This window comes from Salarias fasciatus, chromosome 7 (assembly GCF_902148845.1).
Source record: "Salarias fasciatus chromosome 7, fSalaFa1.1, whole genome shotgun sequence".
Lineage (NCBI taxonomy): Eukaryota > Metazoa > Chordata > Actinopteri > Blenniiformes > Blenniidae > Salarias > Salarias fasciatus.
The window spans coordinates 9,889,772-9,952,200 of record NC_043751.1 but is presented as its reverse complement, the minus strand read 5'-3'; the positions used below and the strand labels follow the sequence as shown (position 1 = coordinate 9,952,200).

The window sequence follows — 62,429 nt, the reverse complement described above, 5'->3', positions numbered from 1 at the left end:
CAACGTCTCATTGAACTCGGGAGGAGAGCAAATCCAAGACAGGACATGCGTTTTACATGTTTTCATTTGCCCTCGCGTATGCCTGAATAGTGAAACAATCCCCCTTTTCATGCCCACGGTTTCATTCAGTGGGTGGCGGGAGCACCACTATGATTGGGGATGAGGGAGCTGGGTGATTTTTTCCAAGGTGAGCACCTCATGGGAGATGACTGTTCGCTGCCATTAGTTTAAGTGCGGGAGTGTCAGTTAACCCGACACTGGCACCAGGAATACTTAATACCAGATGGAGGGAGCTGTCCTTGAAGTCTTAACAAGCAGGCGCAAGAGAAACAAGCCTTTATTCAGAGCGAGAGAGCCTAGAAAAAACTGATAACTTCGCAAGGTTACCACAAAGTGTACGTTAAATCCCACATAGGAAAGGGAGGGATAAAGGAGATTGAAGGGGGTGGGTGGGAGGGGGGCAGAGGTCCAAAGTGGATAAAAACACAGTTTAGATGTTGCTGACTGTAATTTTTTTATTGCGTTCAAAATACACAGGAATATAACACAAAGCCGCGGTTGTCACGCTAAAGGGTCCAGCTGCTTAAGAGGTGTCAAATTATTGTACCTCAGCTGGATACCTCGCTGTTGTACGCCAGGGGGTGAGAAAAGAGCCAAACCCAGCAGACTTTGGCACATGTGTCTTTCACCGCTGGCACGGACGAGCCACGCTGTGAGGCTTCGGAGCATCGATAGGCCCCCGGCGTTTTACTGCCCAAAACTACGAGCCTTGCACACAAGCCGAAGCGTCGGGACCTCCTGGTTGAGCGGTAAACATGACGACAAGTGCTTTTTCCACACTGTGCCACCTCTCAGTCCACTGACCTAATAGTTCTGACGTGGAGCCAGTCGCAGAGCACTTCAGCGCTGCCTTTTCAAGATCTTGCCGATAAGAACATATCTGCTGAAGTCCCGGGTTTGTCTTGGCTGCGGTGGACGCATAGCTAAGAGCCATTACTTAAAATAACTTGACACAAGAAATCCCCCAAACAGGCCAGCAAGGAAATTACAAGTACAGCGGTGTCAGTCAGTGGAGGCACCTCACACTGGGGTCCCCAAAGAGGTCTCCTGTTGTCAGCTTTGATAAAATCCACTTACATTTCTCTTTCAGTGCCTAATTGAAAATTGAGCCTGAGTCCTGCCAACGATTGCAATAAAATGCTGAATGCACTGAGAGGCTGGCGCGTTCCCCCGATCTGCCGGTTGTGCCCAGTGAGTGTCTCTGTTGATCGTCTGCTCCTCATTCATTTAAGGTCCGCTTTAATGCTGACGCTCCCAAACGGTGACTCCTCGCCTGAGTGAGGGGCCCATGAGCTCAGAGTCCGGGCATTCGTCTGAGAGAGGAAACAGTTCAGGGGCATGGCGGTGTCACAAGCAACACATCACAGGAGTCTTTTGAGAAGTCCCTGGCTCTTCCTTTACTGGTGTGGTACCAGTGTTCAGCCATGCGGACAGAAAAACTAAGCAGAGGCAGGTCTGCTGACGACTCCGGCCAAGTTAAGCACGGAAATATTTCTTTCCTGTTAACTCAAGAGTCTGGCAGTCACCTGTGTGAGGTTGCCCTCTCTTTTTAGTCTTGAGCCACTGGCCATTTGGTCCAGCCATGTCAGACACATCAGGAAAGGCCTACCTGGCGATGAACCGCGGACAAAAGGAAATGTGTCTCTTGTGGAACCTTCTGAATGGGATCGATTGCTTTGATAATAACAGCAGAAGAAATTCCCCTTGGGTCCTGTTGGGTTGGGAAAAAAGAAATCCCCTTCAGTGTTGAGATTCAGAGATGAAAATAGTTCCTGAAGACTATTTATAGAAGGTCTCCACATGAGGACAGCAGAACCTGTTTGTCTGGAGGAGACAGGTCAGAGCTCAGTGCAGCACATCGCAGCGCTCCTTCAACTGCAAAAACAAAAGGTTCAGCCAACAGAGGGCAGCAGAAAAAACTCAGAGACACAACATTAACTGAGACGCTCATGCACAGCATTTGTTTTTCTTTTTTAACTGATCCAAGATGAACTGTAATTCACCTCAAAATGCAGACATTTAAAAAAAAATGTGCACATATATGTATAGGGTGTTGATGAAATATTTTTGTAAAGCTGAAATGCTAAATGACAAAAAATTTACAAAATATAATGACTTTTTGACCAATAATTTCTGCTTGTAGAGACACATGACCACTGTTGGTAATGCTGTTTCATGAAGTAACATGTTGGTAGCAACACTTTATCCAGGAACTAGTTAGTAATTGTTGGCAATAATAATAACATTACTTGTTACTTTTCACTTTTGTTGTGAGTTGAAATAGTTATGGAGCTCAGTAGCTTTGGCATTCTTACTTAATTATTACGCTCTTGACTCCAGGATGATCATCAGCCATCAAGGACAAGCCATCTAGCTCGACCTCTAGCTGTCCTTTCTTTCTTCCCCCCCCCCCCCCCCCCCCCCTTTGTGCAGCAGGGGCACCTGATTAATCTGGAGCTAACTCAGTCCTCCTGACAGCAGCCTGACTTTGAATAAGATTCGTCACACATTCCCACAGAACCATCACTGTACTCGCAGTCCTGAGCCTGAAAATTGAGTTAACAGAGATTACCTGACAATTAAAAGTTGGAAGAAGAGCAGCGTGTTCTCATTTCATCCACCAGCAGACCTCTTTCAGCCTTTGTGTTTTGTTTTATTTTTGTTTCTCATTTTTGGTTTATTTGGGCTTGGCTGATTTTAGGGACTTAAATTCTGACTGGGCATGTTGTTTTTCTCTTTTATCTTTTTGTGAGTTATTGTTTTGCTTAAACTCTTTTTTCAGTCTTTTATTCACACTGCAGCATCTTCAAATGTCCCAACTGTGTTACTGTGGGATGTTTTATATATATATATATATATTAATCTCAGTAGTAGTAGCAGCAGTAGTTTTCAACATGTCCACATGATACACAGATGCAGTTGAGACCTTTTTTTGTGACCAAACCATAAGTATATCAATCAGTGTGGGAGGCTGATGACATTCTCATACTGTACATTCTCACTTTATTCACACTCACAGTGCATTTTATTTTGTTTTGCCTATTTTGACATTTATTTCATGTTTTCAGAGCCTGGTGGACAGCCTCTGTATTCCACTGCCATACTTGTATGTGTGACAAATAAAAAAAAAAATCTACTCTAATCTTGCTGTGAAGCCATTACCAGGTGATGTGACTGACTTTCCTTTCAAACCACTTAATGGAATATCTAGTTCAACAGCTGCAAAAGATTCTCCATGGCCAAAGATTTTTTTTTATCAAATTGACTTCAAGTTCAACATGACAAATAAATGTTTCAGTTTTTCATCAACTAAAATTCCTGAACCACCAAGCTAACCATGGATAAATTAAAACAATTATTGTGTCACAGTAAAATAGACTTTTCTGCAGTGTGTTTAGACTCATTTCATTTGGGCAATGATAGCTTAGCCGCCTGTTTGATATATGCCTATATAGGTTGAGGTTGTGTGTGTCTGTGTCTGCGTGTGTGTGTTCAAAACGGTGCACCTTGCCATAATGGACGAGCCATTTTTCATGGAACTCAGTAATGCAATCCATTCTTCAAGTTATTATTCATACTATTGAGAAGCAAATGATTATGGCTTTAACTTTTGTTTCTTCTGGATTCTGTCACGGCTCCTTTTCAGTGCCATTCATCTGCACGGGTCATCAACTCCAGCACAAGAGGCTTTCTCAAGTGCTTCCAACAGATAAAATTTGCATTGATCATTTCACGTCGGTGGCTCACACTTCAAGGAGCTGGATGCGTGACTGTAATCTCTCCTCCAGGTCGTCCAACATGACGTCTTGCAGGTTTCTTGGCGCGGACCGAACACAAATTCTTCTTTCACGACATGGAAGTTCACACACAGTAATGTTTGTCTTAAGTTCAGTGAGGACATGAGCAAGTGTGTGTCTGCGCTCAATGGCCAAATAAAACGGGAAAAGCCCGAATCATAATAGTATTGCAAATACATGGAGGAGTGCTTATGATACAAACAGGCAGGAGGCCAAATGGGCATCGACAAGGGCCAATGAGGCCGTCTCATTTTTCCTCCTGACAGAAACGTCTACAACTAAGTGTGTGTCCTTTAAGCAGAGTTCGGATTGTCAACAGATGAAAATATACTGTGTGAGCATTACTAGATGGCTGTCGCCAGGCCAGGACACACAAATCTCAGCCCCGACGCACAGCACTGCTCCTGCTGCCCGCATCCTACCCTCCTTTTTGCACAGGAAACTGCCCAGGACTTGATCTTAATTAGTTCGGCAGTGTGCAAAAACATCCTCGGAGGATTAGAGATTGTTGTGATAGATTAGTACAGGAAAGCTGACTTTTGTGTGGCTGTGTGTGGCACTAAGAATACTCATGTAAAAAAAAAGAAGTAGTGATATGTTTTAAAACTGAAAGTTTCTTTTTATACAACACATTGAGCACACAGTTGAGTGTTATAATTATCGAGACGTAAATGTGGATCGAGCCGCAGATGAGAGGTGACAGTTTCTGTTATCAAACAGTCTGTTTAAATTGTGGAGCGCTGATTAATTTCACAGGTATGTGTTTTGTTGTGTCAGTGGAATTGGATCAGACATGCTCTGGGTGGTAATGGCTGACTTTTCCTACGGTACTCCTGTGGTTGGTCCAATAGGGATTTAGAAACACTTAAAATCCAAGATCAACTCAACTGAGGAGTCTGGGTTCCATGTTTTTTTAAAATGATCTGAAATCTTCTTTTAGAAAGTGGATTTTGGAGTGTGGGCTCAGCTGTTGTTTCCAAACACAACATATCATTAAATTTTCAATTGTCAATTCAACTTTCTTAAAGTAACGTCACCTGAGCTGTTGTTTTCTTTTGTCTCTCTGCGGTCAGCCATTTCTCTTGTTCCCCACATTTATTTAACAACCCGCCTGTCAATAAACATTGTCAAATTTATTGACTGGTTGACATCAGGCGGAGTCGTTCCATTTGAAATGAGCTGAAAATGTGAATGTTGACGATTAAAAAGCAGGCTTTGATCATTTTTCAGAGGCCATGACTGTTATGCTTAAAGAGGCACTCTCTATGATTCTTGGCCTGCGCCTTGTTTTCTGTATAAATTACATACAAAGGAAGCTTAAGAGGTGTTTCTCAAGGGCTCGACATTTTTTACGCTTACACTCCATTGGCAAATCCACTATGGAAAAGCTGAACTATACTTTAAGTGCTGTATTTTGGTGTGGTTTGGGGCTGAGGTGGGGATCAGTTGCTTGGTTTCTCTAGCAGCATCCCAGAAAGCCCCAGAGAGGCGGGTCTGAAGGACAGGTGGGGAGCCGCGCGGTGGCACCTCAGACCTCCGTCCCAGCAGCAGGGGGCCTGCCCACACAAACACTGACAGGACCTCACTGATTTATATCTTCATCATAATCTTTCATTGATTCCTTACTGGGTAAAATGTTTTAACAAATACAGCAAAAAGAAATAATAATAATAAAATTAAAACTTATAGGCACAGTGCATAACTTTTCATATTTGTTTAACAATTAAATATGTCATCAGACATTAAGTGGAACTTAAGCCAGAAAATGTACATTAGACTTTCCCAGTGTCATGTTAAATAATGAATGATGTTGCATAGGTTAGGGTTTCATGGCATTACTGGACATATATCTATATCATGTAAGATATTGGTGCCAACCAATAAAGAACATGACTGTTAATTTGATAGATACAGTCAAGGAGGACATGCAAGAAATCTGTCAGGAGGAAGGATGTAGGAAGAGGGCGATTGAAAGAAGATGATGCGATGTGATAATGCCAAAAGAAGAAGACAAGGCATTTGACACAATCACTTGCAATAAAAGAGCTTGTTTTTTTTTCATTATTAAACAAAAAAGTTTCACTTTCTTGACTAAATACAAGTGATTCAACTTCCCACACTGTGGAATCTCAAGCATGAGAGGACTGTCTTACGTGAAGAGTGGGAAAAATATGTAATAAACTAGTTTATAAGTATATAAACTAAATATGTAGATATATTTGGTGAAGTGTGGATTTACAGTTTAAACTATGTCATGTGTTCTTCAGTGTTATTTCTGTTTGCTTGCTTAACCAGGTGGGTCTAATATGTGAAAAGTGGGCTGAAACAGGTCCAGATGATTAAATCCAGGATGACCCTGCTAAGGTAAAACTTTAAAATATTTATTTTTAATCATCACAAGAAAAAAACAAATTGTTGCATTTGTTGTTTGGTATTTAGATATTTCACTATATTTTGCACTGGGGGCTATCAAAAATATCATAATGGTGATGGGGGTTTTTTTTATCTTTGCAATTTTCAACATTTCTGGTTTGTAAAAAAAAAAAATCTACTAAAAATATTTTCAGAAACCTGCAGAGATACTTATTTTCAAGACCACGCAACCTGAGACCGAGTCAAGATAAAGATCAGAGTCCCAACACAAGACCAAGTGCGAAAGAGGCCTAGATTGAATCAATCCCCAGAACAGAGCATCCCAAGACCAAAATAAGACTGAGACCTTTAGACCAGTATCTTGAAACTGTGTTTCCTCAGAGCCCAGACTGTTAATGAACACTAAATACTGCCTCAAGCAGACTGCACTTCTCAGAACTTGCCCTAAAACAATGTGGGCTAATAGAATAATGTGGTTTGTGCTGCCCTCTTCTGTTTGGGAACAAGACTCAATCTTAATCGCTTCATATACTGTATGCTGGTTGCCACATTATGAATTTTGAAAACCCTAAATCAGCATTTGCTTATTTTAAAAAAAGGAAAAAGCAGACAACGACTCACGAGGAGGTCGCGTGGTAATTAAAACAAAAAGGAGTCCAAATCACCATTTAAATTGTTCTGATATCACTTAATGCAAGTCAAACTAGTGCCTTAAACCATCGTAGGCTGGCTCATCGGTGACAATGTGGATTTTAATGTGGTTAAACGTTGTACATATCGTGGGCAGGTTTTTTCTCGGGACCGTTATCTAAAAACACAGCCTGTGGTTTCTTTGTGGCGGCGGCCTTCTGTCCGTCCAATCAGAGGTGAGCTTACTGCCGCCCCTCGTCCAATCACAGAGCTCCTTCTTCTCAGGCCCTGTTGCGACCGCGGAGAGACAGAGGCAGGAGCGCCGGCGAGAAGCTAAGCTAAAATAGTCCATTTTCAGCTGGGTTATTCCGATTTTTACACCGGTTTTCCGCACAACACACGAGTGTATCCGTTTCCGAAAAATCTGAGCTATCGGGGAATATTTTAAGCGCGCGGCTAATAAGCAGTGGTGCACGTTTATTTGGATAAACCTCTCGTGCGCTGCTAGCTTAGTCAGCAGCGGTTAGGCGCCAGTTCTGTTTGACAACAGCGCTTCTCCGTCACATCCCCGCCGGTGGTGGTGGTGTTGTTGATCTCCAAATCCAGTCAGCATGGCAGAATTTCTGGAAGACCCGTCGGTTCTCACGAAAGATAAGCTGAAGAACGAGCTCACTGCGAACAATGTGCCACTTCCCAGCGGAGAGCATAAGAAAGAAGTGTACGTGCAGCTGTATTTGAAGAACTTGACCGTACTGAACAACAAGAGTCCCCCAACAGACACCTTCTCCAGCGACGAGGAGCTGCCTGCACCTGTCGTGTCCAACAAAAGTCGCTCCGGAAGAGTAAGTTTTATTACTTACGATGTTATCATAGTATTAGTGGCTAATTGTGCGTTACAACTCATCTGTGTTGTTGTACTGAAGGATGTTTCTTGAATGTTTGCGCAGAAAGCCACCAGAAAGACAGACAAGCCTCGCACGGAGGAAGTGACAGATCTCACTGATGAAGATTTAAAACAGCAGCTGGCGAAGCATGGCGTAGACTCGGGTCCCATTGTTGGTGAGTTCAGGAACGCATCAATTACAATCTATTCCTCAGTAATAATCTAATTATACTTCAATAGTAATTTTACTTCCAAATGGAAGTTTGCCTGTAATAAATGTAACTTGCTGTTTTTACGGTATGTCGTTGCCCTCCCCTCAACAAAGTGTTGAAGTTAATCAAAGTTTCCCTTATAAACAGTTGAAATAAAGCTAATAAAGTCAGCTATTATTGTATCTGTGGTGTTGTAAATGGAGTGAAACAGCTTTATTTTTAAGCTTGACCTGGCTTTGTGGTGCCCTCAAATGACCCCACTCAGCATGCCAATGACTTCATATAGATCCACCAGAGAGAATGTTTAGTATAATTGGCTTCAACCATCATCAGCCATCATGCTGGAGTGTTTCCCTTCCCAGTCAAGAAAAATGTATGCACATTTCAATGTACTAATTTCAGCATTTTATGACCTCAAAAATCTAAACAATGACCCAAACGTCCTGTTTAAGTGAAGATGCAGCATGTCACATATTAATTTATTCCCCTCTCTCTTTGCTTTATTAGCTTCAACCCGTAAAGTGTATGAGAAGAAGCTGCAGAAGCTGTTGGACCAGCCTCCAGCAGAGTCTGAAGCTCCTGCTGAAGTCACAACTCTCCCCAAGGCAGACAGCAACCAGAACGGCAACACAAATTCTGACCAGTACAGCGACAAAGAAGATGGTGAGCCCTGAATATATGTCTCTGGTGGTTATTGTTAATCCTCAGATGACTGACCCGGAATATATTGTGTACATCATGCAGTAGAACATGAGGTTTGGTTGAAGCATTGATCAGTGTGTTGATACTGGAATGCCTGCACCACCTGTTTGTGTAGAGGAGATCGCTGCACCGGAACCAGAGCCAATCCCTGTGGTTGAGAAACCCCTTAGGAGCAGAGGAAAGTCCACTCCGGTCACAGTCAGAACCAGCAGCAGACGACAAGCCAAGGCAAGACACATTTTTCTATTTCTCATCTCAACGATTGGGCTAGAAGTATAAGTTTTTCTTTAAATGTTTTATGTAACAACGACAGGTGGTGGAGGAAATCGTCATTGAAGAGACCCCTAAAAAGACCAGCGAGAGTGTTGTGGAAGATATCCTTGCCAATGAAATAAGCACACCAACAGGCATCAGGTAACTGCTGGTCGAGACTTTTATGCTAATTACTTTTCCTTGTGTCAGCATTCTGAATGTCAGAGTCAAGTGTGTGAACACAGAAACAACATAACTCAAATTTTGCTTCCTACATGTCCATTCTGAATTGTAATTGTTGACTGAAGATTAAAGATATCATCTTATGTGTTGCTGTATCCAATATCAGGGTCCATGAAGATGACTGTTTATTTCAATGAGAATATACTGGACTGTTTTTCAGGGTTTTTTTTAATCATACTGTTGGTGTTTGGATGTAAAAACTGACAATTGATACCACATTTAGGTTTACAGTGTAGAAAAGTTCTTTGTAAATATGGCATTTAACCACATGTTTCTGTTTTGTGGAATAGTGCAACCTGCAGGCGCCCAATCAGAGGGGCGGCTGGACGGCCTGTGAAACCAAGCGATTACTGGCTGGATGAGTCACAAGTGAAGCACAGTGTCCTCACTGAGAGTCGCTCCTACTCCGAATCTTTCAGCAGACAGGGCAACACCATCTCATCCAGCAAAGCACCCGTCCGGCGAGGCTTCCTGTCCCTGTTGCTCAAGCTCCTGATCCTCGTCGTGGTGGGCGGTTCTCTCTACTACGCCTACCAGAACCTCGATTCCAGCCAGGTCGACACCCTCAAAGGGCTCCTGGACAGGGTGGTCGTCCCACTCCAAGATGCTGTGGAGCAGGCGGCCACCTACCTGGGCCTCGGCAGCAGCAGCAGCGGTGCTTCAGAGGGCACCGGCAAGTAAAGACCCTGTCCATGCCCCCACCACACCTCGCCGTACCACCTCCCTGCTGCCTGCCACAGGACACCACAACTCCAGCAGTAAACTCAGATCAACCCCCTCTTTTTTTTTTTTTTTTTTTTTTTTTTTTCCCCTTGCGTGTTTGGACAGAGACACAGATTTAAAAAAAAAAAAAAAAAAAAACTTTCTCTTTCTCCAGGCTTCCACAGCAAGAGGGGAGTCTTTTCAGTCTTTTCAACCAGTAGCCTCTGGATAACACTGTTTTGTGGCAGTCAGAAGAGACTAATCTTAATGTTGATTTCAATCTGTGAATTGTTTGTGTCTTTGTGTGTATTTACCCATAAATGTAGAAACGAATGCAGAATGGAGAGGCCAGTCTACCCATGCATGGTCGTAGTTTTCGGAGGTTATACTGTAGGTTTGATCTCGTGCTCGGTGCCAGGTGTTTTTCTGATTGTGAAGTGCCTGGACACTGTGAGCACTTAGTGCCCTCCCATTTTTTTTGATTTGATTTTTTTTTTTTTTTTTTTTTTTGCCAGCAACAAGCAGCGCTTCTACTAACACCAGAAGTTTGAAACTTGTGTTTCCGCATGGATTCCAACACTCGCTCTTTTAGCTCTAGATGTAGGGAGAGTGATTGATCATTTCAATGGTGCTCAGGAGGACTCAGTTCAAACTTTTTCATGTGGTCTATGCTGGGAGGAGAAACATGGTGTAATCAGGTCACGTCACTGCATGAAGGAAATCGGCCCACCGTCAAAAGTTTTTCTTCATGTTTTTTTTATTTTCTTCTATTGATTGATCACAGTTCTAAAGATTCTCATATGTGGAGTTATGATTGTGGGGGGGGGGGGAAATAATGTATTCTGGGCACTGTGTGGTGTAATTATGATTTTACTGTCAGTGAATGAAGCTAACATTTAACTGTACATTTGGCATTTTGTACCACAGCTTTTGTGAATTTGAGCTGAAAACTATGACTGAAAGCATTTCAGTATTTGTTGCTGTTTATAGAAATTTCTTCAAATTTAACATGCAGCATCTGATCATGATATATTTTTTTTTGGTCCCCATCCCCACCAGAATGCTCATTTGGGTTTACAAGCATTGAATTTTAGAGTTCTGTTGTGTTTGACCTTTGTTTTTATGGGATTTCTGATCCTTCAGTCCTACAGTATAAACAGGACTGGCTGTTGCAGTGCACCCACATAGCCCAACCACACTGCTCTACAAAGAAGTCACATGGAGAAAAGTTTGTTTTGGTCTAACCTTATTTTATATATCTTGCTTTTTTTTTTTTTTTATTGTCACAGAGTCAGATTTCTGCCAGGCCAAATTTCCCTCTATTGCAAAGACACTGTAGGTTAAACTGAATTGGGCTGCTCACCCAAATATTCACTGGAGGTGATGTTGGAGGTGGTAGGTTTCCTCGGGGGTTTGTTTCTATTTTGATATTTTTCTAAAGTGGCGTGTTCAACTTTTTTATACCACATTTAAAGCTGACATTTTAAAAGCAATATGTAAAACATGCAAGTAATACTGTATCTTAATCTGAAACCTTGCTAATTTAACAAGAGATCCATCATCAGGCAGCTCCCCCACAACGGACAGAAACCACAGGGGTTATGTGGGTAAGGATTTTTAATCTGTTTATTTATGATAATGTAGGCAGTGTATCATGAAATAAACGTGGTTGTCACACCATATTCTGCAGTTGTGAATCAATCTAAAGTCACAAGATCCAAAGTACCATAGGATATATCTGGAAAAACCACGGAAGAATCGATAGAGTCACTTTACAGGACTTTATTGGAAACAGATGGAAAATCAACACAGCTGAAGCTGAACCATCGGGTGCGCTGAACACTGCTGCCAGGACGGTTCCGGTGGGCGGTGCTCACAGTCTTCCCGCTCCGAAGCGTTTTAAATTCAGAGCTGAGTGAAGTGAGCGGGAAACGTGAAACTCGAAAGCGAACGTCTCCGCGCGAGCGGCCGTGTGGAGCGGCCGCGGCGCTGCTTTGGAGGAGGGAAACATGTGGTTGGTGTGTAAATGGAAGTTTCCCGCCTCTACTGTAACCTGGGCGCTTTTAAACGACCCAAAGTGGAAATTTAAGGACCAAACCAAGTCGCAGTTTCAAGGGAGGACATCCGCCCAGGCAGGCGGCTGCTGCTGCAGCTGCTGCTCGTCAAACAATACACACACACACACACACACACACACATCCTGAGTGCTTCCTGCCTGTGTCAACCCTGCTCTGCCTCACATTTTCGACAGGTTTCATCTTAATTTCTGAAGATTTTAAGATTTTTTTTAAATTAATCTGTGATTAATTAAGCAAGAATATTCACTTCTACACCACTTGAGCGAGGTAATATCTACCTTCTGAAACCCTTCATTAAAATTTATTTACCAGGTTAGCACTCTCTTGTCACTGAAAGACCTAGAAACTGAAGTATTAAACCTCCTGCCTCGGGTCAGAGGCTGATGGAGCCGATCCCAGCTAACTCTACACCCTGGAGAGGTCGTCAGTCCATCACAGCAAAAAGTCATTCATGCATTCAATCATTACCCCCTTTAGATGACTAAACTTAGATTATTTTATCTTAATCAAACACGACCACTCCAGTGCAGCTGCTGCCAAAGTACTCACTAACAGTTATACAACTATTACCCACAGTGCACTGGGTATCCATATGATATCAATCCCTACAAAGTTAAAACATAGAGTAGGAGGTGTTCTAACATCATGTTCCTGGAGTGTGTGTGCTGCTGCGTCCCCCTGCTGGCTCTCAGCTGTCTGTGCTTGATGAAGAAATGCTGCCGGTGTCCTCGGGACGCTTCACTCTGGAGGTCAGGGAAGGCCTCGGCTGAAAACCGTCTTTTTTTAACTGGTTCTAAATTCGACACGCTCACCGAGTCCACCTGTTCTGGCCTGCCCTCTGCGGCTCCCCGCTGCTTTTCATGTGAAATTCAATCTGCTCAGCTGAATACACTGCGGGGTTTCTCACTGCTGCTGAGAACTTTTTATTTGCACTTCCTTGTCTCTGTAGAAGGAGTTCAGTTTGATTCATGCGCTTGATATTCTGTACCACATAGAGTCCTATATTGACCATATTTGTCTTTTTAACTAATAAAATATGTCAGTGGAGGCCGTACCAGCTGACTGAGGCGAGCCCTGGATTGCCAAACTGAGACTCTGCAGGGGATGGAGAGGCTTAATCAATTAAATCCAGCAGGCTTGCAGGCTGACGGCACAACAGGAAGAGAAGCAGGCGCAGAGTGAAGCGCACCGAGGGGAAATCTCACTGTGGAGAAAGGACAAGGAGTCACTTCTCAGGCAGACCAACCCTCCAGACATCAGGTGAACGGGGTTAAGCAGGGTATCTGTTTGTTTTTTTGTAGCAGTGTGTGTTAATCTGTAGTTCTGGATGAAGCGGTAGTAGTTAAACATGCTCGCCTTTGGTGAGCATGGTTCTCTCGCCTCTGCTGGGCTCACTGGGGTTGTTAACTGGCTTTTTACACACAGAACTGTCAGCTTCTTTAGTTTAGCTCTTTGTTCATCATGTATACTTGAATCTGTTGCAAACAAAGCTGTGTGACTGATTGTCTCCAGATGCAAGGATACAATCACCGCCAATGCAACGAGACTTGTGTGTGTCTGTCTGTCTTCAATAGTGTAAATACAACTATGGTGCTTTTCTTTTACTGTTCAGGCCTTTTGGATGCGTTTAGTTCTTAGGTAGTGAATAATTTCATGTAAGCATGTCTGTCCCTTTAAGATGTATCCTATCCTGTAGTAATCTAAACCTATTTTAAGATATTTAACTACCATTATTTCTCCAGTTGAGCAAAGACAACTTTAACACAAATCAACATGTATTGTGTTGCAGCACAGAGGTTTTACACAGTGTTGGAATGAGAAGTCACTTTAGTTTTTTCGTTCCTTTGGTTTTCTGTACTTTTGAGTATTAATAATTGATTTTCCTAAACCTGCTGTCCCTCTGGTGACCTTGCATACTAAGTCACCTCATTAACCATCTCCCTGCTCTTACTTGTTAATCCAGTTTCACTCTGGGGTAATGAATGGATGGTTTCACTGCTTGGGCTTCAAGGAAATGGTGATTTCAGTGCTTCGCAGGTCATTATAAAGACACTTTGTGCAGATGTTCCACTGTGCAGCATCATTGTGTTTAGCTTTGTTACTGATCAAAGATATCAATGCACATTGTAATGTTTGTCTAATTATTCAGTTTCAATCTCTGAAACTGATTATTAAACTTAAACAATTCCAATCATATCTTTTCCTCATAAACTTGTGTATTATGCTGTCAGAAAAATAATGCAAGTAACAATTTGTAAAACACCCCGAGCCTTCAGAACAGAGAGTTGCTCTGCAGGACGCTCCCGTCAGATTTGTGTGTGATTAGTCTGTGGTGCAGGTGCAGCAGATGGACGCAGCGTTAAGAGATTACAGTAACCCCTTTAACCATTCGCAGTCAGACAGTCAGGTTTGGCATCCGCTTATGTTGTACGGAGAGGAGGGAGAGGAGCTCCGCTCGGCTCACAGCTCCTCCGGCCGGCCCCGAGTCACATGCGCCTGATGCTGCTGCCGCTGCAGCAGCTGACCGGATACCTGCCGCCGCCGTCTGCATCGCTCTCGCTCTGACTCCGGGAGGCGGTGCACAGCTCTGTGGGCTCACACCTCAGGGATCCACTGAGTTTGCCATGCTGATTACATGGTGGTATTTATACCTTGCAGCTCGGAGCGTCGTCAGACAAAGCAAGTATCGCTGCAGTGTGTGTGTGTGTGTGTGTGTGTGTGTTCATGTCATTTCAAGGTGAACTCTGCAGAGATGTGATGAGCGTCAGTCAGTGGATGTTGTAAAGGGTTGAGATGTGCTAGAAGCAGTGTTTTGTTGTTGTTCGTTCCACTGACAGTCCGTCTGCACCCTGACTCAGTGCAGTATTTATTTATGAGGTCTGACCGTGCAGGACAGCCCGGAATGTTTATCTGGCCTAACCCAGGACTCTCTTCTCTCCCCGCTGCTCTGTTTAGCTCTTCAAATGGCTTCAATCCTGCAGAGGCTGATCACCCCTCTGTTCAGTGGGCCCCCCGAGCCCCCCAGGAACAAAGTGACGGTGGTTGGCGTGGGCCAGGTTGGCATGGCCTGTGCTGTCAGCATCCTGCTCAGGGTAAGAGTCCCACCGCTTCTCCCCCTTCTCAGATTACCTTCCTCCCTGCTGGTGTTACAGGACGGGGTAATACCCAGGATCCTCCAGGACTGACACCAGATTACTGATCGCTTGGTGTCTGATCTGGTGTTAGTCCCCTCACTGTCCTTGTGGGATTGTGGCTGTTGTCAAGAGAGAACTGTCGAGAAGCACTGAGGTGTTTCAGCCTCGTGCCCGGAGGTGTGGCTGCTGTCCTGACCGTCCCCGATGCGTGCAGGAGCTGACTGACGAGCTGGCCCTGGTGGACGTGATGGAGGACAAGCTGAAGGGAGAGATGATGGACCTGCAGCACGGCAGCCTCTTCCTCAAAACCCCCAAAATAGTAGCAGACAAAGGCAAGTTTATCATGGGCATTAAAAATTCAACCTGTTCTTAGCATTGCAGCAAATGTTTAAAAGTGATTTCACGATCAAACCTCTGAATGAAAATTAATCCTTTGGCCTTTTTCCAACCACCAACATTTCTCTTTCTCCTCTCTCAGACTATTCGGTTACCGCTAACTCCCGCATCGTGGTGGTGACAGCCGGCGTCCGTCAGCAGGAGGGGGAGAGCAGGCTGAACCTCGTCCAGAGAAACGTCAACATCTTCAAACACATCGTCCCCCAGATAGTCCGATACAGCCCTGAATGCACCATCATTGTCGTTTCCAACCCAGGTGCGGTAATCCGTCCGCTTCCTCCCTCCCCTTCAAGCGTGAACGCATTCCACACTCACCTGGACTTTCTCTCCACACAGTGGACGTTCTGACCTACGTGACCTGGAAGCTCAGCGGCCTTCCCAAGCACCGCGTCATCGGCAGCGGCACCAACCTGGACTCGGCGCGCTTCCGCTTCCTGATGGCCGAGAAGCTTGGGATCCACCCCAGCAGCTTCAACGGCTGGATCCTGGGAGAACACGGGGACACGAGTGGTGAGGACTGGAGATTCCTTTTGCTTCCCTCTGCTGTAAACAACAGGAGCAGCGTCTTTATCATGTGCTTCAATGTGTTCAGTGCCGGTGTGGAGTGGGACGAACGTCGCCGGAGTCAACCTGCAGACTCTAAACCCGGATATCGGCACAGAGAAGGACAGCGAGAACTGGAAGGAGACTCACAAGATGGTGGTGGACAGGTAGGTCAGAGGTCACTTCAGCCGCTCGGCTTTCCTGATGAGGTGAACCTTATGATGGTGTTTACTTTGTAGTTCGTTCTTTTTGGTTTCGTTGTGTCCCTCAGCGCGTATGACGTGATCAAACTGAAGGGTTACACCAACTGGGCCATCGGCCTGAGCGTGGCCGACCTGACAGAGAGCATCATGAAGAACATGAACAGGATTCATCCCGTCTCCACCATGGTCAAGGTGAGTGATACCTTGATATCTACAATGTTTGTGGAAGCTTTTCTTGCCGCTGCCCTCTTAAAGATGCTGTTGCCTCCCTCCTCAGGGCATGTACGGCATCAGCAACGAGGTGTACCTGAGCCTGCCCTGCGTGCTGAACAGCGGCGGCGTGTCCAGCGTGGTCAACATGACGCTGACGGACGACGAGGTGGCCCAGCTGCGGGCCAGCGCCAGCACGCTGTGGGCCATCCAGAAGGACCTGCAGGACGTGTGAGCGGCCAGCGGGAGGCGGCGCCGCTGCATCTACTGTAACCACCCGCCCTGCAGCTGCCAGACATCAAACCCGCTCCACTCGTGCACCGCGCCATCAGCCCACTGCCCTCTGTAGATTCACCGGTGTTCTGGGACATTCGAGTTAGCTCTAGGTGTCAGTTTTTCCACTTCAGCTCACCGCAGACAGGACTAGAGGTGACCCCAGCCGGGTGAAAGGTCAGGGTTAACCCCGTCCAGCTGAGGAAACGTGACGCAGGTTGCTAATGCTTCAGGCAGAAGTGCAAGGTCTCACCTGCGTGAGATGCATTGGATGATGTTTCTGTAGTGAGCCGCAATGTAAGCAGCAGAGGAGATGAGGCCGAAGGTTTCAATAAAAACACCACAAAGAAAACGAAAAACTGTTTTGGCTTCTTTTGAGAGTCGCTCATTAGTGTCAATGGCAAGACTCGTTTTCTGCACATCTGTTGTTTATTTAGGATCTTTTCCTCCTACAGTCCTAAAAGTGTCTATTTCATTTTTCCTGACTGCTCGGTTCAGTAGATGATCAGAGATAATTTACCTTGAGTTTCCTCTCTCTGGATTGTGTCTATATGGGATCAAGCTGTCAGCTCTTCTAAATCTCAGCAGCAGCTCACCTCTGTGTGACCCAGGCGTGGCCGTGTGTGTGTGGCCCCCGCTGAAGACAGTGTGATGATGTCCGGCTGGTGTTGATCACTGCATGGTGTGAATGAGCGACCGATGTCTTCCTGCCTGGAGGCTCTTCTGCGCTCTCTCCAGTCACCTGACAGCTGGTGGAAGGAAATCCCTCCACGTTTCACTCTCAAATCTAAAAACCTCTTGAAGGAACAACCCCAAAGACGCGAGTCGATGAAAGAAAACGGAGAAGAATGAAGTGCAAGCGTCTCTTTTAATGATAGAGCACATTTAATCAGTGGCTCAAATGAATATTCAGAAATCGTTTAAATTCTGTTCTTGAGAATTCAGGTATTTCTCTTTATTGCGACTGCCTGAGGAAGAAAAAAGATTTTAAAAATAAAGAATTAAACAAGTTCAAACAGCAGATTCACTGTTCCTGGAACAAAAGTCATCATGTGAAACATCACAACACAAACAGACTACATTTATCACACTGATCAATAAGTTGCAGTGAAGTCCAGCACTGAGGTTTTACCTTCTTGGATGGTTTGCTGCAGAAGTTTCAGGAGAAGTGATGAAGTTAGAGACGATTCCAGTTCATCTCCACTCTGGTTAAGAGTCACTGCAGAGAGAGGTGGAAAAATAATCACATGAGCTCCACTTTAATATGCTCTCATTGTAAATCACATTTATTTATATCATCCACAGTGGTTTAAAGCTGAAAACAGCTTATGTACAACTTCCACAAAAATAAATTCTGAAAAATGTCTCTAAATGAATATAACTGGACATATGACAATGCCAATTATTACTTTCTGGCTTTCCTGGCAGACAAATATCATTCTTTACAGAAGAATAATTACAAATACTTTCAACAAATAAAACATTTAGAAACAACAAAATATACATGAGGAAGTCATCTGCTGAGAAACTTTTTAAGTAGTAGCTTAAAACCATTCCAAAGAAGACAAAATATAAATGTACGACTCTACACAGTAATCTAATGTTTCTTTGATTATTATGCGACTGTTTCACAAGCCCATCATACCCAGACGTAAAGTGTCTCCGTCCTCCCTGGCGGTGCGAGCCGACACAGAGCGATGTCCCTCTGCAACACATTCAACATGGATCCGTCATTAATCTGAGGAGACATCTTCAAACCATCTTTTCCATCACTCTCTACTTTAAATGTGTTCTTACGCGCTCCTTTCAGGTATAAGATTGCCTGCGGTGTCCAGTTCCTCCTCTGAAAGAATACATTGTGGCCAATGTCACACTGATATTTTTCTACATGTTTGGTTCATTTCAACTTAAGGCTGAAATACATGGTTTTATCCCACCTGTGGAGCAGCCCAACACTGAGAAAGCAGGGATGCCATCAGCAACGTGAAGATCACAGACATGGTCAACTCTTCAGTGAATAAGAAGAAACTCAGTTACACTCCATATTTATAACAATTATATAGCTTAAAATATAGTTGTTTTTTTAAATTACCAGTGATATAACCAGCTCTCACCAGACAGAATGCATGTCCGTATTTATGCACAAGATTTGTACAACTTGAGTTATTACTGTTTAACAACTATTACTTCTGTAAAAATCACAGCTGCAAGCTGCAGTATGGATGACAATTTAACTAAACACTGCTGTAACAGCAAAAAGTCTGTTTAAATAAGACAATAGTGAGCAAAAATGTTCCATCATCTGTAATATTATTATACCTTTAAATGAATCATTTATTAATGCTTTTTAATTATGACTCCTACCAACATTATGAAGAAGAACGGGCATGTCTTACCGTGACGGTTCCTCGTGCTCTCTTGCAGGTTGTAGAAATGTTAGTTTGGGCTCCGTCCTCCTGTTAGACTGCGTCTCATTCATAAAAAAAGACAATAAAAGAAGCAGCTCATCACAGAGGCTCAGTGACGAGACTGACCGGTACTCTAATCAGCTCACACCTAAACTTTGAGCTGACAGAGTGACAGCAGCTGTTGAAGCTGTCTTCACACATTCATGACAAACACACACACACACGACACAAATTAAAAGTTTTGCGTGTGTGGTGATCAGCAGAGTAGCACCGCGGGTTCAGCATGGAGGTTGAAAACACTGCAGAGGTTTTATGAATGAAGCAGATGTGATGACAGTGTGTGTCTGAGAGTGTGAATGGAGCCAAACGAATGAGACGACCAGCAGAGCCCAGGATGGATGGATGGATGGATGGATGCCACATCATGACCATCTGATCTGTTCTGTGTCCATGTGAAGGGTGCAATTCCGATATTTTCACACCAGATCCAGGCCTCATATCTCACACTAAACTGCATAAGTGTCTGATATTTTTCAATGCGACCGCAGTCTGAACACTAAGTTGCATGTATGAGATTTCCACATCATTGATGTGGGACTGAGGTCACAAATCCATGTGGAGAGAAGAATCATGGAGGAAGCAGTGCTCTCTTTTTTTTTCCCTCATTTTCTCAAAATTATGTCGGCTCCTATTGCACCACCGCCTGAAAATTGATATACACGCTCTGACCCGTGTGGCGTCTGTATTTTCTCCTGTAAACAGCACTCGGCGTGGCATCACGCTTTTTTCGGCGCGCGTCTTAGCTGTATCACGTTCACACTGCAATCTGATGGAGGTCGCATTTAAAAAGCACTGTGAATAATCATGCAAAAAACTCAGATCTCAGCAAAGAGTTTTCAATTGAAATACACATTTTTCATACAGGATAAATGCAATACACAGAACTGGGGTCGGGTGGACCATTAAAATGTGCAGAGTTTCGGTCTATGATGATTCTGAAGCACAAATTCTGCTGCAAAATAGAAGAAAACCCTTTTATCAAAGACACTTTATTTTGAAGTTTCAACTTAAATGGTTACAGTAAAACGTCATCCACGACAAGGCTTTATAATAGCTTTCACAACAGTTTCTGTTACAGTCATCTCCAAATCATTTTCTTTTATCAAAGTACAAAACTCCAGTTAGGAAGTTAAAAAAAAAAAAAAAAAACTCTCAGTGAGGGTTCAGGCACACGATCAGGAGAGAAGGATGCTGTCAGCAGCTTGTGACTCTCCTCTGAATTCATCCAGTGGTCCCACATTATCAGTCCATAAACACCAGGCTGGAATGATGCAAAAAGTGAGACCTGTTTCCAACCTTTTGGGAAAAAAAAAAAAAAAAAAAAGAGTATCTTGGTAACATCCAGTGGCGGTCAGATAGAAAACAGTTTCTCTCAGTCGGCGGAATCATCTTCCACAGGTTCACTGTCAGTCGGTTGTGCTAAGGATGCTTGGATTCACAGTTGCGGAGTGGAAATGATGGAAATATACAGCCACCATAAAGAGCCATGATAAATACTGAAAGTGTCCTTTGTTCCACGGACAGCGCCGCGTTATACCATCGTGTTGCTCTCTCCAATTTTGTCCACGAGCTGAAAGGGAACAGGAGGAATACTGTTATCAGGAGGCGATCTTAAGCGACACCGGCCATTCAGAATTCAAGAAGGCGACGACGAAACGTCCCACAGAGCAGCTTTCTGTCGTGATCCTGGACTCTGACGGTCTGAACAGACGACTGGGTCTGAGCGAGGACTCCCACGAGGCCGTTCTGCACAACAGACACTCTGTTCTCCTCTCAGGGAAAGCCCTCCTCAACTTTCTATCCTTATCAAAGCCCCCTGGCTTTCTGCTACAGAGATGACTTGAGACTAATTTAATAAAACTCTACTGTTACTTTGATCGTCACGGTGTTAAAATAGAATACATCGGTTTTTCTATTCAGAGTCTGTCACAGTCTGGAGAAAAACTCCTGTGATTTTTTTTTATGTATTAATTTCGATCTATTTTTCAAGGGTTTTATTGTTATATACTTTGTGTACAGCTCTTTGGCTCATTTTAGTTGTTCTAAAGTGCTTTATAGGTAAAGATAGTTTGGATTAAAGTACAATATGTAGCATGTGCTGGTGATGCCTTTAAAATACTGACAATTTGAGAAAAGTACAGCACTACGAAAGTTGTTTTTTTTTTGTTTCCGACACTCACAGCACTAATTCCTGGCAAACTGAGCAAAGATCCAAGTACAGGTACTCGTCTGATGAATCCCACCGCCACCGGGAAGAATCCCCTGTAGAGACAGACCAAGAACCAGGTGAGACCTGAAGCCTGTCCAGGACAGTGGAGGTTGTTTCACTGTTGTCGGAGCCGACCTGAACAGGAGGAAGAAGCCGTAGATCTCCAGAACAACGCCGACGATCGGCCAGCCGATCAGGACCACGAGCACGCCTCCCAGGAAGAAGCTGGTGGCTTTGGCTTTATGTCTCTGGAAGAAAAACCTGAAGGTGCGCTCCAGGCCGATGACGAAGGACAGACCCGTGACAAACAGAATCTGCAGATGGAACAGAACAAATGATGAAGCTCAGACAAGAATCAGGTCCAGTTTCACCTGTCACTGACTGGATAAACTCACATTTCCTATGGCGAGGAGAGCTTTATCAAAAAACAGCATCATCCCAAAAAAGAGGAAGAAGACTCCAAACCCCGTCAGGCCCATGCCAATTTCTACAGGAAAACAAGGAAGTCTTGTTATTATTATGAATAATGAATGAGTACACAAACACCACAGAAGTTACTTTACAGATGTAGATGAGGTAGACTGGAATAAGATTAACATTCAAGAAGGATCGCAGTAATTACAGTAGTTTGGGATCATGTTTGATCACGTTTCGCTTCTTCTTCAACATTTTATCCCAATAACTGCGGGGTGACGTCACGGGCGCTCTCGGTCAATCAGATTCGAGCTCGCGAGCCCGGAGCGTGAAGCTAAACCGGGTTTCACACAGAAACACCACAAAGACCCGCAAGACGCCTCTTACTCTGGGAGTCCGTGAGGGAGATCATGGCGGCCGATGTCTGGACGATGTCTGAAAGCACAGAAACTCGCGGTGGCCTCCCGGCTCGGAATAAACTGTTGATACACAAACGGAGCTTCAGCGGCGGCGGAGGAGAGGCTAGCGGTTCGTATCGTACGTAACCACGACGTGACCAACACGTCACCCGAGACACGTAGTCACGCAACTCCCGCCAAAGATCGTCTATATAGACAGAATGAGGCAAAAAAAAAAAAAAAATGCGATGATTGCCAAAATGTTCAAGAAATTGAATGTTTGCGATTAGATCTAAAATAAGTCCCCTTAGGAAAGAAGATTGGAAGTCTTACCGACAAATATTTTTTAAAAATCTTTGTATTTGAGCCAATCTTACATTTCCACCAATATTTAAGAGAATATTCTAATTTAACGAAGCTGTTTAAGTTTAAAATAATTTGTACGTTGGCATAGCAAGATTTGCAACAAAACATGATTCACTTGTTTGGTTTGGTTTTTTTGTTTTGTTTTGTTTTGTTTTGTTTTGTTTTTTGGTTACAGGAAAACACTCAAAGTCTGATATAAAGTTTAAGAGTTTTGTGACAATCCTATTTTCCCCAGTCTTCCTTTTCTTTCCCAAAATATTTAGGTTTTTTAATAAATGCATCAAATAAACATCTGTTTGGGTCGAACCAAATAAAAACTCTTTCTTCTGCACTGCCTTGAAAAGCTGACTGATGTCACAGACTACCTCGCTGAATAAACACTGGTACACAACTGATTTATTATTCATCCTGTTTGTATATAAACACTTCTTGATGTAATTTTGCACTGCTTATGTATTCTTTTATATGCTATTTTATAGGCATTCTCTACAGACAGCACAGAAAGAATTTATTTGTTCAGGGAGAAATGTTTTGTGCTGAAAGAATTTCCCATCTGGGATTAATAAAGTATTCCTATTCTATTCTATTCTATTCTATTCTATTCTATTCCCTCCTGTTCGAGTTTGCTCTGGTACACAGAATCTCAGTCAGAGTGAGAATCTTCTCTATATAAAGTCTGTGCTGAACCGCGCACTCACGCACAGGCGTGAACGCGCCTCAAAGCTGCGTCCAGTTTACGCTTTTATCTTTTATACTTGTTTGTTTTGACTCATTTATTTTTTTAAATGCATAAAATTCATAGAATATTATATCTGAAGAAAAATATAAGCTAATTACCGCATTTCTTGTCGTCTTTTTAAACCGACTACATTTCCCATGAGGCTTTGCGTTGAGGAAGAGCGCACTCCAGATTCATACGTGTAGAAGTGAAACCGGAGTTTGGAAGCCGAAGAGATCCTTCAAAACAGAAACCGGCAAACATGCATCTTTCAGCGACCCGCTTCAGCAACTGAGAGGTTTTCCAGCGGGGGGGTTTGGGGGCTCGGGTCGCCATGGGAACCGCGTTCGCCATTGCCCTGGTTTTCCTGGGATGTTGTAGTAATGTGGTGTCTCTGGAGCTGCTGGTCAGGTCAGTGAAACATGGAGTGACTGGAGGTTTTAGTCTCTCCAGTGTTTATTTCAGCTCATCCTGCTTAAATATTCATCACCCTCTTTGGAAAACAACTTCCTTTAGTAACAAATATGATAAATACGCTCTTCTGTTATCTGGCGATCGAACACATTGATCAGGAGGGTGTTATGACCTTTCTTCCTTTCAGAGCTGCTTCGCTTCTCTCTGAGCTCATCACACAGTAGTTCAGACTCATTTCCCTGTTCTTTCCTTCTGTCTTCCATTAATTGTTTTTACATGCCATCTTCCAGACAGGACATTACACCTCAAAGTGCTTCACATGTGATTGAAACATCAAACAAAACACTTACAGGCAATATTCACACACAGAGAGAAATAAAACAATGAAAAGTAGAGGTGACGACCAATAGTTTATGCTTTGAGGAATCGTCACATTTCATTTCAAATGTTTGAGAGCTGATCTCCTGTTTTGTATTTCAGAGATTTTCCAGGATGCGGCAACATCGTGACCTTCGCACAGTTTTTATTCATCGCGTTGGAAGGTTTCGTCTTCGAAAGCAACTTTGGCCGGAAGAAGCCAGCGATCCCGATTGGGTGAGAAGAAAAAAAAAAAAGCAGAAGCCGCCAAACAGAGAGTCCTGGTGAAGATGAGTCACTGACAGCCAACCTGTTTTCCTCCACAGTAACTATGTTATCATGGTGACCATGTTCTTCACCGTCAGTGTGATCAACAACTACGCTCTCAACTTCAACATCGCCATGCCGCTGCATATGATCTTCAGATCGGTGAGTGTTCCTCTCGTCACTGTTTCTCTGTCTCGTGCTCGCCTCCGTTTGACTCGCCGTGTTGTTTCTCTGAAGGGATCGCTCATCGCCAACATGATCCTTGGAATAATCATCCTGAAGAAACGGTATGTGTCTCCCCCGACTGCCCTGAACCGGTTGAAGTGAGTTCAGTCTTGCCCTCATTTACATCCCATACTCTCCTTCTGCAGGTACTCAGCCAGCAAATATCTGTCTATAGCTTTAGTTTCAGCCGGTATCTTCATCTGCACCATCATGTCTGCCAAACAAGTGGTAAGTCCTCAGCGCAGCACGAGCCGATTTCCACACTCTGTCATCATGAAGTTAAAGAATGAGTCAATTAAACACGGTTTGTCACTTTCCTCCTGCAGAATGTGGACAATAAAGGATCAGAGGATCAAGGCTTTTATGTCTTTTTGCACTGGCTTATAGGTGAGTGACGGCACAATAACAGCAGCTGCAGCAACATGCTTCCTGCTTTTGAATTGTTACCACGATGCCAATATTTTCTTGAAACTTCAAACCAGAGATTCTGCTGCCAGCATTTTTCCTCCTGTGTCACATGAACCAGTCAGACAGTGGCTCACCTTCGATTCCTTTTAGGCATCGCCATGTTGACGTTTGCCCTGCTGATGTCTGCCAGGATGGGCATTTTCCAGGAGATGCTCTACAAGCAGTACGGGAAACACCCCAAAGAGGCTCTTTTTTATAACGTGAGTGTTTCTTCAGAGAGAGAAGGTGGATCACTTCAGTCTAAATATGAGCCTCAAACCAGGACGGTTAAGTTTTCCAAAGATGTTTTTTTAAATAAATGTAGACTCTTTGCACCAGAGATTTTAACACTCTGGTGTTGATGAAAAATAAACTTTTCTTTTCATGTCCTTGCAGCACTGTTTGCCTCTGCCAGGCTTCCTGCTCCTTTGCACGGACATCTACAACCACAGTGTCCTCTTCAGTCAGAGCAGTGAGTCACGTCAAGCAGACCTTTAGATTGAAACTGTCTCTGATCACAGCATTAACAGCTTTTTTTTTTCTCTCTCTCTTCAGCTCCGGTCAAGGTTCCTGTGGTTGACGTGATGGTGCCAATCATGTGGATCTACCTGCTGATCAACGTCGTCACACAGTATCCTGTCCCAAGTCGTGCTCACAGAGATCGGATCCAAATAAACACAGAAATCATCAGTAATGACGTTAAATTTCAGTTTCTCCCAGGCTTGTTGTGGACTTTAACTGCTTCCTCAGGTATGTTTGCATCCGCGGCGTCTTCATCCTGACGACGGAGTGCACCTCGCTGACCGTCACGCTGGTGGTGACGCTCAGGAAGTTCCTCAGCCTCATCTTCTCCATCATTTACTTCCAAAACCCTTTCACCGCCTGGCACTGGGTGGGCACGGCCGTGGTGTTTGTGGGCACCCTGCTTTACACGGAGGTGTGGAGCAGCGTGCGGGCGGCGCTGAGGCAACCCGACGCCAAAGAGAAGAAGGGAGAGTGAGGAAGCAAAAGATCGGCCACTGTGTCGGTTGACTGTACCGCAGCGGCTTTATACTGTTAAAAAACTTATTTCGGTGTCAAAGTTCAAACCGTCTGCAAGACGCACACATTTTAAAAGTCAACCTTCCTGATGATTTTGTTTTTCATGAAAAGACCGAAATTTGTGTTGCAAGTTGGTGCACAGATGCTAAAGTAGTTTGATGAAATTCTCAGAAATCTTTAGAGGTGATGAGCAACTCGTCTGGTTTATCACTGACATCTGGATGCTCATGATAGATTAAATTTTTATTGTAAAGAAAAATGACCAACTACATTCAAATTTGGTGACATAACGATGGCATTATCCGCAAAAAGCAACACAACTGAAACTCAAGGAGCTGTTGTGAAGAACATAAGTGGCTTCTGTTCTGTGGAAATGAACTGCTGTAATAACTCACTGGCCACAACAGCAGGAAAACCTTGAACTGCCAGGTTCGACACCTTTTTTACACCAGACATCCAACTTCACTGTTTTTGTCGTCGCTTCAAGAAGGTGCTGGAAACATTCCTCAGAAATGTTTGACACGGAAGCATCTCACAGTTGCTGCAAATTTTGTCGGCTGCAGACTCCATTTAAATTTAATGAGAGTGGGGACTTAGTCAAGTGAGATGTACTGCGTTCATTAAGGATTAGACAATAATTGCACAGATTGATGGTTTCAGCGTTGCATTTGGTACTAAAATGTAGAAAAATATCCAACCCATGAGGAGTATCCCAAATTATTGATGCAAGACTGGATGGGAGCATTTAAAATGGACGATTTCTGTGTGTTTTCAGTTGTCAGGCAGCAGGAGTGACGCCCGGTGTGGTCCTCTGCTGCATTTATGGTGCATTCAGTGGTGCAACGAGTTGATATTTAATATTCACCCACTAAACATGTCTGCAGGCTCATATTGCATTGGACTGCTGAAATGTGACTGATCAGATTAGTACGTTAAGAAGCAGATGATCAGGTCTACCGGAAAACAACATGCATCAACAAAAGTCGACATTCAGCTTTTTAATGTTTTGCATCACTCCCACTTGCCGTCAGTTTTCTCTGGAGTGCTGAATTCAGGAGAATGTTAAAAATAGCACCCATACACTCCCTGATTTTACCTTCATTTTTTTAAAAGAAATTAGTATCCGTTAGTTTGGTCGGGATACATTTCACTGTATTTTTAGGGGTGAGGGTTGTGTATTGTACAAATACTTGAAATAGACTGCTTGGTTTGACAAAAAAAATTTGAAAAAGTATTTACAACAAAGGTCTTATGTAGTTTATCAAAATAGCTGGAGTTAAGCAAACACATGTTTGTGTTTTAGGGACTGTTGTGTCATTTTCATGTGAGATTAGATGGTTAAGATTTGACTATACAGATTAAATGAGATAAAAATCCTTTGAGTTATTGTTTGTTTTTGGTCTTTTCATGATATTCACTGACAATTAGAAAAATAAAATCATCAGGCTCAGTACTGGTCCATCATGATGAACCACAAAAGAAAATACTTTTTTTGTTGTTTTTTGAGAATGTTTGGATATTTATTTCCTGGATGTGAGAGTTGATGTGTGGGATTACACTGCTGAGCAACTGGAGTCAGTTTCAATACAATGCTAATTTTTACAGGTGGATCAAAAAAAAAGTATCAATCAAGTTAATTCAAATTTTGAAACATTGATATATTTTACATTTATTGAAATATTTCAAGATTTTTTTTTGTCTTATTCATATAATCTTTAATGTTAACAAACTCTGTACTGAGATGCTCATGTAGTCGGGTTGTTTTTGTAGTACAGGGTTTTGTCAGCAATAAATCCTCACACTCCACGTTTACAAAAAGTTAAATAAAAGCATTACTGAGACGGTTTCACTGAAAATGATTGATCCTGCTGGAGTTTTAGTGGAGTTAATGTTTTGTAGCTCTCCTCTGGTCGGGACACTGTGTTCCTTCACGCTTTACCATCATGGAACTCCGTCGACCAATCAGCTGCGCCCTTGTTCAGCTCCGGCCAATCACAGCGGCGGATGCTGTCTGGTGGAGTGGGCGTGGCAGCTGGCTGCAGCTGACCGTGGGTTTCATTGATAGCTGGCCCACGCTGCGGATTAAAGTCGTTTTTTCCCGGTAAATCTGGTGTCTGCGGCTGCAGCGGAGCGGCCGGATGGGGGGAAACAGTCCGAGTCACTTCTCCGAGGAGGACGAGGGCGGAGGAGTGACTTTTGTGAAGGGCATCAGGGTGAGTGAAGCCCCGGGACACTCGGTGGGGGGGGGGGTTCTGCACTCTGCACTCTGCACTCTGCACTCTGCACTCTGCACACCCCCTCTGAAACACTGCGGTCAAGCCCGCCCTCATTTCAGAAAGCACGGTCAACCTAGCACTCAATTGACTCTGTGGTGCGCGCATACTCTGTGCATTACGGGAACAGCGTTTTCACAGTGACTTCACAATAAAAGTTGGGTTAAGTTGAATGAGATCTTCCTTTTGATTTGGTTAACCGAGTTAGTTTTCTTAAGTTTTCACGACCTGGAGTGACAGGCACAGTGAAACTGATATTCTCCTGCGACAATACAAAGTATCAAAATAAACACGAACACACACCAAACACGAACAGACGCCCAAAAAAAAAAAAAAAAAAAAAAAAAAAAAAATCCTGTTGGCAACAACCCAGTCCACTTCTCACTGAAAGTAGGCCCCCCCAGGGTGCAATTCACCAAGTGTCATCCAGATCTGATGTGTATTTTCAAAGTAAGAGCCCTCTGAAAAAGCGCATTTTTGACTCATCCAGCCAAATTCAAAGTAGCATTGCTCCAAAACGCCTTGTTGCCGAGCAACAGTTCCACTTCTCACTGATAGTCGGCCCCCCCAGAGTCCAAGTCACCGAGTGTCATCCAGATCTGATTTGTAGTTTCAAAATAAGAGCCCTCTGAAAACTCACATTTTTGACTCGTCCTACCAAATTCAAAGTTGCATTGCTCCAAAACGCCCTGTTGCCGAGCAACCATTCCACTTCTCACTGATAGTCGACCCCCCCAGGGTCCCAGTCACCGAGTGTCATCCAGATCTGATTTGTAGTTTCAAAATAAGAGCCCTCTGAAAACTCACATTTTTGACTCATCCAACCAAATTCAAAGTTGCATTGCTCCAAAACGCCCTGTTGCCGAGCAACCATTCCACTTCTCACTGATAGTGGGCCCCCCCAGAGTCCCAGTCACCAAGTGTCATCCAGATCTGATTTATAGTTTCAAAATAAGAGCCCTCTGAAAAAGCGCATTTTTGACTCATCCAGCAAAATTCAAAGTTGCATTGCTCCAAAACGCCCTGTTGCCGAGCAACCATTCCACTTCTGACTGATAGTAGGCCCCCCCAGGGTCCCAGTCACCAAGTGTCATCCAGATCTGATGTGTATTTTCAAAGTAAGAGCCCTCTGAAAAAGCGCATTTTTGACTCATCCAGCCAAATTCAAAGTTGCATTGCTCCAAAACGCCCTGTTGCCGAGCAACCATTCCACTTCTGACTGATAGTCGGCCCCCCCAGGGTCCCATTCACCGAGTGTCATCCAGATCTGATTTGTAGTTTCAAAATAAGAGCCCTCTGAAAACTCACATTTTTGACTCGTCCTACCAAATTCAAAGTTGCATTGCTCCAAAACGCCCTGTTGCCGAGCAACCATTCCACTTCTGACTGATAGTAGGCCCCCCCAGGGTCCCAGTCACCAAGTGTCATCCAGATCTGATTTATAGTTTCAAAATAAGAGCCCTCTGAAAAAGCGCATTTTTGACTCATCCAGCAAAATTCAAAGTTGCATTGCTCCAAAACGCCCTGTTGCCGAGCAACCACTCCACTTCTGACTGATAGTAGGCCCCCCCAGGGTCCCAGTCACCAAGTGTCATCCAGATCTGATGTGTATTTTCCAAGTAAGAGCCCTCTGAAAAAGCACATTTTTGACTCATCCAGCCAAATTCAAAGTTGCATTGCTCCAAAACGCCCTGTTGCCGAGCAACCATACCACTTCTGACTGATAGTAGGCCCCCCCAGGGTCCCATTCACCAAGTGTCATCCAGATCTGATGTGTATTTTCAAAGTAAGAGCCCTCTGAAAAAGCACATTTTTGACTCATCCAACCAAATTCAAAGTTGCATTGCTCCAAAACTCCCAGTTGCCGAGCAACCATTCCACTTCTGACTGATAGTAGGCCCCCCCAGGGTCCCATTCACCAAGTGTCATCCAGATCTGATTTGTAGTTTCAAAATAAGAGCCCTCTGAAAACTCACATTTTTGACTCGTCCTACCAAATTGAAAGTTGCATTGCTCCAAAACGCCCTGTTGCCGAGCAACCATTCCACTTCTGAATGATAGTCGGCCCCCCCAGAGTCCCAGTCACCGAGTGTCATCCAGATCTGATGTGTATTTTCAAAGTAAGAGCCCTCTGAAAAGCGCATTTTTGACTCATCGAGCCAAATTCAAAGTTGCATTGCTCCAAAACTCCCTGTTGCCGAGCAACCATTCCACTTCTGACTGATAGTCGACCCCCCCAGGGTCCCAGTCACCAAGTGTCATCCATATCTGATGTGTATTTTCAAAGTAAGAGCCCTCTGAAAAAGCGCATTTTTGACTCATCCAGCCAAATTCAAAGTTGCATTGCTCCAAAACGCCCTGTTGCCGAGCAACCATTCCACTTCTGACTGATAGTCGGCCCCCCCAGGGTCCCATTCACCGAGTGTCATCCAGATCTGATTTGTAGTTTCAAAATAAGAGCCCTCTGAAAACTCACATTTTTGACTCGTCCTACCAAATTCAAAGTTGCATTGCTCCAAAACGCCCTGTTGCCGAGCAACCATTCCACTTCTGACTGATAGTAGGCCCCCCCAGGGTCCCAGTCACCAAGTGTCATCCAGATCTGATTTATAGTTTCAAAATAAGAGCCCTCTGAAAAAGCGCATTTTTGACTCATCCAGCAAAATTCAAAGTTGCATTGCTCCAAAACGCCCTGTTGCCGAGCAACCACTCCACTTCTGACTGATAGTAGGCCCCCCCAGGGTCCCAGTCACCAAGTGTCATCCAGATCTGATGTGTATTTTCCAAGTAAGAGCCCTCTGAAAAAGCACATTTTTGACTCATCCAGCCAAATTCAAAGTTGCATTGCTCCAAAACGCCCTGTTGCCGAGCAACCATTCCACTTCTGACTGATAGTAGGCCCCCCCAGGGTCCCATTCACCAAGTGTCATCCAGATCTGATGTGTATTTTCAAAGTAAGAGCCCTCTGAAAAAGCACATTTTTGACTCATCCAACCAAATTCAAAGTTGCATTGCTCCAAAACTCCCAGTTGCCGAGCAACCATTCCACTTCTGACTGATAGTAGGCCCCCCCAGGGTCCCATTCACCAAGTGTCATCCAGATCTGATTTGTAGTTTCAAAATAAGAGCCCTCTGAAAACTCACATTTTTGACTCGTCCTACCAAATTCAAAGTTGCATTGCTCCAAAACGCCCTGTTGCCGAGCAACCATTCCACTTCTGACTGATAGTCGGCCCCCCCAGAGTCCCAGTCACCGAGTGTCATCCAGATCTGATGTGTATTTTCAAAGTAAGAGTCCTCTGAAAACTGACATTTTTGACTCATCCAACCAAATTCAAAGTTGCATTGCTCCAAAATTCCCTGTTGCCGAGCAACCATTCCACTTCTGACTGATAGTCGGCCCCCCCAGGGTCCCATTCACCAAGTGTCATCCAGATCTGATGTGTATTTTCAAAGTAAGAGCCCTCTGAAAAAGCACATTTTTGACTCATCCAGCCAAATTCAAAGTTGCATTGCTCCAAAACGCCCTGTTGCCGAGCAACCATTCCGCTTCTGACTGATAGTAGGCCCCCCCAGGGTCCCATTCACCAAGTGTCATCCAGATCTGATTTGTAGTTTCAAAATAAGAGCCCTCTGAAAACTCACATTTTTGACTCGTCCTACCAAATTCAAAGTTGCATTGCTCCAAAACGCCCTGTTGCCGAGCAACCATTCCACTTCTGACTGATAGTCGGCCCCCCCAGAGTCCCAGTCACCGAGTGTCATCCAGATCTGATGTGCATTTTCAAAGTAAGAGCCCTCTGAAAAGCGCATTTTTGACTCATCGAGCCAAATTCAAAGTTGCATTGCTCCAAAACTCCCTGTTGCCGAGCAACCATTCCACTTCTGACTGATAGTCGACCCCCCCAGGGTCCCAGTCACCAAGTGTCATCCAGATCTGATGTGTATTTTCAAAGTAAGAGCCCTCTGAAAAAGCGCATTTTTGACTCATCCAGCCAAATTCAAAGTTGCATTGCTCCAAAACGCCCTGTTGCCGAGCAACCATTCCACTTCTGACTGATAGTAGGCCCCCCCAGGGTCCCATTCACCAAGTGTCATACAGATCTGATGTGTATTTTCAAAGTAAGAGCCCTCTGAAAAAGCACATTTTTGACTCATCCAGCCAAATTCAAAGTTGCATTGCTCCAAAACGCCCTGTTGCCGAGCAACCATTCCACTTCTGACTGATAGTCGGCCCCCCCCCAGGGTCCCATTCACCAAGTGTCATCCAGATCTGATGTGTATTTTCAAAGTAAGAGCCCTCTGAAAAAGCGCATTTTTGACTCATCCAACCAAATTCAAAGTGAGATTGCTCCAAAATGCACTGTTGCCAAGCCACCATTCTGACTGATAGTAGGCCCCGGGGGCTGCTGCGTGTGATTTTGCCTGCCGCCGCAAGGCATGATGGGACGCGGGACTGGGTTTTGGGCCATTTCTTGCCGGTTTGCGTATTCTGTGTGGTTTATTTGTGTTTCATTTATTATGCATGTGTTTTGTTCATTGTTGTTCTCTGCTGTTGCCGTGTTTTCCTTCATTTTGTGTTCCTTTTTGTGTGCACCGTGGCTCAGGGGGACCTTTGGGGGAGGGATGCGGCCTTCGCGCCGCTGGGGAGGGCCTGTTGCTTGTGAACCTAAAGGTCAAACTCAGTCTCCTTCGTTGTCTCCGCCGCTCGAAATCGCCACATTGGTGTCAGAAGTTGGATGGAGCCACGGCAAGCTTCAGAGAGAAGACGCCCGGAGAACGCAGGAAGGATTGCCGCGCAGTGGGGGACTCCGAGCCGGCCCGACGGGTCCAGCGATCGGCCGAAGCACCGTCCAGAAGCGGCGAGGATGGCTGAGGACGGTGGCGATCGCGTGGATGCGGGAGCTCGCCCACCCACCGCTCCAGCGAGAGCCGCCGTCAAGCTGCCGAAGTATGATGGCGCCGGCTCACTGGAGCTCTTCATCAAGCAGACACGAGTCGCCGCAACGCACAACAGCTGGAGTGGCCAAGACACCGCCGCGCATCGAGCCCTGGCCTTGGAAGGCAAGGCCCAGCAAGTTCTCTTCGACTTCGTGCCCGGAGAAGAGCGGATCCTGGCCGCATTAATCACCGCACTCGAGCGGCGCTTCGGGCGGCGCACCATAGAGGCCGCTGAAAGGGAAAAGCTGAATAACCGCCACCGCCTTCAAGGAGAAGGGCGTCTTCTTTGGCGGCGTTAGCCAGTTGAACACGGGGCGGCGGTGATTTGGCGCCGACCCGCGGTGTGGAGGAGATTGTCTCGGTTAGTTCTGCTTCCCAGAGGGCCTTCTCCAGGGTCTGTGGTGTAGCGAGCTGCACATGCTGATGCAGCCGCCTGGGGCGGGAGTCCTTGCTGGAATGCATGGAGGAGTTACTCCAGTTACTCCAGCACGCTTACGGGGAAGGTGGGGAAGCCCTGCCGTGCGAATAACTGGACGTCAGTGGCGAAGGAGCCCAGGTTTTCTCCTTGGCGACGGCGGCGGTTATTCAGCTTTTCCCTTTCAGCGGCCTCTATGGTGCGCCGCCCGAAGCGCCGCTCGAGTGCGGTGATTAATGCGGCCAGGATCCGCTCTTCTCCGGGCACGAAGTCGAAGAGAACTTGCTGGGCCTTGCCTTCCAAGGCCAGGGCTCGATGCGCGGCGGTGTCTTGGCCACTCCAGCTGTTGTGCGTTGCGGCGACTCGTGTCTGCTTGATGAAGAGCTCCAGTGAGCCGGCGCCATCATACTTCGGCAGCTTGACGGCGGCTCTCGCTGGAGCGGTGGGTGGGCGAGCTCCCGCATCCACGCGATCGCCACCGTCCTCAGCCATCCTCGCCGCTTCTGGACGGTGCTTCGGCCGATCGCTGGACCCGTCGGGCCGGCTCGGAGTCCCCCACTGCGCGGCGATCCTTCCTGCGTTCTCCGGGCGTCTTCTCTCTGAAGCTTGCCGTGGCTCCATCCAACTTCTGACACCAATGTGGCGATTTCGAGCGGCGGAGACAACGAAGGAGACTGAGTTTGACCTTTAGGTTCACAAGCAACAGGCCCTCCCCAGCGGCGCGAAGGCCGCATCCCTCCCCCAAAGGTCCCCCTGAGCCACGGTGCACACAAAAAGGAACACAAAATGAAGGAAAACACGGCAACAGCAGAGAACAACAATGAACAAAACACATGCATAATAAATGAAACACAAATAAACCACACAGAATACGCAAACCGGCAAGAAATGGCCCAAAACCCAGTCCCGCGTCCCATCATGCCTTGCGGCGGCAGGCAAAATCACACGCAGCAGCCCCCGGGGCCTACTATCAGTCAGAATGGTGGCTTGGCAACAGTGCATTTTGGAGCAATCTCACTTTGAATTTGGTTGGATGAGTCAAAAATGCGCTTTTTCAGAGGGCTCTTACTTTGACAATACACATCAGATCTGGATGACACTTGGTGAATGGGACCCTGGGGGGGCCGACTATCAGTCAGAAGTGGAATGGTTGCTCGGCAACAGGGAATTTTGGAGCAATGCAACTTTGAATTTGGTTGGATGAGTCAAAAATGCGCTTTTCAGAGGGCTCTTATTTTGAAACTACAAATCAGATCTGGATGACACTTGGTGACTGGGACCCTGGGGGGGTCGACTATCAGTCAGAAGTGGAATGGTTGCTCGGCAACAGGGCGTTTTGGAGCAATGCAACTTTGAATTTGGCTCGATGAGTCAAAAATGCGCTTTTCAGAGGGCTCTTATTTTGAAACTACAAATCAGATCTGGATGACACTCGGTGACTGGGACTCTGGGGGGGCCGACTATCAGTCAGAAGTGGAATGGTTGCTCGGCAACAGGGCGTTTTGGAGCAATGCAACTTTGAATTTGGTTGGACGAGTCAAAATGTGAGATTTCAGAGGACTCTTATTTTGAAACTACAAATCAGATCTGGATGACACTTGGTGACTGGGACCCTGGGGGGGTCGACTATCAGTCAGAAGTGGAATGGTTGCTCGGCAACAGGGCGTTTTGGAGCAATGCAACTTTGAATTTGGTAGGACGAGTCAAAAATGTGAGTTTTCAGAGAGCTCTTATTTTGAAACTACAAATCAGATCTGGATGACACTCGGTGACTGGGACCCTGGGGAGGCCGACTATCAGTGAGAAGTGGAATGGTTGCTCGGCAACAGGGCGTTTTGGAGTAATGCAACTTTGAATTTGGCTCGATGAGTCAAAAATGCGCTTTTCAGAGGGCTCTTATTTTGAAACTACAAATCAGATCTGGATGACACTTGGTGACTGGGACCCTGGGGGGGTCGACTATCAGTCAGAAGTGGAATGGTTGCTCGGCAACAGGGAGTTTTGGAGCAATGCAACTTTGAATTTGGCTCGATGAGTCAAAAATGCGCTTTTCAGAGGGCTCTTATTTTGACACTACAAATCAGATCTGGATGACACTCGGTGACTGGGACCCTGGGGGGGCCGACTATCAGTGAGAAGTGGAATGGTTGCTCGGCAACAGGGCGTTTTGGAGCAATGCAACTTTGAATTTGGTTGGATGAGTCAAAATGTGAGATTTCAGAGGACTCTTATTTTGAAACTACAAATCAGATCTGGATGACACTTGGTGAATGGGACCCTGGGGGGGCCGACTATCAGTCAGAAGTGGAATGGTTGCTCGGCAACAGGGAATTTTGGAGCAATGCAACTTTGAATTTGGTTGGATGAGTCAAAAATGCGCTTTTCAGAGGGCTCTTATTTTGAAACTACAAATCAGATCTGGATGACACTTGGTGACTGGGACCCTGGGGGGGCCGACTATCAGTCAGAAGTGGAATGGTTGCTCGGCAACAGGGCGTTTTGGAGCAATGCAACTTTGAATTTGGCTCGATGAGTCAAAAATGCGCTTTTCAGAGGGCTCTTATTTTGAAACTACAAATCAGATCTGGATGACACTCGGTGACTGGGACTCTGGGGGGGCCGACTATCAGTCAGAAGTGGAATGGTTGCTCGGCAACAGGGCGTTTTGGAGCAATGCAACTTTGAATTTGGCTGGATGAGTCAAAAATGCGCTTTTTCAGAGGGCTCTTACTTTGAAAATACACATCAGATCTGGATGACACTTGGTGAATGGGACCCTGGGGGGGTCGACTATCAGTCAGAAGTGGAATGGTTGCTCGGCAACAGGGAGTTTTGGAGCAATGCAACTTTGAATTTGGCTCGATGAGTCAAAAATGCGCTTTTCAGAGGGCTCTTATTTTGACACTACAAATCAGATCTGGATGACACTCGGTGACTGGGACCCTGGGGGGGCCGACTATCAGTGAGAAGTGGAATGGTTGCTCGGCAACAGGGCGTTTTGGAGCAATGCAACTTTGAATTTGGTTGGATGAGTCAAAATGTGAGATTTCAGAGGACTCTTATTTTGAAACTACAAATCAGATCTGGATGACACATGGTGACTGGGACCCTGTGGGGGTCGACTATCAGTCAGAAGTGGAATGGTTGCTCGGAAACAGGGAGTTTTGGAGCAATGCAACTTTGAATTTGGTTGGATGAGTCAAAAATGTCAGTTTTCAGAGGGCTCTTACTTTGAAAATACACATCAGATCTGGATGACACTTGGTGAATGGGACCCTGGGGGGGCCTATTATCAGTCAGAAGTGGAATGGTTGCTCGGCAACTGGGAGTTTTGGAGCAATGCAACTTTGAATTTGGCTGGATGAGTCAACAATGTGAGATTTCAGAGGACTCTTATTTTGAAACTACAAATCAGATCTGGATGACACTTGGTGACTGGGACCCTGGGGGGGTCGACTATCAGTCAGAAGTGGAATGGTTGCTCGGCAACAGGGAATTTTGGAGCAATGCAACTTTGAATTTGGCTCGATGAGTCAAAAATGCGCTTTTCAGAGGGCTCTTATTTTGAAACTACAAATCAGATCTGGATGACACTTGGTGACTGGGACCCTGGGGGGGCCGACTATCAGTGAGAAGTGGAATGGTTGCTCGGCAACAGGGCGTTTTGGAGCAATGCAACTTTGAATTTGGTTGGATGAGTCAAAATGTGAGATTTCAGAGGACTCTTATTTTGAAACTACAAATCAGATCTGGATGACACTTGGTGACTGGGACCCTGGGGGGGTCGACTATCAGTCAGAAGTGGAATGGTTGCTCGGAAACAGGGAGTTTTGGAGCAATGCAACTTTGAATTTGGTTGGATGAGTCAAAAATGTCAGTTTTCAGAGGGCTCTTACTTTGAAAATACACATCAGATCTGGATGACACTTGGTGAATGGGACCCTGGGGGGGCCTATTATCAGTCAGAAGTGGAATGGTTGCTCGGCAACTGGGGGTTTTGGAGCAATGCAACTTTGAATTTGGCTGGATGAGTCAACAATGTGAGATTTCAGAGGACTCTTATTTTGAAACTACAAATCAGATCTGGATGACACTCGGTGACTGGGACCCTGGGGGGGTCGACTATCAGTCAGAAGTGGAATGGTTGCTCGGCAACAGGGCGTTTTGGAGCAATGCAACTTTGAATTTGGCTGGATGAGTCAAAAATGCGCTTTTCAGAGGGCTCTTACTTTGAAAATACACATCAGATCTGGATGACACTTGGTGAATGGGACCCTGGGGGGGCCGACTATCAGTGAGAAGTGGAATGGTTGCTCGGCAACAGGGCGTTTTGGAGCAATGCAACTTTGAATTTGGTAGGACGAGTCAAAAATGTGAGTTTTCAGAGAGCTCTTATTTTGAAACTACAAATCAGATATGGATGACACTCGGTGACTGGGACCCTGGGGGGGCCGACTATCAGTCAGAAGTGGAATGGTTGCTCGGCAACAGGGAATTTTGGAGCAATGCAACTTTGAATTTGGTTGGATGAGTCAAAAATGCGCTTTTCAGAGGGCTCTTATTTTGAAACTACAAATCAGATCTGGATGACACTTGGTGACTGGGACCCTGGGGGGGCCGACTATCAGTCAGAAGTGGAATGGTTGCTCGGCAACAGGGCGTTTTGGAGCAATGCAACTTTGAATTTGGCTCGATGAGTCAAAAATGCGCTTTTCAGAGGGCTCTTATTTTGAAACTACAAATCAGATCTGGATGACACTCGGTGACTGGGACTCTGGGGGGGCCGACTATCAGTCAGAAGTGGAATGGTTGCTCGGCAACAGGGCGTTTTGGAGCAATGCAACTTTGAATTTGGCTGGATGAGTCAAAAATGCGCTTTTTCAGAGGGCTCTTACTTTGAAAATACACATCAGATCTGGATGACACTTGGTGAATGGGACCCTGGGGGGGTCGACTATCAGTCAGAAGTGGAATGGTTGCTCGGCAACAGGGAGTTTTGGAGCAATGCAACTTTGAATTTGGCTCGATGAGTCAAAAATGCGCTTTTCAGAGGGCTCTTATTTTGACACTACAAATCAGATCTGGATGACACTCGGTGACTGGGACCCTGGGGGGGCCGACTATCAGTGAGAAGTGGAATGGTTGCTCGGCAACAGGGCGTTTTGGAGCAATGCAACTTTGAATTTGGTTGGATGAGTCAAAATGTGAGATTTCAGAGGACTCTTATTTTGAAACTACAAATCAGATCTGGATGACACATGGTGACTGGGACCCTGTGGGGGTCGACTATCAGTCAGAAGTGGAATGGTTGCTCGACAACAGGGAGTTTTGGAGCAATGCAACTTTGAATTTGGTTGGATGAGTCAAAAATGTCAGTTTTCAGAGGGCTCTTACTTTGAAAATACACATCAGATCTGGATGACACTTGGTGAATGGGACCCTGGGGGGGCCTATTATCAGTCAGAAGTGGAATGGTTGCTCGGCAACTGGGAGTTTTGGAGCAATGCAACTTTGAATTTGGCTGGATGAGTCAACAATGTGAGATTTCAGAGGACTCTTATTTTGAAACTACAAATCAGATCTGGATGACACTTGGTGACTGGGACCCTGGGGGGGTCGACTATCAGTCAGAAGTGGAATGGTTGCTCGGCAACAGGGAATTTTGGAGCAATGCAACTTTGAATTTGGCTCGATGAGTCAAAAATGCGCTTTTCAGAGGGCTCTTATTTTGAAACTACAAATCAGATCTGGATGACACTTGGTGACTGGGACCCTGGGGGGGCCGACTATCAGTGAGAAGTGGAATGGTTGCTCGGCAACAGGGCGTTTTGGAGCAATGCAACTTTGAATTTGGTTGGATGAGTCAAAATGTGAGATTTCAGAGGACTCTTATTTTGAAACTACAAATCAGATCTGGATGACACTTGGTGACTGGGACCCTGGGGGGGTCGACTATCAGTCAGAAGTGGAATGGTTGCTCGGAAACAGGGAGTTTTGGAGCAATGCAACTTTGAATTTGGTTGGATGAGTCAAAAATGTCAGTTTTCAGAGGGCTCTTACTTTGAAAATACACATCAGATCTGGATGACACTTGGTGAATGGGACCCTGGGGGGGCCTATTATCAGTCAGAAGTGGAATGGTTGCTCGGCAACTGGGGGTTTTGGAGCAATGCAACTTTGAATTTGGCTGGATGAGTCAACAATGTGAGATTTCAGAGGACTCTTATTTTGAAACTACAAATCAGATCTGGATGACACTCGGTGACTGGGACCCTGGGGGGGTCGACTATCAGTCAGAAGTGGAATGGTTGCTCGGCAACAGGGCGTTTTGGAGCAATGCAACTTTGAATTTGGCTGGATGAGTCAAAAATGCGCTTTTCAGAGGGCTCTTACTTTGAAAATACACATCAGATCTGGATGACACTTGGTGAATGGGACCCTGGGGGGGCCGACTATCAGTGAGAAGTGGAATGGTTGCTCGGCAACAGGGCGTTTTGGAGCAATGCAACTTTGAATTTGGTTGGACGAGTCAAAAATGTGAGTTTTCAGAGAGCTCTTATTTTGAAACTACAAATCAGATATGGATGACACTCGGTGACTGGGACCCTGGGGGGGCCGACTATCAGTGAGAAGTGGAATGGTTGCTCGGCAACAGGGCGTTTTGGAGCAATGCAACTTTGAATTTGGTTGGATGAGTCAAAATGTGAGATTTCAGAGGACTCTTATTTTGAAACTACAAATCAGATCTGGATGACACTTGGTGACTGGGACCCTGGGGGGGTCGACTATCAGTCAGAAGTGGAATGGTTGCTCGGCAACAGGGCGTTTTGGAGCAATGCAACTTTGAATTTGGCTGGATGAGTCAAAAATGCGCTTTTCAGAGGGCTCTTACTTTGAAAATACACATCAGATCTGGATGACACTTGGTGACTGGGACCCTGGGGGGCCTACTATCAGTGAGAAGTGGAATGGTATCTCGGCAACAGGGCGTTTTGGAGCAATGCATCTTTGAATTCGTTTGGATGAGTCAAAATGTGAGTTTTCAGAGGGCTCTTATTTTGAAACCACACATCAGATCTGGATGACAATCGGTGAATGGGACCCTGCGGGGGCGGGGGGGGTTCTATCAGACAGAAGTGGAGTGGGTTGTTGGTAACAGGGTATTTGTTATTGGCGTCTGTTGGTGTTTGGTGTGTGTTGGTGTTTGATTTGATAGATTTAGTTCTGACATTGTCGCAGAAGATTATCTATTTTACTGTGCCTGTCAGTCCAGGTCGTGAAAACTTAAAGAGCGTAACTTGGTTAACCAAATCAAAAGTAAGATCACATTCAACTTAACCCAGCTTTTATTGTGAAGTCACTGTGAAAACGCTGTTCCCGTAATGCACAAAGTATGCGCGCACCACAGAATCAATTGAGTGCTAGGTTGACCGTGCTTTCTGAAATGAGGGCGGGCTTGACCGCAGTTCTGAAACCCACAAACACTGCTGCAGCCTCTCACTCCTCATCCTCTGCATGCCCTGTTTCTCCCAGTCTGAGTTTCTGCTGCTGATAAATATAGAAGAACAGGCTCAGTTTACTGTCAGAGACCCTCTGAAACAATCTACACCCCTGAGAACATCATGCCTTTCTTCACATTCTATTGTATTGAATCTGACCTACTTATATATCTTCGGAATATCATCAATTAATCAGCACTTGAACCACTGAATGAGATTTAAATCAGAAGTATTGAACAGTTCCACTTAATACTTATATCATCAACCTGTGACCTTTACTGTCCTCTGCCATGACATTACCAAACTTTTCAGCATGCTAATTAGATGTTTTATTAGAGATTTCATCTTATGAGAGATCTGATATTCCCTGTGTGACTGATTTATTCATGTATAAAAAGTGGCATATTACAACCAAAATATCACATGACTGGAAGTAAGAACATAGCAGAAATTAAAATAAATCAAAAAGATGATAAAAACTATATGAAATGAACTTCACTTGTTTCCTGAAGCTTTAAGGATTAGGAAAAATTGGGAACTCCACATTTCCATTGTGTTTAATTAAAATGTTCCTCAGTCAGAGAGCACTGATTGTAATGAGATGCCTCTGTTTTACCAAGTCTGAATCCCATTTGATTCAGACTATCTTATTAGATTGTTGTCATGATGTTACTTCTGTGATGCTGTGAATAAGACAGATGTGTAATGTTATCAGTGTGGTACGTTCAATGATCTCTTTAGTATTTGGTTACAATGATGATAGTCATATTTCAATAACAGATCAAAGATTTGTCTGCTGTCAAAAAAACCCCCCACAACATTTCACCTACTTTTTACAGAGTACTACATTTGGAAGTTGACATAAAACCAGGTGGAGAGGAGTGAAAAATGAAATTGGAGTAAACACAAGGACTATAAAAACAAAAAATCACATATAGACGCTGTTGTTTCTTGGAAAATTGGGGTGATCTGATCTGTTTGGTACTAAACAAACTTCCAGTTTCTGCTCCTATGTGATCGCAACAGCGAGGTCTTGTGTAAACACACACACCACACACGCACACACAACGGGAAGTGGCAAATTTCGATCCAGGCTTGCTTCTCTAACCTGTAGATCACCACTCGAATGTTTTAAAACCATGAGAAGAAGCAGACACCTGCCTGTGAAGATCATTGGTAGCAGAATCAAAAGCACCTGATGAGTTACTACAAACATTCACATTACTTTATACATTTAATATGCTGCTTTCTAGACCGGAGAGTTGCAACTTTTTTCAATTCTGGAGGGGAAGTTTTTTTTTATTCATCATTTTACACTTTTTTTTATCTTTTTTTTTGTTTTGTTTTTTTGAATATAAGTACTGGTAAATGGCAAAACACAGATCAGAGAGAGAGCTTGTTGTGTTTTCATTTTCTTCTTTGAAGACATCCTGTGGAAGCTTTAAGGGAAAAAGGACCATCTTATTGTAACTCATGATCATTTCTGATCTGTTTACTTCTTATTTCTTTCCAAATAACCCTGACTTGACGTTTACACTTCAAACAGCAGACTTGATGAAAAGTCGTGAACAGCCTTTCCTTCGTTCCACAGCTCTCTGATAAAGTCATCAACCGGATGAAGCAGTCGAAGTCTGGAGGATGCCCTCACTACGCCGCTGAACCCCAGAAACCAGAGGTCACTCCTGCTCCCCCTCCCACTGTAGAGCACCTGCTCCCCCTCCTGACGCCTCCTCAGGAAGCTCCGCCCACACCTCCGTCAGTAGAGCCGCCTCCTGCCGTCAGTTTCCTCCCTCCTCCCCCTGTGAAGTTCCATTCCCTTCCTCCGCCCTCCGTGGAGCCCGCACAGCCTCCTCCACCTGCAAAGCCAGAAACTCCGCCTCTGACTGAGCCTGCTGTCGTCACCGCTCCACCTCAGCCTCCTCCACCTGTAGAGTCTGAGTCTTTCACTGCTCCTCCTGCTGCCGTGGAGCCTGTCGTTCTACCTCCTGTTCAGTCTTTACCTCCGACTCCCGCAGAGCCTGAAACTTCAGTTATAACACCAAGAGCAGAGCCAATCATTGAACCTGCCCTCCTGCCTCCACCCGCCGAGACGCCACAAACCGCTGCTCCGATCATTGAACCTGTCCTCCTGCCTCCACCCGCAGAAGCACCAGCTCCAGTCAGCGAGCCTATTGTCCTGCCTCCACCCGTAGAGACGCCACAGTTCACTGAGCCAGTCACTGAACCTGTCCTCCGGCCTCCACCTGCAGACGCTCCACAAACCGCAGCTCCGATCATCGAACCCACTGTCCTCCCTCCACCCGCAGTGACGCCACAGATCCCAGAGCCAGTCATCGAGCCCACTGTCTCTCCTCCACCTGCAGAAACTCCACTGATCACTGAGCCAGTCGTTGAACCTGTCCTCCTGCCTCCACCTGCAGAATCGCCACAAACCGCAGCTCCGATCATCGAACCCACTGTCCTCCCTCCACCCACAGAGACGCCCCAGATCGTTGAGCATGCTGTCCTCGCTCCAACCATTGAGCCACCTTCTCCACCCGCGGCTCCTCCTGAACCTTCGCCTCCCCCATGTGAACCTCCGACCCCTCCAGCTGCTGCTGAACCTGCTGCCGTAGCCCCACCTGCTGACCCTCCTGCCCCCTCCCCTCCACCTGTGGAACCGGTCCAGCCTCCTCTCACTGTTGAATCCTCTCCAGCTGAACCTGCAGCTCCATCCTGCCCCGCCGCTCCACCTCCAGCTGAAGCGGCGGTGGAGGCTGTTCTCACCGAGCCTGTCGTCCCGTCTGCCGCAGCTGAAGAAGTCCCGGCAGCACCGCCTCCGGCTGCTGAACCTCCTCCACCTGCAGCGGCGCCTCTTCCTGCGCCCGAGCTCATCGCTGACGAGCCTCCGCCCCCCTGCCAGTGCATGGAGCTGGCTGTGGTGCCCGCCGGTGCGCCTGTAGATGTTCCCCTTCCAGAGCCGGTAGCACCACCACCACCACCGCCTCCTCCTCCTCCTCCAGCTCCGCCTGTAGAGGAGCCTGTCGTGACCCCCTCTCTGCCCCCTGTAGTCGAGGAGGAACCGCCTGTCGCCATCACAGCGCCTCCACCTGTCGCAGGTGAGACGGATCAGCCTGATTCACGGATTCATTCCTCGGAGGGCAGCAGGTCCTTTTACTGCATGTGATAAATCCATTTATAACCACAATGAGTCAAAAGTAGAAAATGATTGAAAGAGAAGAGCGTAGTTACACACAGAAGGTTCTCCACTGAAACACTGAACCACGCTGTGTGTCTGGGAAAGGATTACATACTCTAAAATTTGTCACTTTATTTAATTTAGTTAATTTATTTAACACTCAATCACAGGATTAGAAGTGATTATGGTTTTGTGTCTTCTAATGTTCTCATTTAAATGGAGTTTTAAGATGAACTGATGGCATTTGGTCGGAAATATTCCAAACTCAGGTTAACCCCGTGAATATGCCATGCCCTCGGGAGTCATAATACACTCTTTCTGCCAGTTAAACGTCAAGGGGAGCGTCATCCAAGGCAACTTAAACTTAGTCCCGTGTAACTAAATTCTACGACGGTACAGGAGCTTCCTCTTATCACTTAAATAATCAGTTGGATGATCCATTCAGTGCATGTGACACCAGGACGGCAGGGATTTCTGAAGTCTGTTTGCTTATTCAGGTCATTTATTCTCATTCAAAAGTAAAAGCTTCATTGATGATGGGAAAATGGTTGAACACATGGGTGGAGGCTGAGAAACTGTGGTTAAAATCCAGTTTTAAACATTACAACATGTTTGCATTGCAAGTGAAGACAACAAAAGATTAGAGTACAGTTCTGTTTTGTGATGACCTGTCAGTTTAAATAAAGTCCCTCAAACTGAAGCAGTAAGCAGAAGTCAACATGTTTTCACGTGTAAATTATTCACAAACAAAACAGTATTGTGCCCTCTTCCTCTTGGTGTGACGGCCTCCTCTGTGGTCTTCTTGTCTCTACAGCAGCCTCGCCTGCTCCTCCCGAAGTGGTGGAGAAAGAGCTGCGGCAGAAGATTAAAGAGGATTTCTACAAGAGTTTGGAGGAAGAGATCAACCAGCGGCGGCTCGGGCTGCAGCAGCAGTAAGAGCAGCAGGCTGCGAACACCATGTTGAATCTGTGTGTGTGTGTGTGTGTGTGATATTTGTACACAGAGATGCTCAATAGAAACAGTTTAATTTTTGTCCTTAACCACAAACCTTTGACTGAGCGCTCTGCTGTGGTCTGTGCCGTCCAGGCTGGAGGAGATGAGGCTCCAGGCTCACGCCGAGGCTCAGATCGCCGCTCAGGCCGAGGTGGAGGAGCAGGTGAAGAAGACTCTGGAGGCGGAGAAGACGGCGCAGATGGAGAAACTGACGGACGCCATCATGAGGCAGCGGATGCAAACGGAAGACCAGAAGCTCATGGTGCAGCTTTATGTAAGCAGAAATCCACACGTGCGTCTCAAAGATCTGTCTCTGAAATGCGTGCGACTCGCCCGCCCCGCCTCACCCTGCTCCTCTCTCTCTTTCTTGCCCTGTCGTTGTCTCAGAGGATGGAGCTGAAGGTAAGACGGGAGAGACTCTCATACCTGCATGTCTCACTCTTTCACTTTCACCCTGCCCTCACCGCACTTTGGACGGCTGCCGTTTCATTTATCGCCAGACGTGTCATTCGATCACTGTCTTTCCGTGCTCTGCAAGAACAGTTTGAGGAGTTCGCGCCATTTGCCATCGTCCTACAGTTCCCCCTTTTCTCCATCTCCTAGCAGGATTTCTCCACTTCAGTTTTTTTTTCTCCATAAGAATGCGATGTCCGAAACACCTCAAAAACTAAATGGACGCAGTCCCGCTGTTCTGGCAGAGTCCGTATCATCCTTCCACGCCGCGCTGACGTCCTGACCACATTCTGAACTCCTGCAGGCTCATCAGCTGGAGGAGAAGGAGAAGGAGCTGAAGAAACGAGACGCTCTGTACAAGGAACACGTGACGAAACTGGAAGCAAAGGTGGGTCAGTGAGGAAAGAACAAGTATCCGACGTGTTCAGTCCTAATCTCACTGCACTCTGTGCTTCTCTTAAAGCATCTGTGACCTTTCTTTCTTTTGTCTTTTATAGCCACTAAATTATTAACCACAAATTGAATAAAATGTTTTCCCTTTTCAAAGAAAAAATGTTGAAACTACTGAATCAGTGGAAAAATATGTTACAAATATTGAAGAATTTGATGAAACTCAAAGCTTGGGCATTAAAAAAATTCTATATGAGCAGCACTGAGGGATTGAAAATGTCGAGTCCTTTTGATCAGAGGTTCGACTCTTTCACCTGGAATCCTTTCATTCTAGTGGATTCAAGAGGATTGTTTTCATCTTTCTCTTGTTTTACAGTCAGCAAGTAACAATTTCTTGAAATTCTTTGTTCAATTGAAACCAGACGAGAGATCCCATTTGATCCCATTTGTCCTTCTACTACATTGCTTTATTCCAAGTCGATGGTGGGAGAGAAAACACAGAAACACTCACTCTCAAGTAGGAGCATGCAAACGCCACACAGGAAAGCCTGGACTTTCCAACCATCCAGCTTCATTCACCAAGAGAAATGAAGGCGTTTCTCACCACTTCAGGTGTTTTTGTTGGTAGAAATGTTCAGTGATACACGGCGTTGTTGTGGTAGTAACAGATCAAAGCAGACAAATGTGACAAATCTGTCGGTTTTAGTTTAGTTTGTGGCCACTAAGGGGCAGTGAAGCACAGCTCTGTCCTCATTTATCCCTATTCAGCAGTAAATGTTCAGTGTTTCTTCAGCTGCTGCTGTGATATTTCACCCTGATTTAATGTTTTTTTTTTCTCTCTTCTATTGTGACAGTGTGTGGATTTTTACAAAAAGTCTGCCGAGAGCTTCCAGAAGGGCAAAGAGGAGACTCACAGCCGCTTTGCGTAAGTCTCCGTCCGGGGGTTTGTTATTTAAACACCACCGCCTGGTGGGATGAGAGTGAACGGCTGGAGTCCGAAGGTCGTCTTTTCTTTTTGTTTTGTTTTTTTGCAGACGTTTCAACATCCAGCCTGTGTGTGGAGACTTGCAGAGTCAGATACTGAAATGCTACAAGGAGAGCGCCGGAAAGACTCTGTCCTGCTCCGGCATCGCCTCGGCCTACATGCAGTGTGTGGACAACGCCAAGAAAGTAACAACTTTTTCCACAGTTTTCTAGATTTCTTTCCCCTTCTCGGGCAGTTCAGGTCTGATAATCGTCTCTAACGTGTCTCCCTGATGTCTGTCCTCTCCTCACGCAGGATAAGTTGAGCACCGGGGGCTAAAGAGGAGCGCTCGGGTCAGGCCGGCGTTTGAAGGAATCACTGCTGCAGCACAGTCAACGAAAAGGACAAAAATCAACAGACTTGTCACAGAAGTCACAAAGGAGACCACTCCAGCTTTTTCACAGGTTACAGGAAGCGGCGCCAAGTTCTTCTGAGGTCTTTGTTATAAGATGTACTTTGAGTGAACTGGGATTTCTTTCATTATGTATGTGTGCCTTGAAGTAATCAGAGTGCAGTTGCATGAACGAGCGAGCGAGCGAGCGAGCAGACGGCTCACCTGTACGGGGAAATCGCATCAATAAACCTTGATGTGGGAAATAACAGAATGCTTTGTTGAAACGTTGCTCCGTGGTTTCTGCCCTGAGCTGAGTTTAAATAGGATTTCACAGTTTAGTAAAAGTGTGATGTTTTGTGAAATTTACTCATCCTTCTAGACACAGGTTTGTATAAAATGAGGATAAAAATGTTTCTACATGTTGTCATTCAGCCGGAGCTGCTGCTGCTGTGTTCACAGCGAGAGATCAGTCTTCAAGAAAAAAACTAAATCCATCATAAAGAGTTGGAGAGTAGCAGATTTACTCTTCTATTTATTAGAATAAAAGCAAATGTGAATGTTTGACTGTCTTCACTTGCACATAGTGGCCCCTGTTTTTACGAGCCAGACCCAAGAAAAGGATCCAAAGAGAAAACAGCTCGACATCTGCTTTCCTAGGTGACGAAACTGAACAACAAGCTCCTAAAAGTTCAGTGAATGTGGCTGTATAATAATCACTATTTCATCACAGTAAACATGTTACTGTAAAATGCAGTTCCCCAAATATATTGCAAAAATGAAATGTGAGGTATTCTTTTCATGAGTTAATATAAAACTTATAGCAGGAAAAGCAAAGGATAACACTATAATTTAAAACTCTTATGGGGAGATGTGAAAGTCTTTGTAAGAGGAGAATCAGAAGGTTTTTGTAATGCAACATGTTATTAGAGGAAAATGCAAAACCCGTTTTTTTAAATCATCCAGGCGTGTCCTTTAGAAGTTACACTTTTTTGTGAGTTTTATAATAATGAAACATAAGGAGCTGCACTCTGAATAACTTTTCAGTGACTGTGGTTGCCAGAAATCAATGAAATAATCCTCATTAGGAGTAATCACCTTAACCTCAGCTACTGTATGCGTATTAATGATTCAATATCAGTTATAGATTATTTCCTGTCCAATCCATGAACAGATTTGATTGATGTAGTGGTTGTCACTCGTAGCAGAGACGGCCAAATGGGACGAGGCCCCGGCTGGCATCTCAGAGGTTTTACTGAGGAACCCGGCGAACAAGTCAGTTTTTTGAAAACATCAGAAAACAACAACTCTAAACAAAGTATCAGTGGAAAAAAAAATGCTCCAATGATGCATTTAAAGGCTAAGTACAAGATGTTATGAGGGAAACAGTTGCCATAGCAGCATAATATTATGCAGCAAGAATAAAACTGAAGTGGATTTTACCTTTCGCTCAATCACTCGTGTTCAATGTAAAGCAGTCATCTGGATTTTCAACTACTGTTTGAATTAAAGACACAAAGGTGTGCAGAAGCTGAGAGAGCTTGAAATGTCACAATAATAAATGCTTCAAATCATTTTTCATAGACTTCAGAGATGTGTGACTTTTTTAAATCTTTTTTTCCTCTTTTTCTTTTTTAGAAACGCATACATTCTGATAAACTGAAATAGCTGTTTTGCCTCACTGCTAAAATCCCTCTTTACATAAGACATTCCTCTCCTTGGAGGTTTTCAACAGGCTCATCCTTTTGCTAATCTCCAGGACGACAGTGTATGGTTGAAGACCGAGCGTTTAGATTTCTCTGAAGGCCACCGCGGCTGGGAGGTGAGTGAATAAATGATAACGTGTGCTATGGCAGCTGAGGAAAATGATTACAATGTGAACTGTGTGTGTGTGTGTGTGTGTGTGTGTGTGTGTGGACTGTAACCGTATCAGAGCCTGGCTGTCCTCTAAATTATCACAAAATACCTCACATCACTCCTGCTTTAAGCAGAAGTGTGTATTGTGTTCACGTTGGATTTGTGTAACTTGCGGCTCCATCAAAAGGCAACTTTTCATCTCTTTAGCTGTTTGTGCGGGGGCTGTGTACTGCACTTTCCTGGAAATAAAAAAAACAACCACCGCGTGGCTCATTGCCATCATATACATGAGTTTAATCACAGTTTTGCTAGCTGAAGGCCACAGATTCAGAAATCAGCTACTTCACCTGTACTGAATGTTCAGTATGTGGGTTCAGATGTACATCGTTCAGCTACTTTTAGAAAGAAGGCTCTGAGCTTATGCAATCGTGTCCTTTCTTTGGTGGTGCTATAGTGATTGTTACCAAGGACAGATCTGAAGCCTGCAGACCTCACAGTTAGGATTGTTACATAACTCCGCTTGTTTTTTTGAAATGTGTTTTCTCCTGTCGCCTTGCTCACCAGACCCAAGGGTAAGAGGGACGTCTGATGGTACAATACTGAAACTATCCCTCAGGACAGAGATCGTGTACACAGCAGGTGCAATAAACTCCACCTATGATGCACAGCAGCTATACGTCTGAGTCTGTCTCTGCAACTTACCTGGCAGTTTTATTGGCTGCATCAATTTTTTTTATGAAAGCGCATGGAGGTAGGAAAGAATGTGTCTGAATCTCCTCTTCGTATGAACCTGTACAGACGTCCAACTCCTATTCATCCTGTTATTGCTCAGCGATTCTGTCCTTTCCACTCTTTCATCCAAACCCTCTCAATCACCACCTTTCTACCAGCACAGTCGAGTCACACTCTATGAATCACTTAAGTGAATGGTCATAAAGGACTTATAATACGAAAAACAAAAAAAATTGTTTTAAAAAACAACATTGGTGAGGAGTTTGCACTTTCTGCTCGTGTGTTGGTGAATATTGTCAGAAAAAACGCATGAAATGCACTGGACTTTCTACAGTGGGCGTTTGATCGGTCGGCTGGTCAGTTGGTAAGTTTGTTGGTAGATTGGTTGGTTGGTTGTTAGAATGGTAGGTGGGTTGGATGACAGGTTCGTTGGTCAGTTGTTCAGTCACTTGGTTAGTTGGTTGGTTGGTTGGTCGACAATCGGTCAGTTCGTCAGATGATAGGTTTGTTGCTCTGTTGGTCGGTTGGTCGGTCGATTGGTAGGTTGGATGGTTGGTTGATCAGTTGCTGGATTGGTCAGTTGGTTGGTCGGTCAGATGGTCAGTCGGTTGGATGGTTAATTGGTTGATTGCTTGAACAATTGGTTGGTTGGTTGGTTGGTTGGTCATTGGTAGTTCGATTGGTCAAGCGGACACGTGGTTAACAATGATTGTAGGGGCCAGTTTCTCATATCTTTAATTTACCACCAGAGGGAGCAGTATGGGGAAAATCATAAATGGAGCACACAGGCGGTGTGTGGAGAGAGGGACAGCAAACAGTCTTTCTACCATGTCTGAGCTGTGTGTGTGATCTTGTTTGTCTATTGGAAGTGAGACATGGGAGCTTTCCTGCTCCAGCTTGAAGCAAACTGAGGAATTATATACACCTGAAGAAAATAAATGGGTGGCCGCACCCAAACGGAGGAAGTGTGAAAGGTCATTGACTGACTCGCCATGCGCACATGCGTCCCAGATGATTCTCCCTCTCGACCCTCAGGAACTTATTGGTTCCTACAATGATGATTCAAATTAAGAGATAACAGCATTAACACAGTGTAGAGACAGTACTGACACACATTGGTTTAGTTGTGGGGGTAGGGGGTCCTCCAACAGTCCAAAACATAAATCTGAGATAAACTGACCACCACAAACAAAAGGCCTTCATTGAATGAATGGAGTTATTTAAATTTAAAATTTTAGATTTTTAAAAAAAATTTTAATTTCCTATGGCTGAAAGTGAATGAATCAGAAAGATTGAAACACTGAGCAGCAACATATTGTCCCTCAATCGCCATATTTATGATATAACTTTTAAGATGTTTTAGTGAAGACTAAACCAACACTGACCCCCACCACCTCCACCACACACACAAATATCTCTACATCTGTTTTGAAAGTCACTACCTGTGATTTTTGCTCTTGCGCTCTCCAAAAGAGAAAAATGCAGATACCACCTCAGTCTGTGAAGCAGCTGTAGCACACTTTCACTTGGCTCAGCACAAAAACTGGAAACAGGTGTGAAAACATGTGTGCCAAATGTACTGAAAGGGTCACATCTGTGTTTAGGGAATTTCCCGCATCCCTGCATGTTAGTGCCAAAATCACGGAAATGTTCACCACTGAAAATGATGAAATCTGCATCTATAGTGGTTAATCAATGGGAAATCTGTTTTACTTTATCTAAATAAATTCTACTTTGTTTCATTCTTCGGTAAAAAGTGGTGGTAGCCTTAAGATCAAAGTGGATCTTACAGTGGTTCAAAATAGATGAATTCTTACTGACAGAAGGTTTTAAAGCTTTTGCAAATAACTGATTGAGCTGTTTGAGCAGGAAGTCATAAGGAAGGTATTATTTTTACCTGGTAACATGCAATCTGCATCTAATTAATAATGTCAAAATAACTTATTAAAGTGCTGTGGAAATGGAAAGTCTCCTGGATCCACTGGATGGAGAGAAGGCCTCGGATAGAATCAACTGGGGCTCCCATTCAGAGCAGGGAGAGGTTTGGTTTGGGTAGAACCTTCATTGCATGGCCTCAGTCAGAACCAATAACAATTACACAGAATATTTTTCACTCTCCTGCTCAACTTAACAACACTGTAATCTAAATCCACTGGCGATCGCTCTCAAATTGAATCCCAACATAACTGGAGTCAGCAGATTTGGGGCTGAACAGAAAATGTGCCTCTATGCAGATGACTTGTTGTTTATATCAAACCTGTCCATCTCCATTCAGATAATCCTTGAAATTTTCAAATCATTTGGCAGATTATAATAGCAGATTATTCCTCCTAAACATAGAAACTCGTATCTACCCCTTGCGTGATTTCAACTGGCCTCACTGATCTCGGCATTTATTTCACTGAAAATTTTGAAGACTTATCTGTATTACATTTCTCCAGTTTGTTGAGCAAATTACATAAAGATTTTAATTGTAAAAGGTTGTAAATTACTCAAAGATGGCTTCCACTATCTCTCTTATTACGGACTAAATAAGAAAAATAACCTCCTCATCAAAATCGTCGTACTTATGCCAGTGTTAACCCATATTCGTCTAACAGTCTTTATTTTTGCAGATTTGAAAGCTCGTCAGTTCTTCTGGAACAAAAGAAGTCCACAAAAGAACTTGCAAATTCAAAGTTTTATCTACAACTTGAATCCCCAATTTCCTAAATTGTCAACCTTGCCTCGTTTCTGGACTGAAATCTTTCAAACTATTGAAAGTATGTCCCAGTTGGGCCTACAGCTGAAACAGCTCGTTTTGGCATTCCTCCACTGACCTGCTACTATCACAATACCAGACAGTGTCTTTGGCCTTCGTGACTGTCCTTGCTAGGCGCCTAATTTTAGTACGATCCATATCCACACCCCAGACTTGTTCTACATGTGCCTCAGAGATATTCTGCATTTCATAAAGATGGAAAAAAATAAGAAATATGGATTGATGCTCAACTGCCTAATTCTGAAACACCTGGGCTCCATTCGTTGGTCTGAGAAAAAGGCGAAAAGTTGAACCTGAAGAACTATGAGGTGTGGTCTCCAAAAGGACACTGTGTTTACTCTCTCTCTTTATTTTTCTCATTGCACTTCCTCTACATAAGGTATGCCAACCAACTGTTCCCTTTATCTAACCACTTGGCCAGGATACATGTTCCATGATGCATGTGTGTGTGTGTGTGTGTGTGTGTGTGTGTGTGTGTGTGTGTGTGTGTGTGTGTGTGTGTGTGTGTTTGTGTGTGTGTGTGTGTGTGTGTAAACACTACGCACAATGAAGGCTATTATCTGCTCTCTACTGAAATGAATCCTTGTACCACTGAGTTATTTGGTTTTTGCTCTGTTTTTGGTTGGTTGGTCTCAGATAAAAAAAACAAAACAAAAAAAAAACGAAGTCAGAGTCCTAATGGTATAAGAATGTCCTACTTTGTTTCAGACAGGCTTTGTCCCTTGGGGGACACCATGGATCTTAAAGAGGAGCACAGCAGATGTCCTTTCTTAGGATTATTATTTTTTCTTCATCCATCCAGCCATCCATCCATTTTCTACCACTTATCCGGGGCCGGGTCGCAGGGGCAGCAGTCTCAGCAGGGATACCCAGACTTCCCTGTCCCCAGACACTTCCCAAGGCGTTCCCAGACCAGCCGAGAGACATAGTCTCTCCAGCGTGTCCTGGGTCTTCCCCGGGGTCTCCTGCCGGTGGGACATGCCCGGAACACCTCCCTTGGGAGGTGTCCAGGGGGCATCCTAAACTGATGCCCAAGCCACCTCAGCTGGCTCCTCTCGATGTGGAGGAGTAGCGGCTCTACTCCGAGCTCCTCCCTGGTGACTGAGCTCTTCACCCTATCTCTAAGGGAAGCGCCCAGCCACCCTATGAAGGAAACTCATTTCGGCCGCTTGTATCTGGGATCTTGTCCTTTCGGTCATGACCCAAAGCTCATGTCCATAGGTGAGGGTGGGAACGTAGATTGACCGGTAAATCGAGGGCTTCGCCTTTCGGCTCAGCTCCTTCTTCACCTCAACGGACCGATACAACGACTGCATCACTGCAGCCGCTGCACCGATCCGCCTGTCAATCTCCCGCTCCATCCGTCCCCCACTCGTGACAAAGACCCCGAGATACTTAAACTCCTCCACATGAGCCAGAATCTCTCCACCGACCTGGAGGGGGCAGGCCACCTTCCTCCGGTCGAGGACCATGGCCTCGGATTTGGAGGTGCTGATCTTCATCCCTGTCGCTTCACACTCGGCTGCGAACCGCCGCAGTGCATGCTGTAGGTCCGGGTTCGATGAAGCCAACAGGACAACATCATCTGCAAAAAGCAGAGATGAAATCCTGTGGTCCCCGAACCGGACCCCCTCCGGGCCCTGGCTGCACCTAGAAATTCTGTCCGTAAAGATTATAAACAGAACCGATGACAAAGGGCAGCCCTGCTGGAGTCCAACATGGACCGGGAACTGGTCCAACTTACTGCTGGCAATACGGACCAGACTCCTACTCCGGTCATACAAAGACCGGACGACCCTTAACAAGGGGCCCCGGACTCCGTATTCCCGGAGCATGCCCCACAAGACACCACGAGGGACGCAGTCGAATGCCTTCTCCAAATCCACAAAACACATGTGGATTGGTTGGGCGAACTCCTACGAGCTCTCGAGCACCCTATGGAGGGTGTAGAGCTGGTCCACTGTTCTGCGACCAGGACGAAAACCGCATTGTTCCTCCTGAATCCGAGGTTCAACTATCGGTCGAATCCTCCTCTCCAGTACCCTGGCATAGACTTTCCCAGGGAGGCTGAGGAGTGTGATCCCCCTATAGTTGGAGCACACCCTCCGGTCCCCCTTTTTAAAAAGGGGGACCACCACCCCAGTCTACCAATCCAGAGGCACCGTCCCCGACCGCCACGCGATGTTACAGAGACGTGTCAGCCAAGACAGTCCCTGCACATCCAGAGACTTAAGGTACTCGGGGCGAATCTCGTCCACCTCTGGTGCCTTGCCACCGAAGAGCTTACCAACCACCTCGGTGACTTCGGCTTGGGTGATGGACGAGTCCACGTCTGAGACCTCAGCCTCTGCTTCCTCCATGGAAGACATGGCGACGGGATTGAGGAGGTCCTCGAAGTATTCCTTCCACCGTCCAACAATATCCACAGCTGAGGTCAGCAGCTCCCCGCCTCACTATAAACATTGTTAGTGGAGACCTGCTTTCCCCTCCTGAGGCGCCGGACGGTTTGAATTTCTTCGAGGCCGACCGATAGTCCTCCTCCATAGCCTCCCCGAACTCCTCCCAGACCCGAGTTTTTGCCTCCACAACCGCTCAGGCTGTAGTTCGCTCGGCCTGCCGCTACCTGACGTCTGCTTCTGGAGTCCCATGAGCCAACAAGGCTCGATAGGACTCCTTCAGCTGGAGGGCAGCCCTTACTTCCGGTGTCCACCACCGGGTTCGGGGGTTGCCGCCACGACAGGCACTGGAGACCTTACGACCACAGCTCTGAGCAGCTGCTTCGACAATGGAGGTGGAGAACATGGTCCACTCAGACTCAATGTCTCCAGCCTCCCTCGGTATATGAGAGAAGCTCTCCCGCAGGTGGGAGTTGAAAACCCTGCTGACAGAGGGTTCCACCAGACGTTCCCAGCAGACCCTCACAACACATTTGGGTCTGCCATGTCTGTCCGGTTTCCTCCTCCACCAGCAAATCCAACTCACCATCAGGTGGTGATCGGTCGACAGCTCTGCCCCTCTCTTCACCCGAGTGTCCAAGCCACACCAGGCGACCTTTGTTGTCTTTCTTCTCATAAGGGCTTTTGAACTGCTCTCAGTCTGGCCCGTCACCCAGGACCTGTTTGCCATGGGAGATCCTACTAGGGGGCATAAAGCCCCCCGGCAACATAGCTCCTGGGATCATGCAGGCTCTCAAACTCCCCCACCACGTTAAAGTGGCAGTTCTAGAGGGACCTTCATTTTGAAAATAAAAAAAGGGAGTTAGGAAATAAGTGGGAACTAAAATTACAATTTTGCTATTTAAAATATTTAATTTGATTGAAATGTCATAAAAATGAATTAAAACATATAAACCCACTTATTCCATATTGAAAGGCTTTAGCCATCAGAAGAGTTGTGCTTTTCATTATCTGTTCGCAATTCTATCTCATGATGTGGAAAATATTAGAAAATTCAACCATAAACTACTGAAAAACATGGATCTTGGACACCATCAAGGACCCTTGATTTAATTTGAATTTTGAGTTTCATGTTGCAAATATATTCCAGGGTATTCCTGGATATTGTTATGGGGTGCGTGTGCATCTGGGGTTGTTCATTCAGTTCAGTAAACTTCATCTGCATTCCTCCTGGGTCTGTGACGGGGGATTCAAAGTTTCTCCAACCAAGGAAGAAGAAGCAGAGAAACAGGGTGAATCAGGGTGAGGAGGGAGATATTTTGTTGCAGACCTGAGGAGGACAATCAGGAAGCCGGATCTTGGTCGGATCGGGGTTTCGGCTCTTCGTGTGACCGTAAAAACATGCAGGGGAAATGAGAGAGAGGACAGTTTACATTAAAAACAGAGTGAAGCAATGGCAGGTGCGTCCAGTCTGAGCAAGGATGCGGGATTAGAGGCAGCTGGATCAAAGCAGCGATGCTGCGTAATGTGGAGGAGGAGGGTGAGACCGGGGTGAGAAGCTGACATGAGTCAGCACGCACAGCCACTTCCTCTGGCATCTTCAAGATGCTCAGATGAAAGGAGGAGAGGGGGCGACTCATAGCGCGGTCAGCTGACTCACCATATAGGAGCGGATTCTGGGAAGGGAGGCACGTGCTTGGCCACGGGGGCAGGGCCCAGAGCGTGCACGAGCACCGCCGCCTTTGGTCTTTGACACAGGCACAATTATTCCATTTCCCGTCACAGCGGCGGAATGCGGAGTGAGATTCCTGCTGGGTGAGTCGTGCCCTCTCACCTGCCACCTCCATGCGGATACTATTTCATCCTTCCCTTTCCCCCTCGGCCCGGGAATTTCCCCGTTTGTGCGGTCGGAGTCAACACACGGAGGAAGTTACAGAGCTTCATGTGTTTGAGCCCAAGTGTTCTGTTTCGTAGTTTGTGCTGTGGTTAGTCGAGCAAAAGTTGTGGTCCTGCTTATTCTGTCCGCCAATTATTTTGCTATTTCTAACGAGGTGGGGAGTAAATTCCAGTCCAGAAAATGAGGAGGAAACACTGCAGTTTTCTGATTTTATCTACCTCAACCCATTAAACTCTAAATGTTTCTCTTCATATTAGTGAAATAAAAAAAATGCAATTCTGAAAATGTGCACTTATATCAAACTGGATGGTTGCTAACAATGTCATTTTTATTCTATAATCGCTCTGAAAGATCATTTTTCCGGATGAATTGGCCCCCACGGCCAAATGTTTCGCTGCACTGGTGTAAATTAAATCCTCTGCTCAACTCTGGCCAGCTAATGCAATCTGGATGCTTTGAAAAGATACATTTAATACTTCAAGCACCTCTTACTTCTCGGTTTCTCACAACCTTGAGTTGGGAATTTAATTGGTACAACTGGGTTTTCTTGTTAGCGGCACTAAAAATACTTCACAGTTCATTGCGTGATTCTTGTTTGTTCACATATAAACCTGGAGCTCAACAGAACAGAATGTGCAAAGTAAATGTTTTTGCTGGTCGAACTCCATATTTTGAAGCAGTGGAGTTACAAATAATTTGAAGTTGATGTAAGATGTGTTTTTTTTTTCTTCTTTATACAGTGCCTGGATCAAACAATTCTGAAGGATTGTGTGGATACAGTGTGTAAACAGACTAATTGCTTGTTACTGTGGGTGAAACCAGGACTGCTTTGTCATGCTGCCTGTGTAGTATTTGTGTGTTTGCATGTGCGTAAGTGAGTGAGTAAGCTCGGGCAGCAGCTAATGTGAATTTGATCTCCTCTGTGGGTATTTATCCTGCAGGGGCATGTTTGTAAGGCTTGCAAAACATTCCTATCTTTAGTTAGTGTGTTTACCTCCTCCATAAGCTCACTGTAAATATAAATACAGGTACACAGCAGTCTATCTGCGTCCGTGTGTGTGTGTGTGTGTGTGTGTGTGTGTGTGTGTGTGTGTGTGTGTGTGTGTGTGTGTGTGTGTGTGTGTGTGTGTGTGTGTGTGTGCGCGTGTCCATGTTGACTCACAGCTACAATAATGACTCCGGTGAAGCAGTGGATGAACAGCTCAGTGACTGTAAAGAGGGAGGGAGAGGAGGGAGGCAGGGCTGAGCTGAGCTCTCAGTGGCATCTCCATCTCATAACTCCTCTGTCGTTCGCTGTATCCACACATGCACACACTCACACACACACACACACACACACACACACACATACACACACTCACAGAGAAAGGAGAGGACCCTGACGACTGCGGCGCCTGCGGCAGAGGATGATACAGGACACTAAACGGCAGCAGGAGTCGGGTCTGGCTTTCAGGTGGAGTGAGAAACTGTCTCCAGGGAGAAAAGCTGCTGTGCGGTAGGTGATGGACCATTTGCAACAGGTTTGTGCTTCTGTTTTCTTTAAGATTTACAGTATCGTGCTACCTGAAGTCCTTTTCTTACATGTCACTGTGCCTGACGTTATAAAAAAACTGAAAGACTAGTTTCACTTTCTATTTTTCAACCAGTTTGTCAACTGTGGACATGCTGACTGACTGACAGAGATTCACACTTTTGCTTTCACTTTTAAAGCCTTCCAGAGGTTTTCGTTCGTGACAGGACTGGATTACCTCAGATATAAACACTCTGAATGCGTGTGTGTGTGTGTGTTAGTGACCGGAGGTCATTTTTCATCAAACTTCTCACAGGAAGCTGATTTTCTTCAACCTGCTCTGTTCTGATGTCAATTGAAACGTCTCCTGTCACAGTATGGTGAGTCTGATGGCATTGGTCTTTCGCTCTGAGTTATTCTGGCTGTACAGGCACCTGCGTAGTTGTTTCTCGGGCTGGTGTAGCTGAATGCCAGGTGACCACACCTGGATGGTGTCCTACATCAGTGCAGGTATATATAGCTGCGGAGCGCCCTCCCCGCAGACCTCATTCTGTCATTTAAATCCTGCGCGTGACGAAGTCTTCCTTTCTCTGCACCGTCACTGATCTCAGGCGAAGCAAGAAAGGGCCAGACTAATTAACAGCAGACTGGAAAGTCTCTACAATCCCTCGGTTACTCATCCTCCAACATCAAGTACAGTGACGCTTACTCCAGTATCATCACGACAGCTATTCTCTCTCTGTTTTGCATTCATCCTCTCATACATAATCATCATTTTCCTGAGGCAGATGTGTGTGTGTGTGTGTGTGTGTGTGTGTGTATGTGTTTTTAAACAACGATCACTCTTGTTTGTGTTTCCGAGAGCCCAGGAAGTGTTTTCATGACTCATCTGTCACAAGGTGGACTGCTTTAAGACCAGGAAACAGATCTGTTGTTTGCTTATATGATTCACACCTCGGTTTCAGAGCTTGGCTCACACACGTTGTGACAGGACACAACGCTGGACGGACTAATAGTCTAATGACATGTCGGAGATGAGTTTTCCAGACTTCCCTCAGCTTACTCAAAGAAAGCATCTACTATTCCCAGTGAGTGTTCCTGATTGAAGCCGTCATTGTAAGATTATGTAGAACAATTGTGAAGAAATGTGACAAACTGGTCTTGAACATCAGCAAGTAGCCGTATTTACAGCCACACAGTCAATAAGTTCAATAATTTCCACATTTTTGTGAATTGTGATATTTGAAGGCAGGAATACTCAAAAATATATCGGCAGTGTGTTGGGGGCAGGGCTTGGGTGAGGTGGCACTATAGGGATGTGTGTGTGTGTCGTCTAGAGAAGTGTATAAATGTTGACGTATAATTTCGGTCAGTTTTGCGCCACTTTTTGGTTTTGTATGTGTCATGTAAAGGATATGAAGTAGAAAGTCATCATACAGGCCATCGAAATATCCTTCATCAACACCGTCATGTTAAAACTTTCCATTTAAACTTTTTATATTTCAGTGAATGACCTACAAAGGGTTAAAAATGTATGAAATCCGACAGATTTTTCCAGTATTTCGCTCTCTTCATAGAAGGAAGCCTCACACCCTTGTGAACCTTGTTCAATAGTTCTCCAAGCCTGGAAACACTGAACCAGTCAGGATTGTTTACAAGTGACAGAAACCTGGAGCCGAAACTTCAACTATAATACGATAACACACCCATTTCAGATTTTTCTACACTTCTGATGCCTGTTTGTTCCATTTTTGTGGCAAATTGATCTAACCACATCTGAATCGATTAAGTATTTTCCATCTTTTCATCTCAATTACCTGGAAAATTTAAAAAAATGCCTGGAAGAACTTTTTCCCAAAACTTCTATCTAGTTGTTTTTTTGTTTTTTTTAGCCTGGGGAAAACCATAGCTGTTTAATCATGTTACTGTGACTGAATGTCACATGAGTCGAAAAACACTTTTGGAAACACATTTTCAAGTGTGACTTCTCATCATTTCCGCTAAAATAGCCCAGGACTCACGGTGTAAGTTCCTCATTTACTTCTGCACATGGACAACATCTGACACCCAACTAAACTCGCCAGTTCATCACCTAATAAAGCTAAACGAAGCGACTGTGTTTTACATATGGCTGAACTTCGTAGATGCTAAAATCAACACTTGTATCAGCGATCTTTAAGATCTTTTGGACTTCTTGTACCTGTTTCTTCAGGGTTTCACAGTGAGCAGGATTTACCACATTCAGACTGATCCATCACCTGCAAATTATTTCTTTAAGCCTGAGGAAAACCAAACCTGGTTGATGTAATTAATGTTGCTGCATTTCATACGATCCAAAACACTGGTAACACATTCTGAAATGTGAATCTACAACACTTTAAATAACCATCCATCCATCTGTTGTATTTCTCATCCAACTTATTGGCTGGAGTAGATATAATAACCTGATTCCTCTTGATTTAAGGTCCTCATTTGAGGGTTTACATAAAAACATAAAGAGCCATGAATGGCACTCAGCTTGACTTGAAGCTAGAGTTTAATGTAGCTCAACAGTTACATTTTGAGCAAGCACCAAAGTTTACCTGAGCTGTTACCAGCTGGAAGATGAAGGATATGAAGCACAATGGACAGTGTATCTTAGAGTATCTGGTTTAGGGTCACTTTTAAACTAATTCAAAGTTTGCATGTTTAACATACTGAACTGTGAAATCTAGACATCACTGAAACCCAACAGAGTGTTATTATAAACCTCCAAAAACTCACTCCTATAAACACATAAAAATATCTATCAATTAGATACTTAAGACCAAATATTAGACTTAACATCATTAAAAAAATTGTTAATTTGACAGATTTTTTTGTGGACGTCTTTATCCGCGGTGCAGTTGTGACTTTGTGGTGAACGATCCTGTTTTTTTTTTCACCACGCCGATCCAGTGGCGAGTGAGTACGCCTCCCCAAGCAGCCATCCATCAAGACTTTACGTTTGGTTTTGGATACTAGATACAACCTTCATTTTCAGAACAATGAACACAAAAAAAAACATTCACTTCAACCATTGCAATGGTTGTACTTGTACTTTTTTGTCTTTTATAGTTCCCTGTTGGCATTGTCCTCGTGAACAATTCCTGCTTTAAGTGGTCAGTTTGAATGACTTCAATGTGTGGCTGACTCAGATTACTCACGGCTGATGAATTTCAAACTGATCTGACTCATCTGGTAGTGTTTGAGGATCCTAAAGGTTAGATTAGCTCTCGCTGAGGTTACATTGCCAAGTTTCCTCCATCATCTGTCGGCACCTCATGCTCAGGCTTGCAGATATTCCTGTGACTATACCCTGTGCTTCTCTGCTCGCCCTGCGTTTGAACTGACCCGAACATGGAGAATAGCTCTCACTCTGATGAAAACTCGGCATTGCCACGGGAAGCGGGCCACCCCGGGGAGGAGCTCAGAGGACGCCCTCATATCCTGCTCCTCCTGCGTGGAGCTGAGACATCTGCTCCTCGTGGCCCGATGACAACAAACTGACTCACTTTGTCTTTCAGTTCAAGTCCGATGACACTGGGGCAACAACATGAGGCAGAGGAGAGACTTTTAGTGATGACTCCTGGAGCTCTGAATGCCTCTTTGGACATACTTCCCTGTATGTTAGCTGTAAATCTGTCCTCCAATGTGTTGGGTAATGAAGCTCAATTATAGTCAAATCCAGGCGAGGAATAGAATTGAATTTGGTATTTCTTCACTCAGCCATTGACTTACTTTTC

At 45.1% G+C, this 62,429-nt stretch overlaps 5 protein-coding genes and 1 long non-coding RNA gene across 12 annotated transcripts; 5 read left to right on the top strand and 1 right to left on the bottom strand.

Moving 5' to 3' along the window:
- The first annotated feature begins 1,755 nt into the window (after nucleotides 1–1,755).
- LOC115391500 (uncharacterized) lies at nucleotides 1,756–11,536 on the top strand. Its single transcript, XR_003931775.1, has 3 exons — nucleotides 1,756–1,768; nucleotides 5,358–5,362; nucleotides 11,185–11,536. It is a non-coding gene; the product is annotated as an uncharacterized LOC115391500 (long non-coding RNA).
- On the top strand, nucleotides 7,162–11,536 carry tmpob (thymopoietin b). The gene is made up of 6 exons (XM_030095770.1): nucleotides 7,162–7,702; nucleotides 7,808–7,919; nucleotides 8,463–8,618; nucleotides 8,773–8,885; nucleotides 8,971–9,071; nucleotides 9,443–11,536. Exons 1-6 carry the CDS (start codon nucleotides 7,472–7,474, stop codon nucleotides 9,831–9,833), a joined length of 1,104 nt encoding a protein of 367 aa, XP_029951630.1. The 5' UTR covers nucleotides 7,162–7,471; the 3' UTR covers nucleotides 9,834–11,536.
- Nucleotides 11,537–13,002: 1,466 nt separating this feature from the next.
- On the top strand, nucleotides 13,003–16,991 carry ldhbb (lactate dehydrogenase Bb). Of its 3 annotated transcripts, none has more exons than XM_030095773.1 (8): nucleotides 13,003–13,192; nucleotides 14,888–15,024; nucleotides 15,281–15,398; nucleotides 15,545–15,718; nucleotides 15,799–15,972; nucleotides 16,055–16,172; nucleotides 16,277–16,400; nucleotides 16,486–16,991. In XM_030095773.1, the coding sequence occupies exons 2-8, from the start codon at nucleotides 14,896–14,898 to the stop codon at nucleotides 16,651–16,653; spliced, it is 1,005 nt and encodes a 334-aa protein (XP_029951633.1). In that variant the 5' UTR covers nucleotides 13,003–13,192; nucleotides 14,888–14,895; the 3' UTR covers nucleotides 16,654–16,991. The 3 variants fall into 3 exon arrangements, with proteins under 3 accessions (XP_029951633.1, XP_029951632.1, XP_029951631.1); XM_030095772.1 differs by having other exon boundaries at nucleotides 13,138–13,168; XM_030095771.1 differs by lacking the exon at nucleotides 13,003–13,192 and adding an exon at nucleotides 14,415–14,611.
- A 3,196-nt stretch (nucleotides 16,992–20,187) lies between these two features.
- golt1bb (golgi transport 1Bb) lies at nucleotides 20,188–22,314 on the bottom strand. Its single transcript, XM_030095774.1, has 5 exons — nucleotides 22,170–22,314; nucleotides 21,764–21,855; nucleotides 21,504–21,682; nucleotides 21,340–21,421; nucleotides 20,188–20,729 (listed from the first exon to the last, which is right to left on the bottom strand). Exons 1-5 carry the CDS (start codon nucleotides 22,192–22,194, stop codon nucleotides 20,691–20,693), a joined length of 417 nt encoding a protein of 138 aa, XP_029951634.1. The 5' UTR covers nucleotides 22,195–22,314; the 3' UTR covers nucleotides 20,188–20,690.
- A 1,159-nt stretch (nucleotides 22,315–23,473) lies between these two features.
- slc35b4 (solute carrier family 35 member B4) lies at nucleotides 23,474–27,839 on the top strand. Of its 3 annotated transcripts, none has more exons than XM_030096081.1 (10): nucleotides 23,474–23,675; nucleotides 24,159–24,269; nucleotides 24,359–24,464; nucleotides 24,540–24,589; nucleotides 24,674–24,755; nucleotides 24,854–24,914; nucleotides 25,086–25,195; nucleotides 25,371–25,446; nucleotides 25,530–25,605; nucleotides 25,725–27,839. In XM_030096081.1, exons 1-10 carry the CDS (start codon nucleotides 23,599–23,601, stop codon nucleotides 25,972–25,974), a joined length of 999 nt encoding a protein of 332 aa, XP_029951941.1. In that variant the 5' UTR covers nucleotides 23,474–23,598; the 3' UTR covers nucleotides 25,975–27,839. The 3 variants fall into 3 exon arrangements, with proteins under 3 accessions (XP_029951941.1, XP_029951940.1, XP_029951939.1); XM_030096080.1 differs by having other exon boundaries at nucleotides 24,159–24,272; nucleotides 24,362–24,464; XM_030096079.1 differs by having other exon boundaries at nucleotides 24,159–24,272; nucleotides 24,362–24,589.
- A 209-nt stretch (nucleotides 27,840–28,048) lies between these two features.
- On the top strand, nucleotides 28,049–49,120 carry LOC115392022 (proline-rich extensin-like protein EPR1). Of its 3 annotated transcripts, none has more exons than XM_030096512.1 (9): nucleotides 28,049–28,228; nucleotides 42,735–44,241; nucleotides 45,136–45,253; nucleotides 45,408–45,588; nucleotides 45,702–45,716; nucleotides 46,072–46,155; nucleotides 47,012–47,082; nucleotides 47,192–47,327; nucleotides 47,434–49,120. In XM_030096512.1, exons 1-9 carry the CDS (start codon nucleotides 28,154–28,156, stop codon nucleotides 47,458–47,460), a joined length of 2,214 nt encoding a protein of 737 aa, XP_029952372.1. In that variant the 5' UTR covers nucleotides 28,049–28,153; the 3' UTR covers nucleotides 47,461–49,120. The 3 variants fall into 3 exon arrangements, with proteins under 3 accessions (XP_029952372.1, XP_029952374.1, XP_029952375.1); XM_030096514.1 differs by having other exon boundaries at nucleotides 47,437–49,116; XM_030096515.1 differs by lacking the exon at nucleotides 45,702–45,716 and having other exon boundaries at nucleotides 47,434–49,119.
- The last annotated feature ends 13,309 nt before the right edge of the window (nucleotides 49,121–62,429 follow it).

Bases quoted from the DNA above. Each gene is read 5' to 3' on its own strand.
- slc35b4 (XM_030096079.1), top strand. From the start codon at position 23,599: ATGGGAACCGCGTTCGCCATTGCCCTGGTTTTCCTGGGATGTTGTAGT. The intron at 24,590-24,673 runs GTATGTGTCTCC...CTCCTTCTGCAG, and splicing joins ATAATCATCCTGAAGAAACG to GTACTCAGCCAGCAAATATC. The intron at 25,196-25,370 runs GTGAGTGTTTCT...ATGTCCTTGCAG, and splicing joins AAGAGGCTCTTTTTTATAAC to CACTGTTTGCCTCTGCCAGG.
- LOC115392022 (XM_030096512.1), top strand. From the start codon at position 28,154: ATGGGGGGAAACAGTCCGAGTCACTTCTCCGAGGAGGACGAGGGCGGA. The intron at 28,229-42,734 runs GTGAGTGAAGCC...TTCGTTCCACAG, and splicing joins CTTTTGTGAAGGGCATCAGG to CTCTCTGATAAAGTCATCAA. The intron at 47,083-47,191 runs GTAAGTCTCCGT...GTTTTTTTGCAG, and splicing joins GAGACTCACAGCCGCTTTGC to ACGTTTCAACATCCAGCCTG.
- tmpob (XM_030095770.1), top strand. From the start codon at position 7,472: ATGGCAGAATTTCTGGAAGACCCGTCGGTTCTCACGAAAGATAAGCTG. The intron at 8,886-8,970 runs GCAAGACACATT...TAACAACGACAG, and splicing joins GCAGCAGACGACAAGCCAAG to GTGGTGGAGGAAATCGTCAT. The intron at 9,072-9,442 runs GTAACTGCTGGT...TTTGTGGAATAG, and splicing joins AGCACACCAACAGGCATCAG to TGCAACCTGCAGGCGCCCAA.
- ldhbb (XM_030095771.1), top strand. From the start codon at position 14,557: ATGCTGATTACATGGTGGTATTTATACCTTGCAGCTCGGAGCGTCGTC. The intron at 14,612-14,887 runs GCAAGTATCGCT...TGCTCTGTTTAG, and splicing joins TCGGAGCGTCGTCAGACAAA to CTCTTCAAATGGCTTCAATC. The intron at 15,719-15,798 runs GTGCGGTAATCC...CTCTCCACACAG, and splicing joins CATTGTCGTTTCCAACCCAG to TGGACGTTCTGACCTACGTG.
- golt1bb (XM_030095774.1), bottom strand. From the start codon at position 22,194: ATGATCTCCCTCACGGACTCCCAGA. The intron at 21,856-22,169 runs GTAAGAGGCGTC...GTTTTCCTGTAG, and splicing joins CTCCCTCACGGACTCCCAGA to AAATTGGCATGGGCCTGACG. The intron at 21,422-21,503 runs GTCGGCTCCGAC...CTGTCTCTACAG, and splicing joins GGCTTCTTCCTCCTGTTCAG to GGGATTCTTCCCGGTGGCGG.